General features: G+C 45.3%; 1 protein-coding gene across 5 annotated transcripts; it reads right to left on the bottom strand.

Moving 5' to 3' along the window:
* Positions 1-13966: 13966 nt before the first annotated feature.
* On the bottom strand, positions 13967-50236 carry CCDC62 (coiled-coil domain containing 62). Of its 5 annotated transcripts, none has more exons than XM_056535410.1 (14): positions 50116-50234; positions 49793-49855; positions 45363-45555; positions 41803-41969; positions 39840-39941; positions 39431-39602; positions 34082-34183; positions 33901-33989; positions 31442-31530; positions 22666-22810; positions 18944-18988; positions 17254-17370; positions 16754-16836; positions 13970-14826 (listed from the first exon to the last, which is right to left on the bottom strand). In XM_056535410.1, coding segments are annotated over exons 2-14 (1332 nt in total). In that variant the 5' UTR covers positions 49820-49855; positions 50116-50234; the 3' UTR covers positions 13970-14825. The 5 variants fall into 5 exon arrangements, with proteins under 5 accessions (XP_056391422.1, XP_056391385.1, XP_056391395.1 ...); XM_056535420.1 differs by having other exon boundaries at positions 50033-50148; XM_056535428.1 differs by lacking the exon at positions 50116-50234 and adding an exon at positions 49952-50046.
* Between the last annotated feature and the right edge of the window lie 21853 nt (positions 50237-72089).

Raw genomic sequence — 72089 nt, 5'->3', positions numbered from 1 at the left:
AGAGGGGGGGGGGGGATGCAGGGAGTTGTATGCTGGGAGTTGTAGTTTTGCAACAGCTGGAGGCACACTGGTTGCAAAACACTGAGAGTTTGTTACCTAACTAAGTGTTTCACAACCAATGTGCCTCCAGCTGTTGCAAAACTACAACTCCCAGCATGTATGGTCTGTTAGTGCATGCTGGGAGTTATAGTTTTGCCACAGCTGGAGGCACATGGGTTGGGAAACACTAAGTTAGGAAACAGACAATGTTTCCTAACCAGTGTGCCTCCAGATGCTGCAAAACTACAACTGTCCAGGCAGATGCTGTCCAGGCATGATGAGAGTTGTATTTCGGCAACAACTGAAGTGCCAGTTGTTACCGAACTACAATGCCCAGCATTCCTGGACAGTGAGCAGGCTGAGAATTGTAGTTTTGCAGCATCTGGAGGGCCGCAGTTTAGAGACCCCTGTATAGTGGTCTGAAAACTGTGGCCCTGCAGATGTTGCAAAACTACAACTCCCAGCATGGCCAGACTGTCCAGGCAACAGACGTGTTTCCCAACCAGTGTGCCTCCAGCTGTACAGGCATGCTGGGAGTTGTAGTTTTGCAACAGCTGGAGACACACTGTTTGGGAAACACAGCTATATGATCTTATATCATGATTCATGACTAGATTAAAAGTTATGATTCATAACTTTTAATCTAGTCTAAAATGCAGTTAAATATAATTAACTAACAGTGGTGAAAATACTTACACAAATCAGAACTCTCTCCTCACTTTCGCTGAAATTACTTCCCACCATCTTCGCATAGGTTATTCGCGATCGCGATCCCACTGGCAAGCATCCAGGAAACGATCTCTGTTATCGCGTGATGTAATAGCGCGCAGGCGCGCGCGCGCGAAAATATTTTCGCAATCAGTTATTTTCGCAATTATTTTCGCAATTGCCGAAAATTCGCAATATTTAAAAATCAACTCGGATATAACGAATATTCGTAATTCACGAATATATGACGAATATTCGTCAATATATTCGCGAAATATCGCGAATTCGAATATGGCATATGCCGCTCAACACTACTCATCACCCCCCTGCACCTCTCATCACCCCCCCCCTGAACCTCTCATCACCCCCCCTGCAACTCTCATCACCACCTTCCTGCAACTCATCACCCCCCCTGCACCTCTCAACACCACCTTCCTGCACCTCTCAACACCACCTTCCTGCACCTCTCATCACCACCTTCCTGCACCTCTCATCACCCCCCCCTGAACCTCTCATCAGCACCTTCCTGCACCTCTCATCACCACTTCCCCCCTGAACCTCTCAACACAACCTTCCTGCACCTCTCATCACCACTTCCCCCCTGTACCTCTCATCACCCCCTGCACCTCTCATCACCCCCCCTGAACCTCTCATCACCACCTTCCTGCAACTCATCACCCCCCCTGCACCTCTTATCACCACCTTCCTGCACCTCTCATCACCCCCCCTGAACCCTGAACCTCTCATCACCCCCCTGCACCTCTCATCACCACCTTCCCGCACCTCTCATTACCCTCCTGCATCTCTCATCACCACCTTCCTGCACCTCTCATCACCCCCCTGCACCTCTCATCACCACCTTCCTGCACCTCTCATCACCCCCCCTGAACCTCTCATCACCCCCCTGCACCTCTCATCACCCCCTGCACCTCTCATCACCACCTTTCTCCACCTCTCATCCCCCCCGCACCTCTCATCTTGCCCCCTGAACCTCTCATCACCCCCTGCCCCTCTCATCTCCTCCCCCTTGCACCTCTCATCACCCCCCTGCACCTCTCATCACCCCTCTGCACCTCTCATCACCCCCCCTGAACCTCTCATCACCACTTCCCCCCTGTACCTCTCATCACCCCCCCTGAACCTCTCATCACCCCCCTGAACCTCTCATCACCACCTTCCTCCACCTCTCATCTTGCCCCCTGAACCTCTCATCACCCCCCCCTGCCCCTCTCATCTCCTCCCCCTTGCACCTCTCATCACCCCCTGCACCTCTCATCACCACCTTCCTGCACCTCTCATCACCCCCGCTGAACCTCTCATCACCACTTCCCCCCTGTACCTCTCATCACCCCCTGCACCTCTCATCACCACCTTCCTGCACCTCTCATCACCACCTTCCTGCACCTCTCATCACCCCCTGCACCTCTCATCACCACCTTCCTGCACCTCACATCACCCCTTCCCCCCTGTACCTCTCATAACCCCCCCTGAACCTCTCATCACTGCCCCTGCACCTCTCATCACCACCTTCCTGCACCTCTCATCACCCCTCTGAACCTCTCATCACCACCTTCCTGCACCTCTCATCACCCCCCCTGAACCTCTCATCACCACTTCCCCCCCTGTACCTCTCATCACCCCCCTGCACCTCTCATCACCTCCCCACCTCTCATCACCACCTTCCTGCAACTCATCACCCCCCTGCACCTCTCATCACCCCCCTGAACCTCTCATCACCACCTTCCTGCACCTCTCATCACCACTTCCCCCCTGAACCTCTCATCACCCCCATGCACCTCTCCTCACCCCCTGCACCTCTCATCACCACCTTCCTTCACCTCTCATCACCCCCCGCACCTCTCATCACCCCCTGCACCTCTCATCCCCCCTGCACCTCTCATCACCCCCCTGAACCTCTCATCACCACCTTCCTGCACCTCTCATCACCACTTCCCCCCTGAACCTCTCATCACCACCTTCCTGCACCTCTCATCACCACTTCCCCCCTGAACCTCTCATCACCCCCCTGCACCTCTCATCACCCCCTGCACCTCTCATCACCCCCCCCTGCCCCACTCATCTCCTCCCCCTTGCACCTCTCATCACCCCCCTGAACCTCTCATCACCACCTTCCTGCACCTCTCATCACCCCACTGAACCTCTCATCACCACCTTCCTGCACCTCTCATCACCACTTCCCCCCTGTACCTCTCATCACCCCCTGCACCTCTCATCACCCCCCTGAACCTCTCATCACCACCTTCCTGCACCTCTCATCACCCCACTGAACCTCTCATCACCACCTTCCTGCACCTCTCATCACCACTTCCCCCCTGTACCTCTCATCACCCCCTGCACCTCTCATCACCCCCCTGAACCTCTCATCACCACCTTCCTGCACCTCTCATCACCCCACTGAACCTCTCATCACCACCTTCCTGCACCTCTCATCACCACTTCCCCCCTGTACCTCTCATCACCCCCTGCACCTCTCATCACCCCCCTGAACCTCTCATCACCACCTTCCTGCACCTCTCATCACCACCTTCCTGCACCTCTCATCACCCCCCTGCACCTCTCATCACCACCTTCCTGCACCTCACATCACCCCTTCCCCCCTGTACCTCTCATAACCCCCCCTGAACCTCTCATCACTGCCCCTGCACCTCTCATCACCACCTTCCTGCACCTCTCATCACCCCTCTGAACCTCTCATCACCACCTTCCTGCACCTCTCATCACCCCCCTTTACCTCTCATCACCACTTCCCCCCTGTACCTCTCATCACCCCCCTGCACCTCTCATCACCCCCCCACCTCTCATCACCACCTTCCTGCAACTCATCACCCCCCTGCACCTCTCATCACCACCTTCCTGCACCTCTCATAACCACTTCCCCCCTGAACCTCTCATCACCACCTTCCTTCACCTCTCATCACCCCCCGCACCTCTCATCACCCCCCGCACCTCTCATCACCCCCTGCACCTCTCATCACCACCTTCCCGCACCTCTCATTACCCTCCTGCATCTCTCATCACCATCTTCCTGCACCTCTCATCACCACCTTCCTGCACCTCTCATCACCACCTTACTGCACCTCTCATTACCACCCTGTACCTCTCATCACTACCTTCCTGCACCTCTCATCACCCCCCTGCACCTCTCATCACCCCCCCCCTGAACCTCTCATCACCACCTTCCTGCACCTCTCATCACCCCCCCTGAACCTCTCATCACCACCTTCCTGCACCTCTCATCACCACTTCCCCCCCTGTACCTCTCAATAACCCCCCTGAACCTCTCATCACCACCTTCCTGCACCTCTCACCACCCCCCTGCACCTCTTATCACCCCCCCCTGAACCTCTCATCACCACCTTCCCGCACCTCTCATTATCCTCCTACTCCTCTCATCACCATCTTCCTGCACCTTTCATTACCCTCCTGCACCTCTCATCACCATCTTCCTGCACCTCTCATCACCCCCCCTGTACCCTGAACCTCTCATCACCCCCCCTGAACCCTGAACCTCTGATCACCCCTCTGCACCTCTCATCACCACCTTCCTGCACCTCTCATCCCCCCTGCACCTCTCATTACCTTCCTGCACCTCTCATCACCCCCCCTGAACCTCTCATCACCTTCCGCACCTCTCATCACCACCTTCCTGCACCTTTCATCATCCCCCCCTGAACCTCTCATCACCCCCCCTGCCCCTCTCATCTCCTCCCCCTTGCACCTCTCATCACCCCCTGAACCTCTCATCACCCCCCTGTACCTCTCATCACCACCTTCCTGCACCTCTCATCACCCCCTGAACCTCTCATCACCCCCCCCCCTTAACCTCTCATCACCACCTTCCTGCACCTCTCATCACCCCCCTGCACCTCAGCAGCAGTCCTTGGGCCTCTGGTTCACCCCGAACAAACAGGTTTTATACGCTCCCGTGAGGCACGAGATAATACGGTGAGAGCATTCTCTATTGTCCATAGAGCGTTGTCACAGCGTCAACCGCTGATGCTTCTCTCTCTTGATGCCGAAAAGGCATTTGATCGGGTGAGCTGGAGGTTCATGGAAGCCTCCTTGGGACAGATAGGTTTGGGCCCCCTGATGCGGGGACGTGTTGGAGCCCTATACAAAGACCCACGTGCTCAGATACGGATTAACGGATCCCTTTCCACTCAAATATCCATCCGGAATGGCACGAGACAGGGGTGCCCCCTCTCCCCCTTGTTATATGTCTTATGCATGGAGCACCTTCTCAATGCTCTGAGACAAGACCCAGAAATTACCGGATTTCCAGTGGGGGGGAGGTGATCACCTCTGCTCAGCCTTCGCGGACGACCTGTTGCTCTACATTTCCTCACCTGCCACCTCCCTCCCTGCACCCACGCGCGCCTTAGACTTGTACTCCTACTTCAGCAACCACCAAGTCAATATGACAAAAAGTGTGGCAATGAACATTACCCTAACGACATATGAGGAGTCAGCAGCACGCACCACGAATCACTTTCGTTGGGCCTCTCAATCCATCAAATACCTAGGTGTTCAGGTCCCCACTAACCCAAATGACACTTATACATTAAACTTTCAACCAATACTAGCGACTTTGGAGATGGACCTGGAAAAGTGGACGAAGGGTTCCTTCTCCTGGTTAGGGAGGGCAAATGTGCTAAAAATGAACGTTTTGCCAAGATTGTTGCACCTTTTCCAGGCCGTCCCTATTGCGCTGCCCTTTTCCTTTTTCAAAAGACTTACCCGAGGCATACGTTCCTTCGTTTGGGCGGGATGACCGTCGAGGATTGCTAAACAAATTCTCATACGGAGGAAGCAGGCGGGTGGCTTGGCTGTACCGGACTGTGAGGCCTACTATGTAGCAGCCTCGTTGGCAAGGTACCTGGACTTCCTCCACGGTCGTTCCTCGAAACGGTGGGTAGAAGTTGAAACTACATGGGCACATTTACAAATGGTCTCTGTTCCCTGGCTGCCCCCCCTCCCCCCCGCACTTCCCTACCTCAGGACACCCCGATGGTCACCAGGGAATTGATAGAGATGTTCAGACGCTACTTGCGACGCACTAAACTATTCACTCCTGATGGCCCATTGACACCAGTGCTAGGCAATCCTAGATTTCCCCCGGGAATGAGAGGCACTTCCTTCTTGGGAGTCTCGGAACCGCCCTCCCTGCCGCTGAAGGGTTTCCTAGAGGGTTCCCTGATACGCCCTTACGAGGATGTAGTACCGTTACGTTCCCGCAACCCTGCAATGCTTCTACAGTACCTACAACTAAAACATTTTGTGGAAACGGAGGGTAGTTAATTACACCTGAACAGACCTCTACTCCTTTTTAAAAAACTGTGTGATTCCTCTACCCAGATACCTAGAGCGGTTTCAACCATTTATAACCTTATCTTGGAGGAAAAGGCCCAGAACTTACCAAATTATACCAGGGTCTGGGAGGCGGAACTACATACTACTTTTGCCCCCTCAGATTGGGTGACGGCATTCACAAGTTGCCACAAGATGTCGATCTCATGCAAGTCGCAGGAGACAAACTTTAAAATCTTTTCAAGATGGTATAGGGTGCCTGTAGTTATACACAAGATGTACCCCGACGCCTCTGACTTATGCTGGAGGTGTGGAACCGATAAAGGTACTATGGTACATATTTGGTGGTCCTGCCCACGATTAGCTAGTTTCTGGGAGACAGTGGTTTCTAGGATTAAAACTGTCACAGGGATTGAGTACCCAAATGACCCCAAGGTCCTGTTACTATCCATTCTTCCCTCGACCAGACGGACCCCCTCTAAGATCTTAGCGAATTTTCTTTTACTAGCTGCTCGCACTGTGATCCTGAGGAGATGGAAAGACTCACAACCCCCGACTGTGACAGACTGGTATACGGAGATTCTTTTTCTCTATAGAATGGAGGAATTGATGGCCGATTCCAAGGGACGCACCGACAGATTCGGGGTCATCTGGGGACCTTGGTCAGCATTCCTGGACACACCACTGTACAGGGAAGGTTGACATCAGTTTCCACGCCACATCTTCCCCACCAGGCGCTTTCCTATTCCCAATAGCCCCTACCACATGTTAGAATTGAGTTATGCCATAAGTTTCCTTGCGTTTCCTGTGGTGATGAGTGGCGGTGGACCCAGTGGGAGCAACAACCAGAGAATTCCAGGTTGGTGGTCGCTATTTTTTCTCCCTGTTAAATTGTGACCCGACCCACTTCTTTTCCCTATTATTTCCAGTTCCTAACCCCCCCCCCCCTCCCACCCTCCAAGAACCCCAACAACCTTACCCACACTATATCTAGGCAACTACAATACTTCAGCTTCTCTAATCAGTGAGGAAGTCTATACGAAAGGTTATAGATGCTGACCAGTAAATTGGTATGTAGAGTAGCTAATGACTTCACCTGACATGGACTCATTCTGCTACTGTTTGATTGATCATATAAGATCAAGATTGTCTGAATGTTGCCTTGTTTGACATTTCCGTAAATAAAGATATGGTTTGAATCCGAAAAAAAATTTTTTTATTTGTTTTCTTTATTCTGTGGGTCAATACGATTAAAATGATTGCATACCTTTCTATTATTGTACCGCTTTAAAAAAAAAAAATCAAACCTTTTACCAAATTAGTTTATTTAAAATCCCTCTATTTTGACGACCTATAACTTTTCCATTTTTCCATATAAGCGGCGGTATGAGGACTCTTTTTTTGCGCCGTGATCTGTACTTTTTTTTTGATACTCCATTTGCATATATGAAACTTTTTATTACATTTTTTTTATTTTTTTATAGTATCTGATAAAAAGCAGCAATTTTGGACTTTTTTAACGTTTACTCCGTTCACTGTACGGGATCATTAACATAACATTTTGATAGTTCAGACATTTATGCACACGGGATACCAAATATGTTTATTAATTTTTTTTTTTTACACTTTCTGGGGGTAAAATGGGAAAACAATTACAATTTACATTTTTATTGGGGGAGGGGATTTTTCAAATGTTTTCACTTTTTTTTAACACTTTAATAGTCCCCATAGGAGACTATTTATAGCAATCATTTGATTGCTATTACTGTTCAGTGCTATGCATAGGGCATAGCACTGATCAGTGTTATCGGCTATCTTCTGCTCTGGTCTGCTCCCATGAGACGGATAGAGGCAGGTGAGGAGACCTCCGTCCACCATTATGGATCATCTATTTTAGTGACCGCACTGCCACAGATGTCGTGAACTGTATTGATCATGGCATCTGACGGTTTAATGGAACACATGAACGCGATTGCTGATGTGCGCCATCACTGGCAGACACAATCAAACCCACAGGCAAAAGCATGTGGTAAAAAAAAAATATATTTATTTAATCCCACCCCTAAAACTTCACTTTTATTGTGACTACCATGCAGAGGAGCATGAAGAGGAAGGTCTGGAACATCAGGGACAGGTGAGTTACACTCACCGGAGCACACAGGGCACATTAAACAGCTATCCGGCGGCAGGTGAAGTAGTCTGCGCTGCCAGATAGCCGTTTATGCGATGGCCCCGATATATAAAAGCATTGTATGTTGATGCTGCCTTCAACATACGATGGCCCCTGAGAGGCCATCGTATGTTGAAATGATCGTATGTCGGAGATCACTGTATTGTCGGATTTTAGGCTTACAAGCCATCTGAGTGTAAGTAAACCTGCAGCATTCACGTTTATATACCACAGTATCTGAACCAGTTTAACCTGTTCAGGATGCAGGGCGTATGCATACGCCCTGCATCCCGAGTTCTTAAGGACGTAGAGCATATGGATACGCCCGTGGGAATTCCGGTCCCCGCTGCTAGCCGGTTGGGGACCGGACCGGGATGCTTGCTGAAATCATTCAGCAGGCATCAGGCACATCTCTGAGGGGGGTCCCGAAACACCCCCCCCCCCCCCCCCCCATGTGGGCAATCACAGGAAATTGCATGTCAATTCAGAAATGCGATTTTCTGCTTTTCCAGGCTGATCGGGTCTCTGGTGACCCGATCGCCCGGAAAATAGGGATGATCATAGCGGTCAGTGACACAAGCACATCTCCAGTGCTCGCGGTCATGTACCGGACGTAAATGTACTTCATGCTGGGTTAAGTACCAGGGAAGAAGGACATACATTTACGTCCTATGTCGTTAAGGGGTTAATTCATTTTTTCTAGGGTATTAAGTGATTAAAAAAATGCAATTCTTGGTTTGGTATTTTTTTTAACGTTTATGCTGTTCACCGTATGAGATAAATACAGTTATATTTAAATAGATTGGAAAATTACGCACGCAGCAATACCTAAAATGTTTTTTATCATTATGTTTACATATTTTTTATATGGAATTTTGAAAAAAGGGGGGTGATTTAAACTTTTAATATGGAAGGGCTTAATGTATGTGTGTTAACCTTTTAAGAACGCAGGGTGTACAGATACGCCCTCGTTCCCTGGTACTTAAGGTTGCAAGGCATACCTGTACCCCCCGACGCCTTAAGTGGCTTTGACTGTGACAAAAACAATTTTTTGTTTAGAGCTTCCTCCTGTTATGGGTGCTACCATTTTTTCAATCCCTTGAAGGCTCAGAGTAGAAAGGTCCCCTCCATGTACTTCCACACAATGTTTTGTGGCCAATGATACATGTCTTGAATGGAAATGGGGGATGTCTGATAGGTGCTTTCTAATCCTCACCTTCAAGGGATTTGTGGCACATCCCCCGTACTGTAGCTGTGACATTTCACAAGTCAAAAGATAAATTACATTAGCTTCATTGCAGTTGATGTATTCTTTCATATTATATTTTTTGTTTTGTTGTAAAGGATGTGAATGTTTTCATGTTTTTCATGATTTTACAACATGTACATTTTGAATGTCTGCATTTATAATTGCCCTTATACTTATGACTTCTTTTCTGCTTCATAGCAGAAAACACTGGGAGAGATGTATTAACCTACAGTTTGGGCCCTTTTAGAGATGCATTTGTACCCATGTATATATATATATATATATATATATATATATATATATATATATATTAGAAGTAATTTACAAATCTGTTTAACTTTCTGGCACCAGTTGATTTAAAAAAAAAAATAATAGTTTTCCACCGTAGTGCCCCTTTAATCAGAGACAGGAAGTAATCTTGTACTATTAATTTCATAAAGGTACTAATTCCATAGAAAACATCGTAATATTATATTGTATATTGATACCGGCTCTTCCTGGCACCCCTGTGGCTGTGGGTATCGGGGTAATAATTGGAGGTTAACGTTAGCTGATTTTGGCTTCCACTACTAAGCCTTAAAATTCAATTATAAAAAACACAACATATTTAAAAAAACACTCCCCCAGAGCCCCCGTTAACCATTTTATTGAAATTTAAAAACCGCTGGTCATTGTCGCAGTCCACCGAATCTGACGTAGTCCTCTGCATTCAGGTATCTGAAATGAGAAGAAAAGAAAAACAATCTATATGGGTTAGTACATTTTTTGCGCTCTCCCCTGGTGAGAGCGCACATAAGGCAGCATGTTCATAAACAGGGAGCCTCCAATTGTTGCTAAACTACAACTCCCATCATGGGGGCTGTAGTTAAGCAACAGCTGGAGTCTACCTGTTTGGGAACACACTGCCAGAAAGGCTCTGTTCCCATTATGCAAAACGCATAATGAGAACAGGCCTGGACTGTGTAGCTCGATCTGTCCCTCTGCCCTTGGACTACTACTCCTATCATGGGACAGCGTCTGTCTGCAGCGCTGAGGGATGGCACTTGCCCATTCCCCAGCTGCGGGACTTTTAGGACTACTATTCCCATAATGGAGAGACACCATCCATGATGGGAGTTATAGTCCAGGGGCTGAGGTGCAGATCGCAGCAGGTCATTCTCCAGAGACCCACTGCGATCCGCATTTACTAAGTTAACAAGCCGGCGGCACATGCGGCTACACTGCGCTGCCTGCCGGCTCCTGTATACACTGTCGTCATTCATAATCGCCGCCGGCGGGATACAGTAGCTCTGATTGGTGGATAGCTATTCACCAATCAGAGCTCCGTATTCTGGGTGGGAATTATGAAATGTGAGAGCTGTATACAGGAGACGGCAGGGAGTGCAGTGTAGCCACATGTGCCACCGGCTTTTACAGTTAATAAATAATAATTGCAGCGGGTCTCTGGAGAATGACCGATACAATCTGCCCCTCAGCCCCTGGACTATAACTCCCATCATAGGCAGAGTCTGTCTGTAATGGGAGTAGTAGTCCTAACTGTCCTAAAATAGTCCTGCAGCTGGGGGGGATGTGCAAGTGCCGTCTCTCAGCGCTGCGGTACTACAAGTACTTCCATCATAGGACAGACTGTTCCATGATGGGAGTAGGTGTAGTTTAGCAGTGTTGAGGGACGGCTGCAGAATCCCCCGGCTGTCTCGGTAGAACACTTTCCTACATGTCCTTTTTGTTGGTGTATTTTTGCGTAAAAGTATTTGCGCAAAAAAATGCGTCTAAACAAAAAAAACTGCACATGATAAATTAGTATCTACTGTAGAATGCATTCCACAATACACAAAAAAATAGAGTACTTGCTTTTTGCTCTATCAAAAAAGACGCACAAAAAAGCCGCAAGTCGTTGCGCAAATTTTTGCTCTAAAAATACACAAGAAAAAGGGGTAAACAATGATAAATCTCCCCCAATGTGTATGTTCCAGCATCATGTCCAAACGGCTAAAGATATTAATTTGAAACTTGGCAAACATGTTACTTATATGTCAACAACAAACATAGGATAGGTAATTTAACCCTTTCTCACCACCATTTGCCAGGGTTGGGGTTTTTGTTTAAAGTCCCATACAAGTCTATGGGAAATATGTGTTACTGCACAACTACCAAACGACTGGAGATATTTCGAAAATACTTGGTCACATGTTACTTATATGTCCACTTATAATATAGGATAGTTAATTTAACTCCTCCTTAAAAATCATAATTCTCTCAGTTTTGCACCTAAAATTCCATATGATGGCTTATTTTTGGCACCACTAATTCTACTTTGTAATGACATCAGTCATTTTACCCAAAAATCTACGGCAAAACGGAAAAATAAATAATTTTGTAACTTTTGGAGGCTTCCATTTCTACAGTAAATTTTTTGGTAAAAATGACACCTTCTCTTTATTCTGTAGGTCCATATTATTAAAATGATACCCTACTTAGGTAGATTTGATTTTGTCGTACTTCTGAAAAAAATCCTAAAACTACATGCAGGACAATTTATACATTTAAAATTGTCATCTTCTGACCCCTATGCGAGCTAATTTTTTGCGCTGTGATCTGAAGTTTTTAGTGGTACAATTTTTGTATTGATCGGACTTATTGATCGCTTTTTATTAATGTTTTTATTATGTAAAAAGTGACCAAAAATACGCTATTTTTGAATTTTTTTGCCCAAACGCCATTGACCGTGCGGTTTAATTAACGATATATTTTAAAAATTCGGACATTTCCACATCCACTTGTACACCCCGAGTCCACTCCCTTTCTATAACGCGGGGTAGCGGCATACCCCGGGGTCATAGCGGGTTGGGCCCGGCCTCTAACAACGACCGGGACCTGTGGCTAATAGCGCGTGGCAACGCATTCAGTCCCATGCGCTATTTGCCACGGGTCTCGGTCGTTGTTAGAGGCCGGGCCCAACCCGCTATGATGCTGGGCTACGCCGTTACCCCGCGTTATAGAAAGGGAGTGGACTCGGGGTGTTCAAGTACACCCTGGGTCCTTAAGTGGTTAACCCTTAATTACCCCCATTTGTGAGGGTCGGGGTTTTTGTTTAAAGTCCCATGCAAATCTATGGGAAATGTATGTTCCCACATAACTTCCGTACTGCTGTAGATATTTCAATAATACTACTTATATGTCAAATAAAAATATATGATAGTTAAATTAACCCTTACTGTTAACCCTTAATGTTCCAGCACCACGTCCAAACGGCTAAAGATATTAACATGAAACTTGGCACCCATTACTAATATGTCAACAACAAACATAGGATAGGTAATTTAACCCTTACTCCCCCCCCCCCACCATTTGCCAGGGTCGGGGTTTTTGTTTAAAGTCCCATACAAGTCTATGGGAAATATGTTACTGCATAACTTCCTAACGGCTGGAGATATTTCGATGATACTTGGTCACTTTACTTATATGTATACTAAACATAGGATACGAGGATGGGACAAAAGGATGGAAATGAGGATGGGATATGCGGTTGGGATATGAGTACGGGATAGGGGGACTGGAAATGACAATATTTGAGGATAGGATATGAAGTCAAAAGCTTCCTCTTTTGTTGATTTTCCTCCCCGACAAGGATTAGGAAGGAAAAACCAGGCAACGCCAGGTACTTGCTGAATAAATATCCGTATTGCATCGAGACTGCGCTGAACATCTTCATTTGTTTGCCATAATTCAAGACACTTATGTCCGGTGTCGTCCGAGACGCAGTAGAGGCAAGTGGGTGAGCTGTTCCAAAGGCTGTTGTTAAACAGTGTATATATAGTAGTGTTATATTCTGAGGCCACATTGAATGAGATTGGTGCGCTAAAGGTTGGTGTCAGGAAGGAAGACAGAGTGCCTGTGTGTGTAAGTTTTATCTGCAAAGTTTGCAGTGTGTGGTAGTATTATATTTAGATGGTGAAGTGTGTGGCTGTATTATATTCAGGGGGTGCAGTGTCTGGCAGTATTATATTCAGAGGGTGCAGTGTCTGGCAGTATTGTATTCAGAGGGTGCAGTGTGTGGCCGTATTATATTCAGAGGGTGCAGTATGTGGCAGTCCTCACTTGTTTATTTAATTAGGTTGTAAAACATAGATAATTGTATTATTTTATTTAAGCTATATATTGTACACTACAGTGACATTTAAAAAAAACAAATGTACAGTAAGTATTACTTACAAATGCTCTTCATACGTCCATAGAAAATACCTATGGGTGGTGCATATCACTATGGGTGGGGTACAATGGCATAGGTGTGGCATACCTTGTGGGGGAGGAGCTTAGGGGTCTCCTCAGTAGGTCTCGCAGGGGGGCCCCCAGATTTATTGTTACCCCTCTGCTCCCATCAAAGAGTTTCCCCAGTAGGTAGAGTGTCTCATTGGTTTTGTCCACCCTTAAATAAAATAAAAAAAACACAGAAACAATCTCCTTGCTCTCTTGCAGTCCACAAGCATCTTTTATACCTTCTGCGCTGTGATGCAGGGCACACAATATGATGCCAGGGTGCAGAAGGAAGGAAAGCTCTCGGCCTATAATGGCTGCATGTAACAACTGAAATTCTTCCAACAATTCATGATTTTCTGAAAACAGAATAATATTAATGCTAATACTAGTCCATTAATTTGAAAGGGCCAGTTTTTGTATCAGCTCGTGTCAATTTGTGTCTGTTTTTCATTTTTGAACAGGCAAAAAAGTGTGCATGCAATATTTTATTTTTTTCAAATAACAACAAACAAAAGAGTATTCAATTTGTGTCAGTTTGTCATCCGTTTTTTTTAGCATCAGTTCTTGTAGATTGAAGTTGTTCAAAACAGATGACAACATACAGAAACTATACTCAGGAAGACTGGCTTATTGCCATTCTCTGGATCACATCCTGATCTTTGATGAACATATCTTTTATTATCTGTACTTCTCTGAAATAGATTATCAGAACATACAAGTCTTAAAAAATTGAGTTTTGTGTTATACTGAGGTCTAATTGTTTATTTCCAGGTCCAGATTGAAACACATTCTCAATATTTTTTTAGCACAAAATGCTGTTTAATTAAAAATATGTACAAAAATACAATACAGAACTACTTTATGTATCTTCCAATTCATTCTTTTTCTCTGTAACAGGGTATGTGAAGTTGAGGCTTTATTAAATGACAAGAATGTTTCTGCAGTTCCAGAAAATGCATTTTCTCTATGTGACAGGTTCCCATAAAAAATACTGTACAGTTGTACTGTGCCAGGAATCATTCTTCAACATTCTGAGGTAATGATTGTTTTCCTTTAAGCATTTTCAAATAAAATTCTGAAAAGATGAAAAAAAAATAATTATAATAATAATAATAATGTTTTATTTATTTATATATATATATATATATATATATATATATATATAGTTATTTATAACACTTTTGTGAAATTAAACAAGGTTGTTCAGAAGTTGCATGCTTTTACTCATTTTTTTCTAATTTATCATGTGACCAAAACTCAGCGATTTTGGCATTTGCTATTTTTATAGTTTACGACGTTCACCATGCAATTAAGATAATGTTTAAAGAACTTGGACAATAGCAAATATGTATATTTTTTTATTTGAAAAATTGAAAAAGGGGGATGATTTGTATTTTATTAAAGGGGTACTCCGGTGCTAAGCTATCACGCCCTCTCTCGTAGGCTTGCATTGAGGGGCGGAGCATGACGTCACACGGGGGCAGAGGTCACCCGCCGCCCGCCCTGTAGTCGCCGGTAATCAGACCCGGAGCGGACACGCTCCGGGGACTGATTACAAACGGGGTGCCGCGTGCATGATCACGGGCGTCCCCAGCGGCGGGACTCTCGCGATCAGGCATCTTATCCCCTATCCTTTGGATAGGGGATAAGATGTCTAAGCACCGGAGAACCCCTTTAATCCCTAGAGGATGCAGGGTGTACAGGTACGCCCTGGATGCCTGGGACTTGACGCACATGTACGTCCTGAGTCCCGGTGTGGCTATCAAGCTAGTACAGGAGCTTTGCTTGCATCATAGACCACAGGTCTTGGCTGCTATCAGCAGCCATGGACCCGCGGGTAATGGTAAACCTCAGCGATAGCGAGCAGATTAGAGAAGCAGATTGCAGATAACACTGGCTATGCATCAGAATTTGCAAAAAGGTTGCAATAAATAGTCCCTGTGGGGACTAAAAAAAAAAGCTGAAAAATAAAAGTGAATAAGCCTCTCCTCCAATTAAAAATAAAAGTCCCCTCTTTTCTTATTTTACAAAAAAAAGTAAAAATAAAAATTATCCCATACAGTAAACGGAATAAAAGTAAATACCAATTAAAGTAAATACCAAAGTCCCAAAGTTTGTTTTTTTAAAAGTAGTATCATTGAAATAATAATTGAAAAGTTGTATTTACCCAAAGAATAAAGAGAACATGTCAGTTTTATCATAAAGTGCACTGAGTAAAAACAAAAACCTTCAAAAGTTGCAAAATTGTGGGTTTCTTTCCCACCATAAATAATAACTTTTTGGTTGTGCCGTAGATTACATGGTAAAATAAAAGGTGTCACTAAAAAGAATAATTGGTCACGCAAAAAAACATCCCTCATATGGGTCTGTAGATGGAAAAATAAAAGCGTTATGGCTTGTAGAAGGTGAGTAGGAAAAAACGAAAAAAGAAAATTTCCTTTGTCCTCAAGGCCAAAATAGTCTGTGTGCGGGTACTCCACTGGCCAGCGTTTGGAACATTTAGTTCCGAACGCTGCCTGCTTGCTGCGGGGGTTGACCATGCCCCCCCCATAGACACCCCCTCCCCATAGACTTACATTGAGGGGGTGTCGCCTGACATCACTAGGGGGCGTGATCGACTCCCGCAGCCCGCACCCAGCGTTTGGAACTAAATGTTCCAACACTGGACAGTGGAGTACCCCTTTAAGGGGTTAAATAGCGGAGTGGTTAAAAAAAAAATACATTAGCATACATTAGCATCAATTTCAGGGGTTTCTGCTGCACACAAAATTTCCGCCCAGAATATCTCAGAGCACAAAATTCCATAGTGTACAAGGTCCCTAAGTGAAGGTGTTTGTTTTTATCTTGCTTATCTAAGTCTCACATATAATCTAAAAGAAAAATAATAAATTAATAGTTTTAATGTCCTGCAAGTCACGTTACATGATCAGTAGTCTGCCAGAACTTATAAGCACGTGGCATATGCCATTTTCTGAAATAAACATGCTAGGACATAAGGTTACCATAAACCGTCCAAATTTGCCCATTTATCTTCTCTGCTCTCAGTTCCTGGAGGATCAGTATATAGGAAGTTTTCTGTTATGTGCTGTAAAAAAAAAAATAAAAAAAAAATAAAAGAAATTATAGCTTTTTTTTATTGCAATGCAGTCTTTACATAATATTTTATTAGACAAACATTCTTAAAAATAAAGGCGAAATGTTATGGAGCTACATAGATAATGTTCCATAATGTTCATTTATTAATTTACTATTAACAATAAGTGTTAAAAACCTTGGCAACTGCGAGAAGCAGAGTATAACATAGAGAACCTCAAAAAAAACAAAACAAAAAAAACAAACATACACTGAGAGCAGTGCACTGTACGTTGTAGGAACTTCCAGGGTCAGTAAGGTGTAAGTATGTACTGTATACTGTGTTTGCACCTGTTCTGTGCTTTGTAATACCCAATAATACAACATCTCAGCAGTTCCAAGCATGCTTAAATATCAAATTGTTACATACCATTTTGCTAGAGTTACCCCACGGGTCGGAGAACAAAGAGCCAAGTTCAAGGTCTGTAACCATCTGACGAGACTTTGCCAACAGGTCCTGCAATTTATTTGTTGGGGAATACAAGTGCTAGAAGAATAGAAAAATAAGTAAGCTAGTTCAATATGCTAATGTTGACAGTGTTAGGGCATGTGTTTTCAGTAGCATCAAATCCATATTAGAGTGTTCCTGGCTTTGAATTTAAAGGGGTACTCAGGGGGAAAACTATTTTTTTAAATCACCTGGTGCCAGAAAGTTAAACAGATGTGTAAATTACTTCTATGAAAAAATCTTAATCCTTCCAGTACTTATCAGCTGCTGTATGTATGATCCACAGGAAGTTCTTTTCTTTTTGGATGTCTGACCACAGTGCTCTCTGCTGACACCTCTGTCCATATCAGCAACTGTCCAGAGCAGGATAGGTTTTCTATGGGGATTTGCTTCTACTTTGAACAGTTCCTAAAATGGACAGAGGTGTCAGCAGAGAGCACTGTGGTCAGACAGAAAGGACAGCTGATAAGTACTGGAAGGATTAAGAATTTTTAATAGAAGTAATTTACAAATCTGTTTAACTTTCTGGCACTAGTTGATTAAAAAATTTTTTTTTTTACAGTGGAGTACCCCTTTAAGCTCTTATGATTTCTGTCCTGAAACATTTTTTCCATTGGTAGGGCATGCTAGTAATATAAGCCTACAAAGCACTTTGTGACATATTCCAACAGCTGTTCTTGTTGTAAGCTGGTAATGGCCGCCCCCCTGATGATAACATTTTTTTTTTTTTTTTTTATATCCCCTTACTGCACAACTCCCTTTGCTCTCTTAGCACTCACGATGCACTGGTTATTTAAGGGAGGCATATGTGAAGACTTTTTTACAGGTTCTACTTCCCTAAGGAAGTTTATCACCCTGCAACATGGTCCTGCTTGGGTAACCACCCGAATGTCACTTTCTAACCTTACAAAGTATGCTTTCTAGCAGCACCCCAAATAAATGTTTTTCTTAGCACATCTTTGAGATAACCAATGCTGAGGGGATCTGTACTGATAATAGTATGCAATAGTATATACCTATATACTGCCAACATATAACACATGGATTTACAACCAGAAAATACAAAACTAGTCATAAACATCATAACCATATTTATCAAAATGTCTTGCAAAAATAAGATGCAGATAGCGGGCCCTGCTGGTTAATATTAACCATTTAAAGCTTATCATATATGGGACTAGTGGGTAACCTCAAGTTCACGGTTTCTGTCCAAGGGTCCCCAATGTCTAAATCCCTTGACAGGATAAAAGTAACCTTACTAAATACTTTGTTTCTGACCAAGTTAAGCAAAAATCTAAGGTTTTGAGCATTTGCTTAGACAAGTCACGAGTGAACTGTGGTATGCTAAGGCACTTTACTCTCACTCAATACAAACATACTGATAAGTAAGTATGTGTATGTTTCTGGTTAGGAAACTCAATTATAAGTGAAAAAAGGGCCTGACTGTGATCATTACAGAGTTTTGAGGATTGGCACTAGTATCACACCGCTATCTTAGGGATACATATCGTGCTTCAAGTCTGATATTACACTATTTAGTCATGTACATTATTAAATAACATTATCAATAAACTTTCAGTGAAATTTCTTTTTCCAAATGATAAAAACTTACAACCAAATGATTCAGGGTCAGAGCATTCACATAAATCCAATGTAACTAAAGTAAAAACATAAAAAAGAAAAAACAATCCCCTAACATACTCTGAACAGTACTTTATACTAACAATATTTGACTTTATTAAGCAAACTAACTAGAATGTGATAAGTTTCTATCTACTATACCTCAAAAGGTTTTATTTCATGGCAACCATATCAAGAATTTGGCTACTGAGCAAATTAAATAGTAAATAATTAACAAGTTGAAGGGCATGCAAATAATAAAAGAAAGATAATAAATGTCATCTTTAAAGCAGACCTAAATATAAATGATAAACACATAACTCACTGGCTGGGCTAGCTGAAGTGCAGCATAAATGTTTTTTAATACCAATGCTGGCCATACATATTAAAGGGATATTCCAGAGTTTAGATGAAAAAAAAATGTGTAGTGCATTCAGTTCAGCTGCCCACATGAGTAAGGGTGCATTCACACCACGTTTTTGCAATATAGTTCCCGTATACGTTTTCAATGTGAAAACCGTATGCATTGACTCTCCATTGAAAAGTATATGCCAAAAGATGCATCATCCGGTTTAGTCCGTTTTGCATCCTGTAAGGTTTTGTCAGTTTTTTCCCGTACCCAAAACTGTAGCCTACCACGGGCCGGGTGAAAAACTGTATTAAACCATATGTTTTTTTTTTTTTAACATGGGAGTCATTGGGAACCGTGCAGAACTGTATGTACGTACGGTTCCATCCGGTTTTCGACTTTGCACAGTTTTTTTTTCTTGGAATTTCAATCAAACAAGGGAAACTTTATTCATAATGGAGTGAAAAGTTAAAAACGTACACATTTTTTTTCTTATAAAACGGATGAAACCGGACATCATTTTTTAAACCGTATAGGGGTTAAAATTTGTACACACGTTTTGATACGATTAGTCTGGTTTTGAGGAATCAGTTTTTCATAAAAAACCTGATACGGGAACTGTATTGCAAAAACGTGGTGTGAATGCACACTAACAAACTACAGTTCAGAGTGTTCTCACCTTATATTTTCCTGGCTGCTGAAGAGTCTTCGCTCTCTTATGCACATTGGACTCCATTTTTTTTTTTAATTTTTTTTAATTTGCATCATATACTTTCAAGCTGATTCAAACTCTGTATACCAGAATACCCCTTTAAGCTGCCATCACAATTTATTTTAGGCCGAGCCTGAACATTTTGGCAGGGCTGGAGAACCATTAAAAACATGTTCTTCCCCAACAACAGATGTCAGAGGTTTAGAATGATTTGCATAAGATGTGCCGAACATGCACGTGTAGTGTGGAATGGAGGACAACAGGTATCTGCAGTGTATGGTCAGATTTAAAAGAAAGTTGATTTTACATGTAAGTTATGTAAATACACATGTATACACATGCTTATAGGTGGAGGCATGATAGATAGCTGTCTATTGTGTTTGACATTATTTCCACAAAGTTATTGGGGCAAACATGTAGCTGGTGTATTATTGAACTAAGCCATTCTGACATTTGTAAAAAATTATTTCTTGGTTACATAAATTATTTCCTTAGAAGATTATTAATCATTATTATTCCTTCAAAGCGTTTACTTACTAGATTGGAGAAAATGAAAGTGGGGATAAGACCTTATTGTTCCAGGGGCTGCTGACTAACAATAACATGTTTCGGGGTTATCTCCTCCTTCATCAGATTGGATACCTTACAGGACGGCAGCTACTAAAAATGTTGGTACCCCGATTCATTTAGGGTGATAGGCATTTTCACTATTTATGTGACGTCAGTGGCCAGTCTAACCTAAACCCTGCTCAGGGCAATACACGAGGTGCCGGTTTTTGGTTTCTCTTTTTCTTCCCTTTTCTCTATTTTATAGATTTGAATAACAATCTATGGTTTTAAATACATCAGTATACATACTAATTCTGAAGACAGACACTTTTGAGCTGTGGTGGTTTACTAGCAATTAATCGCTTAATTTACCCACAAACTTTTTCTGTTTTTAAGTTTACCTAAAATGTTATGCTGTAGATTTTATGTTTGTTACATTTTTTATTCACATTTTACAACATCAGATCTGCAATGTATACATGGAAAGTACGGGGGCTGGGAGACGCCTAAGTGGTATGCTGTTTTTGACTTGGGAGTTCTTTTCTGTGCCTTATGGAAATGCACCTTCTCAGTGACAACACCTTGCTTCTACATAGAGCTTGGGTTGAACGCTCCTATCACTCCATGTTCTCCTCTCATTCTAGGGAAGTTAGCCTGTTAGTTCATAAATCTATTCCTTTTAGTACCTATCACTTTTCTATTGACCTGGAGGGTCACTTTGTGCATACTGTGACGTGTCTCACCGACCTCTTATTTTGGTATTAGGTAGTGATATTCCACATATAAGGGTGCAGTCCCGCAGCATATCTTTATGGATAACTCTGCTTCCCCAGTCCTGATATGTGACCTGTGGTTTGGGAAAGGAAGGCCTTCTTTAGGGCCTACTTATTAGAGACATTAACATCCACAAGTCCTATACGAGGGGAAAGAGTGTTGCGTTGCAGTGAAATGTGCTGGATATGAAATTTCCGTATGTTGTGGATCCTACAGTAAAAATAAAAAAGAAGGACTCCATGGTGTAGAAATCCAGTAGGAAAGGGGGTTATATGCTACTCTACTGCATATGGTCTGGGATTGCCATCTGCATCTTTCCGCAGGTGGTATTAGATATTATCTGCAGGATCTATGACATTATATCACCAACATCCACTGAGGGAGGAAGAGATCCGACCCTGAGGAAAAAAGCCACCACTGGCCTATGCAATATATATATATATATATATATATATATATATATACATATACATATATACATATATATATACATACACACACACACACACACGTCAAGCGAAACGTATGTTGGGGTAGGAAGTGGTAGGCAGGTAATGCATGGCAGGATGTTACTGGTTTGACTATTTGCACTTTAATACTTATCTTGATATTTATCTATTTATACTCTGTTTGCATATTTGACTGTCCTGCTGATACCATGTATTGAGGTTTTGTACCCTGTATATTGATTTACCATATTTTTGAGGACAGCTTCCCTGTATTCCATGTACCTATATTTGTTATGCCCCCTCCACTTAACTACAGTTGTTCTTGTGGTGTCTTGTTTTTATACTTTCTTCCTAATTTTTAAATGTCTGTGATTGGCATATATGTTAAATAAAACAAAAAATGTTTACACTACTGGTTCTTTTTTGTTGGTGTATATATAGGATCTATGACATGAAGCTACCTTTTTCATCTAAATTCTGTATCTTGAGCCTTATTGGTTGGTATCTATATGGGCCTCATGGTACAGAGAATAACGCATGGGAGGCTCACAGTCATAAAGTGTGCCATTTCCCTATTCTAACTAACCTGAGATGAGCTGCCGCTGGGGGGAGAGGTCTCTTAGCAATGGACATTTCTTCTTTTCGGTACCTTTCTACTTATTATTTGTACTGGGAAGTACCTATATTGTCTTTTGATGTTTTTCTTTTCCTAGCAGGTAGATTAGTAACTTTTGGAAGGGTTTTTTGTTTTTTTCTCTGTATGTCTGTTTACATTTAGAAAATGTTAATAAAAATATAGGATTTAAAAATAAAAAAATAGCTGAGCAGTTATATGAAGCAAGTTATAATTTATTGTGGCACATGTGAGGCAAAGAACTAACCTGGCATCTGAGAGTTTCTGAGTCTTTCAGGGTTGACTGCATTAAGGGCATATTTAGGTCTTCCATGCATAAAGGTGGGCTCTCATAGTTTGTTGCTAATTCATCATTTTCCCCAGAATACAATTTGACACCAGATGGACAACAGCTAGACGTAAAAAACAAATACATTAAATATTGTTAATGACAAAGTTCAGATATCAAAGTGAAAATAAATTTATCTTGTGAGGTCAAAAGGACTGACATGTCAATCCCCCCCAAAACATTTTTTTTTTTATCAACTGGTGCCAGAAAGTTAAAAAAATTTGCAATTTACTTCTATTTAACAATTCTTAATCCATCCAGGACTTATTAGCTGCTGTATGCTCCACATGAAGTTCTTTTCTTTTTGATTTTCCTTTCTGCCTGACCACAGTGCTCTCTGCTGACACCTCTGTCCATGTCAGGAACTGCCCAGAGCAAGAGAGGTTTGCTATGAGGATTTTCTCCTACTCTGGACAGTTCCTAAAATCGACAGATGTGTCAGCAGAGAGCACTGTGGGAAGACAGAAAAGAAATTCAAAAAGAAAAGAACTTCCTTTGTAGTATACAGCAGCTGATAAGTACTGGAAGGATTAAGATTTTTTTATAGAATTCATTTACAAATCTGTTTAACTTTCTGGCACCACTTGATTAAAAAAAGTCTTTGCCCTTTAACAATTTCATTGCACAGCATTTAACTATGCAGAGTTAACTATGTGAATGCCAGCACAACCTCCCTCGTGAAAGCTAAAGGACAGATGCTGGAGCTGTGTCTCTAGGTGAGGCAATCAGCAGAGAACATGGAGGAACTTCCAGCTCCCAGTCGGTAAAAAGCCAAGGTTTATTTAGATCATGTTAAAATCCAAGTATAACAAACAATTGAAGGATAATACCACAAACGAAACGCACCAACGCGTTTCAACTTGTTAACAAGTCTTAATCATGGCACCAAAAAGATATACTGCACAGCCTTAAATATCAAGGTATACCTGGAGAGAGTCACATGAAAACAGAAGGGGGGGGGGGGGAGGAAAAAGGAGGAGAGGGAATGGGAGGGAGGAAAGGAGGAAAAAAAAAAAAAAAAAGACTCAGTGCTTGGCTGGATGGTCTCCTTCAACCATTGGTGTCCCGCACTATGGGTTTCATCGAGAACACCAAGTCACTGCTGCAAGCTATTAAGGCTATGAAATGGTAAAAAAATGAAAGTTGGAAGTCGTGTCATATAGTGGTACTTTACACATGCATTCCGCATAATAAGGCAATAATAGCTGTGTCACATCACTTGATGAAATACAGTACTTATAGCCGGGACTTACAGGAATTTATGTTACATTTTTTGTTGCAACATAATTTTTTCTGTTTTAACAAGCTATTTTTTTTAACGGTTACAGTATGTCCTATGGGCTCGAAATTTTCCACACCATTAGCAAATTTGTACATGTCATACTGAGAGGAGGTCATCTTGTTCTCCCCGGCCAACCCATTTTCCTCTTTAATGACTTGGTATGGAAGATACATAGATGACCTCCTCCTAGTATGGAGGGGCACTCATACCCAAGCATCTGATTTTGTTTCTTTTCTTAATAACAATTAATTTGCTTTGTCTGTCACCATGACACTTAGTAAAGAGAAAATAGATTTTTTAGATGTCACTCTTGTAGGCGAGGAGATAAATAACTGCATACACACAAAATCGTTTTGCAAGCTGTGCTCGGGTAACAGTTTCCTTCATGCTGGGAGCTGTTACCCTCAACACGTAATAAAGAACTTACCCATAAGTGAATTCGTAAGGGAAAGAAGAGCCTCGTCTAGTGAGACAGCGTACCTACATACATGCAGTGATATCAGGGTATATCTCCAGGAGAGAGGCTATAATGCCCATTTAATAGCAAGGGCAGAGGGTATAGTAAATACAAAACCACCTGATTACTATTTACTTGACAAGCCAATGCAAAACCATAGCAATCACTTCATTCCTACCCTTACTACACCATATTGTCATCAATTTCAGGCTATAAAGCAAATTATTTACAAACAACTCCCCGTCCTCAAATATGACAATATTATGTCTGATATTATTGAGGCAGGAATCAGAGTGGTTCCCCGTACGCACGGTCTCTACAAAGCCAACTATCTCCTACTGATTTCTCCACCACATCTACTAGTCAGAATTGGCTATCGGGTTACAGATGTAATCACACTAAATGTAGCATCTGTCAATACATGAATAATGCTACTTTCATCACGTCATGCAGTATGGGACAAAATTATGACATCAAAAGCTTTATTAACTGTCAGACTCTCCACGTAGTTTAAACACCATCACACGCGAAGACTGCAATGTTCAGTACATTGGATGCACCATCAGAAAGTTAAAAACCAGAATTCAAGAACATCTACATATACCCAACTCTAATAATATTGGTATTAGATCAATGTCCAGCATCACCAGACACATTGTGGAAAAACATTTTAGGCATCATTCCCAGAATTGAGGTTAGCGGTATAGAGAGAGTCTGTTCACCTCGGAGAGGAGGTGATTGGGTTAAGGCAGTGTTCAGACAGGAAGCGTTCTGTATTTTGTCTGGACACTCGCTTCCTGTCTGGGTTAAATTATAAACATGATTTGTCTTATATATATTGAAGCACTTTTTATATCTATTATATTCTGATTGCATGTTCATTTGGTGCGCTATAGTCTAGGTATGCATATACCAGTAATATGTTTATTTTGGGCTGCTATATGTTTGCATATTTTAATTTATGCCTATTTTTTCTCCCCCCCCCCCCCTTTTTTTTCTCCTTTCCTGCCTCCCCTTCCCCTCTCCACCCCTTTCCTTTTCCCTCCCTCCTTTCTGTGGTCATGTGACTCTTCAGGTAAACTTGGGCATTTAAGGCTGTGCAGTATATCTTTTTGGTGCCATGATTAAGATTTAACAAGTCGAAACGCGATGGTGCGTTTGGTTTGTGGTTTTATCCTTCATTTGTCTGTTATACTTGGATTTTAACATAATCTAAATAAACCTTGGATTTTTACCGACTGGGAGCTGGAAGTTCATCCTTGTTCTCTGCTGACAGCCTATTTAACACCTTCTACACCCTAGCATCACAGTGTACTTCGAATGACTACAATAAACAATCCTCAGGGTCTGCTGTATAACAATTTATTTTGAAATATATGTGCTGCTTTTTTGGACTAAAGAAAAGAGAATTTAAACTGAGTAAAAATTACGCTTTCCTGAACATCCTGCAACAGCAGCAGCACCAAATGATTTAGCAAATAACCATTGGGGGGGGGGGGGGGGGGGGGTATTTTGCATTGTGTAATGTGGTACCAACTTACTGTACCCTGGTTGTTCGGATTCTCCAGTATCCAGCCAGTAGTACTTTACAAACATGTAAGGCTGGGTTCACACCACGTTTTCTAAATACGGTTCCCGTATACGGTTTGGAGGAGGGGGGCGGGGCTTAATCGCGGCGCCCGCACTCAGCCGTATTCGGGAACCGTATTTAATGCAAGTCTATGAGCCGACCGGAGTGAACCGCAGCCTCCGGTCGGCTTCGTTTTCGGCCGTATGCGGTTTCCCGACTGCATACGGCCGAAAACGAAGCCGACCGGAGGCTGCGGGAACCGTATTTAAGAAAACGTGGTGTGAACCCAGCCTAAGACAAAGACCAAGAGACAGCTCTCCAAGTCTCGTCATTTCTTTTCCACCCATGAGGTAGACACTCACTGTGAATGAGAGAGCTTTTATCAGTACAGTGGTCCCTCAACATATGATATTAATTGGTTCCAGTAGAACCATCATATGTTGAAACCATCATATGTCGAGTACATATGTCTATGTAAAAATGGTAATTGGTTCTGGGGCCTCGGAACCATTGTATGTTGAATACATATCTCTATGGGAAACTGCTAATTGGTTCTGGGATGACCATTGTATGTGGAGTGTATGGGGAGTGTTTAACAAACCAGGGTGCCTCCAGCTGTTGCACAACTACAACTCCCAGCATGCATGTACAGCCATTGATTGTCTGGGCATGCTGGGAGTTATAGTTTTGCAACAGCTGGAGGCACACTGATAGGGAAACATTGATGTATGGGGTGTATATATGTATTGTATGTGATTTGTGACATCGCATACAGTACTGTACAGTTCTTTAAATACCTTCAGGGGGGACAGAATGTCCTCCATTACGATCCTGCCGACTACAGCTCTATAGGAAAGGAAGGGGAGGGCAGCCAGCAGCTCATTGGATGCCTGCAGCAAGATGCTGCAGGCTATTGGCTATGGCTGCACTGGGAGGGGGGGGGGGCTTACACGGAGCTCACAGTGGAAGCCTGTATGAGTTAGAAGGACAGCATGTGAGTAACAGGAGGCAGAACGGGGCACACGGGGAACATTAAACAACTGTCTGTCAGATGCTGAAGTTGTCAGCGCTGTAAGATAGCTGTTTGTACGATGGCCCCGACACACAGCAGCATCATATGTCGATGCTGCCTTCAACATACGATGGGCTCTGAGAGGCCATCATATGTTGAAATGATCATATGTCGGGGCCATCATAAGTCGGGGGGTCACTGTAGTCGTGCTTGTAACCAACCTTGGATATAGAAATGGTCTTTCTTATCCATATGGATAAACCATCCTATCATTTAATATCTTAAGGTGCCCTGATCACACAGCCTTCAGCACCCAAGATATGTGGGTTTATAATTTGAGTGAAAATTCAGGAAATGCTCAGATGGGTGTGAACTTCATTTAAAAAAAATAGGATTGACTATCAGGTGATGGGCAGGATTGTGCAGTAACATAATGTTGATGTGTGAATGTTGTACACTGAGGGTCATGTATGCCTAATACATACCCCCTGATTGTATAATCCTGCCCATCACTTAATGGGTGTAAACTCAATTTTAAAAATAGGAGTGATAGGTAGTATTATACAGTCAGGGGGTGTAAATGTTGTACATTGAGGGGCAGGAATGCTGAACACACACCACTTGACTGTATAATCATATGAAATCTATTCCCAATTATTGAAATTAAGTTCAAGGAACACAGCCTGCAGCAACACTGCTGTAACACAGAGTTTTACCAAACATGTCCTGGACAGCAGGGAGAAGGGGTGGCCCAAGCTCCTTACATGACACTGCGCTCAGCCTATCACCAGCCTAGGCGGGACATCGCTGCAGCCGGCAATACACTGACCGCAGTGTCAAGGCTAAGAAGCATGGAGCTGAGCATCAGTGGAGGAACGTGACTCTGATATCGGTGTAACGGGCAAACGTAGTAAGGGGAGTTAAATTTATTTTTTTTTTTTTTTTTTTTGTTTTTGCAGCCTGGGCACAGGGAGAGTTATAAGTTTAGCACAGCATTTCTCCTTTAAGTCTAAATCTTATTGATGCACTTAGGAGGTTATGGACACATGAAAAAGACCTAACCTAGAAGGATAAATGTAAATCTAAAAAAGCTCAAATGGGGGTTTGTAGAGTTGGTCTAGAATTCGATATCTAAATCTATTCTAGGAACCAGATCAGTAATCACTGGGCTTATCACATTAACCGTATAAACAAATCTCTGTATGAGTTGCTCCTGCAAATGGCTTTTCCCCGAAGCTGCTGACAATACCAAAATTTGCACTTTCATATAGTGTGAGATTTAAGGCCCTAATCGATCCCCTCCAAAAATTAGGATATTCTGGATAGTAGAAAGAACCTTTTTCCTGCAACATCACCTGGAGATGACTCTCCTAATCCTTAAGATTATGCAAAAGTGTTAAAAGCTTTGGACTTTTCAAAGCTTGTTAAATTGGGCCTTTCGACTTCCAGGCCAAGTAGGAGTGACTTGCCATCACCTCAGGAAATTTCTTGTCTCTTTGGAAACAATTGTTAAAGGAGTACCGTGATGCAGGGACACTAGGGGATAAGTCTCTGATCACAGGATGTCCGACTGCTAGACTGTTCAGGTATTTCAGGCTCTCCCATAGGGATACATGGAGGGGGCGTGTCAGCCGCTTCTCCGTGCGGTGGTTGACGCGCTCTGTTCCTTGGAAGAGCCAGGGCGCTGTGCAGGAGATCATGGGAGGTCCCAGTGGTCGGACCACTGCCCCCCCCCCCCCCACCCCCCCAAAAGAACATGGGCTGTTGCTTTTCTGGTGGAAAGAAAACAGGGAGTGGGGGAAATTTACCACTGTCTGTGTGAATAAAGATCTCTTAACCTTTTGGCTGGGCAAATGTAATGTGTACTTCCTTCACATTTATTAAAGAAGTGCAGGTAAATAAATAGTAAAGTAGCTTAGATGTAGACAATGTTCTAAGTATAGTCTAGGCAGGTGTAAGATTGAGCAAAAAATTTGCAACAATTTAAGTTGATTAATCCACGACCACTGCAAAAAGCTAACCAAGCCACACTACATTCAAGTTGTTTTCTTGAATCTGTCTAGATGTATTGCCAAAAATATTCAACTTTTTACCACAAAATCAAATAAATGATACATTTACCCCAGTGTCCTGGTGTCTAACAGAAAGCCCATGAATTGCTTAATCTTAGCAGGATGCAAGTGAGGTTTCTCCTGGTTGGGTATTCATCCCAGAGACTGGATGTAAGAAAGTATAGCGAGAAGATCTGCTGTAAGAGTCTTCACTGAATTGGCTTAATCAACCTTTCTTCCAGGTAGGAAAACATTGTAATACCTGACTTTCTTCAGCCATTTTGGTGAATGTATGCAATGTAGAAGAAATCCCCAAGGGAAGTGGACTAGAGGTAAAACATGCTGCGTTATATCCAGACTGCAAAACAAAGGAAACAGTTTCTGCAAATAGGGATGTACAGGCATGTATCCTTTATAGAGTACCTCTCATGATCTTGTAAAATTTTATAATCCTCCCAGTTCACTGCCCCATCATGATAAACCACCCACTGCCTTTATTTTTTTATTATTTTTAGTTTTCTACCTTGATATTGCTCTGTATTTTCTGCTCAGTCTCAGTCAGATTCACAGACTGGGAAGGGGCGTTACCCAGCAGGCATGACATCATCTGAAGCCATACAGGGGGGAACTTCCTCCCTTAATTTGCTACACAGCCCAGATCAGTTCAGTGTGAGATGAGCTATGATTGGATAAGGCTGAACCCCCCCCCCCCTCCCCCTGAGCATTTCCTGCTTTTGGCCTTCTGCCAGGCAAGCAGGAGTCCAAAGTCTGTGCAAAAGATGGGGGGAAATGTGCTCTGGACAAGTAGGAAGACACCTAGTGGCAGCTTTTTTAAACACAAAAAAAAATTAGAAAACTTCATTTTTTTAAACAAAGTAAATTAGAAAGATTTTTTATTTGCCATAAGGAGTGCAATAGCATAACATTTTTTAATGAGTCTATAATGAAATACTGACTGCCTGAGGAAAACTGTACAAGATCTCTCTATGTAGGTGATCGGCACCCTGCAATTTTGTCTCAGGGTTGCCAATAAAACCCCTGATAGGTGCAGCACCTGTTAGTTTACTCTTTGCATTTCTCAATATTGAGATATCTGCCGCTTATAGAGAGGGCTCAGCTCGTAAATCCGCTCTAAATGCAATGACCGCAGAGTGCAATAAATTGGTGTATTGGTGGTCATTAAGATGTAAACAGAAAGAAAAAAAACTGTCTTAGCCTTGACAAGCAGGATGACGCAGTAGATGAAACATGGTTTTAACCTTTAAGTGATGCTGATATGGGCACATGGCATCTGACAAACAGTACTACCTGCAAGTGAGCAACAAGCAGCTTGATGCAGAGATGGGCAGCAAAAGGATCCTATAGTGGACTCAGAAGGTAAAAGACAAAGCACAATAACCATTTGAGTATTATCGTGCAGGACAACTTATCCCCTATGCAAAGGATAGGGGATAAGTGTCTGATCGTGGAGTTCTGACCACTGGGGCCTCCCCACAATCTGCTGCATGGCCCCTCCATGTATCTCTACGGGTGAGCTGGAGATACAGTGTTTGGGAGATTGCAGGGAGGGGGGATTCACAGCACTCAAACCCCCCCACGATCAGACACTTTTCCCCTATTCTTTGAATATTACCAGTCCTTCTGAGTAGAGATGAGCGAACTTACAGTAAATTCGATTCGTCACGAATTTCGCGGCTCGGCAGTTGATGACTTTTCCTGCAAAAATTAGTTCAGCTTTCAGGTGCTCCAGTGGGCTGGAAAAGGTGGATACAGTTCTAGGAGACTCTTTCCTAGGAATGTATCCAGCTTTTCCAGCCCACCGGAGCACCTGAAGGCTGAACTAATTTACACAGGATAAGTCATCAACTGCCGAGCCGAGAAGTTCGTGACGAATAGAATTTACTGTAAGTTCGCTCATCTCTACTTCTGAGCCACTGCTGTTTTAACAGGAACCAGAAAGAAAGATAAAATAATACATATACAAGGAAATAAAGTAACCCACTCTTACATACCACCTGTCCCACAGGAGGTCAGAAAAAATACAGTGATGCTATGGAGTAGTAGGTGTTATATAGGCTGTACAAAAGGATACCATATCTCCTATCTTTGCAGGAAGATAGAATCTTTCTCATTTCTGCTGCTGCAGGACATAAAGGAAAGGATGATTATTGGGTATGTTTTTTTACTTATCTTACTTGACAATGTAAGATGCAACTAATCATTCTGCCTTACCTTTCCAATAGCCCACTTAAATACAATTAATAATTTTATATTTTGTTTAAAATTTATGATTAATACCAAAATCTAGAGTATTAACATTTACCTGACATCCAGTCGCTTTTGTGCTTTGTCACCGGAACTCTCCGAAGTTAGTTGAAGAAACTGCAGGTCATGCTGCTGCTTCATGTATATCTGTTATGAGTAGCCAACAGGTGATTATAATATGTACTTTCTAGTTCTGCATCTTAATAATCTGTTAATATCACTGCTAATATGAAGAACAATTCTATACAATAAAGACTTACTTTAACTTGAAAGATTTCTCTAATTCTAAAACCACAGTGAAAGAACTAGCACCTATTCACAATTAAACAAGCTATTGCACCTATCAATTTATACCTTATCTACCTTAGGGGGTCATTAGTAGGTGCAGCATTTTAATCAGCAATCAACTGACTGACCAAGATTTATCATAAAACAGAAGGAAGGTGAACCATTTGTATTTTTTGTTTTGTAATATTAATAGTTGCATTACAAAAAAACCAAATGTAAAACAAAGGGAAAATAAAGTAATTTCCCTTTAAGGCTATGTTCACACGACAAAATGTCAGTGCGGAATCCCGCCAGAATATTCTGCACGGACATTCACTGCAGCATTGTTCCCTTGATTTCAAATGTTTTTGCCTTGGAAATTTCGATTCCAGCATCCACATAAAGAAGAGACTTGTCTATTTTTGTGAATTCCGCTTGGAAATGCATTGCCTTCTATGATGATTAGTCATACCTAAATAACTCCACCCGAGTTCTCATTGGTTCAGAGCATTAACTATTCCCTATCCAGGTAGAATAGCAAACTGCTCTGAACAAACTAGTGTGTGAATACACACCTAAACAGAAAAATACAAAAACAAATAAACGGACATTACAGATATTCCGCACATCTTTGGCTTTGTGAAAACGGCCTAATAGGTATAAAAGTAAATTATAAAGATCATTGTGGATGGAGGTGTAGCCTGACTGCCGAGCTTAACAGATGAATGCTGCCTTAGCTCAGCTCTACGCCCGTCTTTTTGGTAAGTTAGTTTTTAGTATTTTAGCAATGTTTTTCCTTCCATGTCTCCTGGACATGCTTCAATCCCAGGTCCTACCCTCCTATTGGATGTACGTCTGTACTCTAGTTGGAATGCCCAATTGATTTTTCTGACCTATGTTCAACTTGTAGTTCTGTTTTCCTCCACATGTAGCAAGTGTTTTTATTATTCTTTACCTCCTTATTGTTAATCTATTTAGTATGGTCACTATTAGATTTCTATTGTGGATTATGAGGGAGCTTGTGGAGGTCTATGTATTTTGCCTATGTTTGCCAACAAAACTCAATGGCCCACATTTACTATAGTGTTTACACCCCTTTTTTCCCCGTACATCTGGCGCAATTTTGGCGCATCTTTCAAAAATTTGCGCCTTTTGTAGCTAGACGTTTTTTCTTCTTCCAGATGTTTTTGACTATCTGTACACCCTTTTATATTTTGAGTAGTCTGTAGAGGTGATTTTATGAAGTGCGTCTTTTTGTAAAAAGGCGTAAAAAAAGGCGCAAGTCGGCCAAAAAGGTGCAAATCTACACCAGCCCAGACCTAGTGTAGCTTTTTGGTGTATGTACAGACAGAAATTTCAGAAAATGTGACCTGCACAAAATTTATCACATGCTCTGCAACCATTTAATAAATTTGGTGCTCCTTCACATTACCAGCACACAAAAAAAGGTGTATAAAAATGATTCACCAGGAGACACACCTGACCTCTGGGACCGTTCACTGCTTGTGTTGCCCATCGGTGCAATGGCACACTCATTTCTCTTATTCCTCGTACTCCAGGGGTGTGTCACTGCTGGTTCACAAAACCCTGAAATTGGAAGTGCAGGGCACTAAGAAGGATCCCAAATGCCAGTTAATTTTTTTTGTGGCCATGATAATGAGCCCTATGTACTTATGGGCTTGTATGTGTCCCTGCCGTGATCTATGTCTGTTCTGCACCAGTTAGCAGCTTCCTAATTATAATGCTTTCATAATGCTTTGCTGCCAGCTCCTCATTAAGTAGATACTTATTGCATATCTTTGGCCTGTTTTCTTTCCCTGATTTCTTGTCCTTGTCGCATGTGGAGGTTTATATTTATTTGTCTTTTCTTTTTTTTGTCTCCATTCCTATGGGAAGACTTGTGCGATTTGACATGTTTTCTTAAATGTTTACCTTTTATTTTGCTGGCTATACAGTCGGCTTTAGGTATACATAAGCTACTTATGCAGTGTTTATGAACGAAAATGTTTTTATGATTGTTCCATAAAAACAAATTTAAAAGAATGACGATTGTAGATAGGTGATAAATGCCAGATCGGGGTGGCCTGACCACTGGGACCCCCAATGCTTGTGCAGAACAAGGAACCATAATTCAGTAAATAGGTAATAACAGCTGCAGGCCAGAATACTCATTTAAGACTGAACCACCACTACTATAAAATATCTATAATCATGTTTAATGATACACAGAGTATAACCATCAATCTTTACCTGTCGTAGGTTCTGAAGTTCTCTGTCTGTTCTGTCTTGCTTTGATTTTGCTAGCTGAAGGAGTTGATCTTTACGTTTCTCTCTTTCAGCTACAAAGAATTTACATGTCATCTAAACACAGAGGTAACATCCAGTGTACATAACTGAACAAGAGCCAGCTAAATAATGAAACATTACTCACCTGCAAAGACCAGCTCAGCCTGCAAGTATGCACTTTCTTGTTTTAGACGAATAATCTCTTCCCTCTGCTCATTGTTTTCCACAGTCTTTTGGCTGACGTCATCTTAAACAACACACAATGCTGATGAATTCAAGTTTAGAAGAAAAGCTTCCTGACACCATAGTGAAAATGACATATGGATGGAAAAGTAGGAATTGATGTAACTAGAGATGAGGTTTTGAAGCTGACGAACCCAAATTTGTTATGAATTTCATAAAAAATTTGATTTGCAATGAATGCAAATATCGCAGCGATTCTATCACGCAAATCGATTCATTAAACTCCATTTACTGCAGTCCAGGCTCCAGGACATCTAAAATGGCGGAGCCACATGTCAGTACATGGGGCAAGGAACGCTGGGAAGGCAAGGCGGGAAGGCATGTAGGCGGTATGACCCTGAATCACATGCAGGATGCAGCCTAACAGAAGCCGGTCACCCCTGTGATGTCACAGCCATATATTCGGCAGTCATTTTGCGGCTCGTCATATAATTCATTACACTGCAGAGAGATAGGACAGACATCGCTGTGTGTGTGTTACACAGAAAAGCTTATTGCAGCAGTGTTTCACCTCTTAGTCACCTCAGCCTTCTATAGGACACAGAGCACAGTGTTTTTGGACAGAAATTAATTCTTACTGCAGCGATTAACCCCTCAGTCACTGTGAACAGCATTGTATTCCAGAGAGGGGCAGAGAGCTGTGAGGAGGGAGAAATAATTTTTTAGGGCAAATCTGTGTCTTTGTTCCACAACAACTGGTCTGCTGGTTATACTAGTCTGTAGATGGTATAATCCATACCCAGCTGTCCATTCCTAATAGTATTTGAGAGAGAGTCTTTTTGCAATTTTGGGTTTAGTACACAGTGACTTTGTGCTGCAGCATTGTTGTGTACTGCTGGTGGTGTACTGTAGTGCATTTTAAGTTCATACCTACATCTAAGTGGTGTACTATTTTGTACCTGTTAATCTGTTAAGGACCTACATAATGTGAAAGGACAGCCAAAAGTAATCACTGGCTGGTGTTTTACTAAAATACTTTTTTTAAGCGTACTGTAGCATATTTTTCTGCCCTCATAAGTGCATACCACATACCTACATCTGAGTAGTTTACTATTTTGTACCTGTTAATCTGTCAAGGGTCTATATACTGTGAAAGGACAGCCAATAGTACACACCTGCTGTTGCTCTAGACAAATACTGTTTTAAGCATAGTGAAGCGTATTGTACTCCCCTCATATAAGCAATAAGTATGTCAGGCAGAGTAGTGCCCTAACGTGCACAGAGGAGTGGCAGAGGCCTAAATTCATCAGGTGTCGGCAGAGGTCGCAGCAAAGTAGGGGTGTGTGCCAGCCGGAGTCGCAGCGAGAGGTCAGAGCTCCCGGTGTCAGCTAGCAATCGCGTCGTGACCAGTAACCCAGCAGCCGTGATTGATTCGTTCACTCGGTCATCCACTTCATCCCAAGTGACAGCCAACACCCCCAGTCAACAGTCGGTGGGTTCCTCAGACTCAACCCTCAGTTGGCATGGCCCTCATGCCGATGCTGCTGACACCTCCAGGCTCTGTTGTTATGCTGCTCTATGGTCTCCTCATGCTAATGCTACCATCTCCATGCTCTGTCGTTGTGCTGCTGTATGGTCTCCTCATGCTAATGCTACCACCTCCAGGCTCTGTCATTGTGCCGCCATATGGTCTCCTCATGCTGATGTTGCCACCTCCAGGCTCTCTAATAGTGCTGCTCAATGGTCTCTTTATGATGATGCTACCCCCTCCAGGCTCTCTCACTGTGCTGCCATGGATACTGAAAAACATAATTAAGGTGCTGTTCCCCAGTATCAGAAATTCATCTGCATTAGGGTCAACTTTCAGGACTCCTGATGATGCTGCCACCTCCAGGTTGTCTCATTCAACCACTATATGGTCTCCTCATGCCTCAGCTACCTCCAGGCTGTGCCATTCAGCCACTAAATGGTCTCCTCATGCTTCAGCCAACTCCAGGCTGTGCCAGACACTATATGGTCTCCTTATGCTTCAGCCAACTCCAGGCTGTGCCATTCAGACACTAGATGGTATAGCACTAGCTACCATAAATCTTCAATTTAAATTTCAAAATTAATCTTTTAATCTTAGGGATTGTGAAGCCCTAGTGTCTACTCATGCTGCTGCCAGCTCCAGGCTGTGTCATTCAGCAACTATATGGTCTCCTCATGCTGCCAACACCACTAGGTTGTGTCATTTAGCCACTATATGGTCTCCTCATGCTGCCAACACCTCCATGCTGTGTCATTCAGCCACTATATGGTCTCCTCATGCTTCAGCCACATCCAAGCTGTGTCATTCAGTCACTATATGGTCTTCTCATGCTGCCAACACCTCCACGTTGTGTCATTCAGCCACTATATATATATATATATATATATATATATATATATATATATATATATATAAATAAAGCAGTGATGAGGGAGGGGGGAAGTAGGGAAAATAAAAGAAAAATATATGAAAAGCAGGGGAAAAGGGGGAATGATGAAGCATGGGGTGGGAAGTGATGAAGCATGGGAAGAAAGGCATAGGAGGAACATGATGGGGGGGGGGCGATGAGAGGGGTAAATGTGGCACAGGGAATGATAAAAGGGGAGGAATGATGTGACACTGGAGGGGACGGGACCAAACTGAAGTGCAGAAGAAATCAAAGATGGGGGGATGATTTGGCATTTAGTCCAAGTAATTTATATTACATTTATTTATTTATTTTACTTAAATTTCCCTGTTAAAATGGGTGTGTGTTATACGCCAGTTGTTATACATAGATAAATACAGTACTAAAAATCAGTGTTTCCTAACCAGGGTGCCTCCAGTTGTTGCAAAACTACAATTCTCAGCATGCCCAGACCGGCAAAAGCTGTCCGGGCATGCTGGGAGTAGTAGTTTCACAACAGCTGAAGGCACCCTGATAGAAAAACACTGAGCTAAGTAAATGGGCGCAGGGAGAAAAATAAAAATAAAACCTTCTGCTCACCTACTCCCGTTCCCTACAGATGCCGTTCCCCTCCGTGCGGTCCGGGGTGTCCTCTCTTCACCATTCAACTAGTAGGACCTTTCCCTTTTCAGCCAATCAATGTCCGTAGTGGTGTCACGTGTCAAGCCAGTGATTGGCTGATGGGGAAAGGTCTTTTTCGGCAGCAAACACACTAGGTTTCCCGCGGAAGATTTGAAAACCGCCCGGGAAACCTAGTGTATTGCTGCAGTACAAGAATGTGACAAGGGGGAGGAGGAGAATGTGACACGGGGGAGATGTGAAATGGGCGGTGGGCATAAAATGGGTAGGTAGGTGTGAAATGGGGGCGATTGGACATGAAATGGGGGGATTTCACCATTTTTATTATTATATTGCATCGCATATCGAAATCGCAATTTTTAGGCCAAAAATCGCAATCGCACATTTTCCCCATATTGTGCAGCCCTATTTTCCACAATCCATCTTGCTTGCAAGACTAACTGCCAATACCTCAAGGACAGGCCAGGGGACTGCAGTGGAACTAAGCATGTGTGGTCACCTCAGTGGAAGCCATATCTGGCTGCAGTGGTGTCCCACATCCTCATGCAGAACCTGATCCTACAAGTTCTGCACAGCTGGACCAGAGGTCCGCGATACAGGCAATATTGAGAAAGTATAGAGCTTTGTTATCTAATTACCACCTTCCTAAGGAAGCAAATCAGTTCCCCAGATAACGCCTTAAAAAGGGTTTTCCTATTAGGATAAAAAAAAGTACTATTTTTTCACTAGACTAGCATTAGGAAGAAATGTATTAATCTGCATGAAATAATGGGGCATATTTATGGATTTTGTCTAATTCTAAGATAGTGTAAACATAGACTAGATAGTTTTAACGTGTGCCAGATTGATTATTACCTTACACCAAAATATTTCACCACAACTTTAGAGCAATTTATGGCACACATTTCCCTTTTCCAACTGAGCCACGCCCCCCTCATCAAGTGAGGCTCAAAAGTGTTTAAAATACATAATAAATGTTGTACAAGAAATGTATGACAGTTTTTGGTGCATTTACATTTTAAATAAGCTGTCAGCTATCAACTATGCTGACAGCTATCAACTATGCTGACATTAAGAAGTCACAAAACAGTTGTTAGTGCACACCACGTTTGGGTTACAATTGCCCACTTTTCAGTGCAAAAAATTGTACCGCTTTTGGTACAAATTTCCAGAAAGAATTATACCGCCAGGGAGGTTAAGACTGGCACATGAAACCAGTCTTCATAAATCTTCCCTTGGTATTTTGCTCTATAGAACAGAATTTCAGCAACGTAGGAAAAAAATGTCACATAAATGAGTTGCACAGAGATAGACATTTTTTATAAATTCCACTGGGTGCCGTCAAAGTAAAAAATAAACCTATATTCACCAGTCTCACTCCCATTCTGACAGCGCTTGGTCCTCACTGCATCATTCTGCTTTTATGTGGTCCCAAGCCTGCAGCAACCACCTGCTCAGCCTATTACTGGCTAAAAAGAGTCAATGCTGCAGCCAGTGATAGGCTGAGCAGTCGGTCACTTTAGGCTGCTGACAGGGGACTGTGCTTACGGGGGGGACTTGGTTGGGAGTAAGTGTGGCATGCTGAACCCCACTTCCAGGAGACAATTATTTGGCTTCAAAGCTAGGTACAATGTAGCATAACATAGCAAATGAAAAAAATGCAACAAAACTAGGTACAATGTAGGATAACTTAGCAAATGGAAAAAAATGCAACGATTAATCCTGCCCGATTTAATTGTTGCATTTTTTTTCAATTGCTGAGTTATCGAAACAGTAAGTGATTTACCTCTTGAAAATTGGATGTTGGGACTAATGTGTTCAAGACAACATTGTTTGTTGCTATAAAGCAGTGAACCAGTGTGCCCCTAACTGGTGCAAAACCAAAGGCTGCTCAGGCATGCTGGGAGTAGTAACTTTGTAACAGCTGGATACACAGTGGTTAGGAAACACTGCTATAGAATGTCCACGATCAAGTTATGTACACGCATAATACAATGTACACATAGTCCATTGTGGATGCATAACACAAGTTGATGAGCACAGTCTATGTGATTTTGGTTAGATCTCCTCTTGATAGCATATAAGACAGAGTAATTCACATGCTTACTTTAACTTTACTTTCAAAACAGTTTTTCTTTTACTCCTAAAAAATCAAATACACCATAGGGGTTAAAGGTTCACAGCACAGGTTACACATCAGATACAATGGAATTTTTGCCCAAACTGTTTGTGCCAACACTGCCAAAATCCCATACCTTTCAGTTTATCAAGTTCTGTCTTTAAACCATTTATTCTAGGCTTAAGCCCTTGCATTTCTTTCATAGCTGAAGTTTCCCTGAGTCTTGAGTCTCGTAATGCTGCTTCCAGGTCCTTGAATCGAGAAGTGAATTCTGCTATGTGATTGGTTGCTGCTATGATATCTTTGTCCTAGAAAGAAGCAATGCATATTGTTTGGTTAGGACAAAAAAAAAAACAAAAAAAAAAACGCATGGGCAAAAAAAATTACAACGACGAGTAGATGTGTACCTGTCAGTACTGTTTTATTTTTTACTTCAGCAAAATACATAAATCCTCTTGTGTTTCATTGTATAAACCAAACTTATGTTTGTAAAAATTAAATGGAAAGTAGAACAAAAAAAAAAAAAAACAACATACACCCCTTACCTTGAGCCTTAGTAAAGTGGAGAGCTCCTGTTCTCTGGCCTTTAATCGTCCCACCTGGGCAGAGAGCTCCAAAACAGAACCATTCAAACTTTGATTTTTTTCCTAAAAAAAGAGTAGGACATGAAAGACAAGTAATTTTGTCACCTTCCTTTATATGCTAGTACCTCTCAAGCCCCCTTTCAACACAGTCCCAACACTCCTTGTCACATGAATCGCTCAAGAACCTTACTGCTGATCCTTAACCTCTTCAGGACGCCGGGTGTATGCATACGCCCTGCATCCCGAGTCCTTAAGGACGTGGGGCATATGCATACACCCGTGGGAGTTCCGGTCCCCGACGCTAGCCGGTTGGGGACCGGACCGGGATGCCCCCCCCCATGTCGGCGATCGCAGAAAATCGCATGTCAATTCAGACATGCGATTTTCTGCTATTCCCGGCTGATCGGGTCTCTGGTGACCCGATCACCTGGAAAATAGGGATGATCGGAGCTCTCAGTGACAGCCCCGATCATCCTAAGGGATAGGAGCGAGGTCGCAGTGCTGCGATCTCCTCCTATCCCCTGACATTGGTCAGAACTGATTCTGACCAATGGCAGAGCAGGACAGTGGGTTGCCATGGCGCCTATTCCATGGCACCCTGGATGTCAGGCAGAACGGGGGGAGAAGATGGAGGCCGGTACCTGGAGGAGAAGATGCCTGGGGACCGCAGATCGTCGATGGAGACTGCAGAGATCCTGGCTCAGGTAGGTACACGACGGTGTGGGGGGGACAAAGGCTGTCTGGGCATGCTGTGAGTTGTAGTTTTGCAACATCTGGAGGGTAACAGTTTGGAGACCACTGTTACAGATGTTGCCAAACTGCAACTCTCAGCATGCCTAGACTTTCCAGGCATGCTGGGAGTTGTAGTTCTGTAACATCTGTCCCTTCAGATTTTGACATTTTCATGAAATGTTTGAAAATTGCTGCTCTACTTTGAAGCCCTCTAATTTTTTTCAAAAAGTAAAAATATGTCCATTTTATGATGCCAACATATTTGTGAATAAAAATAAAATTTATTTGGAATATCCATTTTCCTTACAAGCAGAGAGCTTCAAAGTTAGAAAAATGCAACATTTTAAAAAATTTCATGAATTTGGGGATTTTTCACCAAAAAAAGATGCAAGTAACAACAAAAAATTACCACTAAAAAAAGTAGAATATGTCACGAAAAAAAAAATCTCAGAATCAGAATATTCGGTAAAAGCGTTTTAGAGTTATTAATGCGTAAAGCGACGGTGGTCAGAATTGCCAAAAAGGGCTCAGTCCTTAAGGTGAAAAAGAGCTGCGTCCTTAGGGGGTTAAAGGGGTAGTGCAGTATTTTAACTCATCCACTATCCAGTGCTCATATAACTTGTGCATGGAGGAGGCGTGTTGACCCCCGCTCCGTGCATGAGGAGAGCTGGAGCACCTTGCAGGAGATGGGGGCGAGTAGGTTTATATAGGACAGACCCCCAATAATCATACAAAGTAAAATGTGAGACTACCCCTTTAACAGGCCTACAGGCTTTTAGTATACCTACATATACCTGGGATTTTTTTTAAATACTATATATGGTATGCGTCATTGCCTGCCACATTGTGAAGGTATTATTATAGGCACACTAGGGGAGATTTATCAAAACCTGTGCAAAGGAAAAGTTGCCCATAGCAACCAGATTGCTTCTTCATTTTGAAGAGGCCTAGTTAAAAATTAAAGAAGTGAGCTGATTGGTTGCTATGGGCTACTGGCAACTTTTCCTCTAGACAGGTTTTGAATAAATCTCCCCCACTGAGTAATACAGTCCTGCAGGATCTCCATGTGCCATCTACCCGATTAGCAAAAGTTTATTGTGTAAATGTCCCTTTAGGATATATTTATAGAAACTAATAAAAACAAAAGGCATAAAATACTAAGTCAGGTAAAAATGACAAATATAATTCTTACCTCCAAATCTTGACAATGGTTATTTGCTTCTGAAGCTTTAAGACACACTTCCTGAAGTTGCTGTTGGGTATTCGCCAGCGTTGTCTTCCGATCCTGTTGCTGTGCTTCTAGTGATTTTATCCTGTTGGTTATTGATCTAATAATTCCATTCCTTCTCTGAAGTTCATCTACAGTAAGTAAACACAGGACATGTACAAAAAGGTCATTTTGTCTTATAACATTGCCCCAAATGGTGGTGGTAACAACAAACAGAAGTGGCAGTGAGGAGGACATTATTTTGTGGACACTAATTAACCCCTTAAGGACTCAGCCCATGTGGACCTTAAGGACTCTTAAAGGAGTAGTCCAGTGGTGATTCAGTGGTGAGCAACTTATCCCCTATCCTAAGGATAGGGGATAAGTTGCAGATCGCAGGGGGTCCGACCGCTGGGGCCCCCTGCGATCTCCTGTACGGAGCCCCGACAGCCCGCGGGAAGGGGGCGTGTCGACCTCCGCACGAGGCGGCGGCCGACACGCCCCCTCAATACAACTCTATGGCAGAGCCGAAGCGCTGCCTTCGGCAATCTCCGGCTCTGCCATTGAGATGTATTGAGGGGGCGTGTCGGCCGCCGCCTCGTGCGGGGGTCGACACCCGCTATCTCGGCGGAGAGCCGGGGCCCCGTACAGAGAGATCGCAGGGGGCCCCAGCGGTCGGACCCCCCGCGATCTCAAACTTATCCCCTATCCTTAGGATAGGGGATAAGTTTTTCACCACTGGACTACCCCTTTAAGGACAATTTTATTTTTATGTTTTTGTTTTTTCCTCCTTGCCTTCAAAAAATCATAACTCTTCTATATTTTCATCCACAGACTAGTATGAGGGCTTGTTTTTTGCGCGACCAGTTGTCCGTTGTAATGCCATCACTCACTTTACCATAAAATGTATGGCGCAACCAAAAAAAATAATATATGTGTGGGGAAATTAAAAAGAATACCGCAATTTTTCAAATTTTGGAAGGTTCCGTTTTCACGCCGTACAATTTACGGTAAAAATTATATGTGTTCTTTATTCTTTGGGTCAATATGATTAAAATGATACCCATGATAACATACTTTTCTATTACTGTTGCGCTTAAAAAAAACTGCAAACTATAACCAAATTAGTACGTTTAAAATCCCCCTATTTTGAAGACCTATAACATTTTTCCGTATAAGCGGCGGTATGAGGGCTCATTTTTTGAGCCGTGATCTGTACTTTTTATTGATACCATATTTGCTTATGTAAAACTTTTTTTTATAATTTTTGTTTGGAATAAAATGTTATAAAAAGGCAGCTATTTTGGGCTTTTTTTTAATTTATTTTTTACATTCACGCCGTTCACCGTACGGTATCATTAACATTTTATTTTAATAGTTGGGATATTTACGCACGTGGTGATACCAAAATAATCTGTATTGAATACGGCATCTGAGGGGTTAATGGCGGACATCGGCGCAATCGCGGATGTCCGCCATACGGGCGTGTGCTGTCCGGCATACGGGCGTGTGCCTGGCTGCTATCAGCAGCCGGGACCTGCCGCGCATGACGTGAGCATCGCTCCGATGCTCGCGGTTATGCAAAGGACATAAATGTACGTCCTGGTGCGTTAAGTACCAGCTCACCATGACGTACATTTACGTCCTGCGTCGTTAAGGGGTTATATGAATCTTAATGGGCCCTTATACTTTGCATTCCTTCTGACTTTGTCTCAAATACTTTGGTGCAGATTTATCAAAACCTGTGCAGAGGAAAAGTTCTTTTACTTTTCAGAGGCCTTTTAAAATAAATAAAGTAAAAAAATGAAATACCGTATATACTCGAGTATAAGCCGACCCGAGTATAAGCCGAGACCCCTAATTTCAACCCAAAATCCCAGGAAAAGTTATTGACTCGAGTATAAGCCTAGGGTGGGAAATACCTCATCCCCCCCCCTGTCATCATCCAGACCCGTCATTAACATCCTCATCATCATCCCCTTGTCATCATCCCACACATCCCCCCTTCATCATCCCCTTATCATCCCACACATCCCCCCTTCATCATCCCCTTATCATCCCACACATCCCCCCTTCATCATCCCCTTATCATCCCACACATCCCCCCTTCATCATCCCCTTATCATCCCACACATCCCCCCTTCATCATCCCCTTATCATCCCACACATCCCCCCTTCATCATCCCCTTATCATCCCACACATCCCCCCTTCATCATCCCCTTATCATCCCACACATCCCCCCTTCATCATCCCCTTATCATCCCACACATCCCCCCTTCATCATCCCCTTATCATCCCGCACATCCCCCCTTCATCATCCCCTTATCATCCCACACATCCCCCCTTCATCATCCCCTTATCATCCCACATCCCCCCCCCCTTCATCATCCCCACACCCCCCCCCTTCATCATCCTCTTCTCATCATTCGCCCTCAGTGGTCTTCAACCTGCGGACCTCCAGAGGTTTCAAAACTACAACTCCCAGCAAGCCCGGGCAGCCATCGGCTGTCCGGGCTTGCTGGGAGTTGTAGTTTTGAAACCTCCGGAGGTCCGCAGGTTGAACACCACTGCGGCCTTCAACATCATCTAGCCCCCCTCTCACCCCCTTTAGTTCTGAGTACTCACCTCCGCTCGGCGCTGGTCCGGTCCTGCAGGGCTGTCCGGAGAGGAGGTGGTCCGGTGGGGAGGTGGTCCGGGCTGCTATCTTCACCGGGGGCGCCTCTTCTCCGCGCTTCCGGCCCGGAATAGAGCCGTTGCCTTGACAATGACGCAGAATTACGTTGGCAATGAACGCACCTCTGCGTCGTTGTCACGGCAACGTGACTATTCTGAGGCCGGGCCCGAAGCGCTTAGAAGAGGCCTCCCCGGTGAAGATAGCAGCCCGGAACCAGTATCCCACCGGACCACCTCCTCACCGGACAGCCCTGCAGGACCGGACCAGCGCCGAGCGGAGGTGAGTACTCAGAACTAAAGGGGGTGAGAGGGGGCTGGATGATGTTGAAGGCCGCAGTGGTCTTCAACCTGCGGACCTCCGGAGGTTTCAAAACTACAACTCCCAGCAAGCCCGGACAGCCGATGGCTGCCCGGGCTTGCTGGGAGTTGTAGTTTTGAAACCTCTGGAGGTCCGCAGGTTGAAGACCACTGCGGGTGGGGGAGTTCACTCGAGTATAAGCCGAGGGGGGTGTTTTCAGCACGAAAAATCGTGCTGAAAAACTCGGCCTATACTCGAGTATATACGGTAAGCAATCTGATCGGTTGCTATGCAGAAACGGTAAATTTTTCCTCTGCACAAGCTTTAATAAATCTACCCCTTCATGTGTCATGCATACAACCACATAAAAAGAGGGTAATGCCAACACCTGACATAATGTAATAGCATTATGTTATTAGGAAGTTCCCTAGAAGGACTTAAATCACTATGGACAAGAGCATTCTTTTTATTTCAGGTGACACCACAGTCATGTTGGATTACTGTTTTTTTTTAAAACAAATTGAGATTAATGTTCATAAACAGACTTTGGTAAAAAATACATTGGAACCATACTTTCTAGCCTGGCACACTTCTGTTCCAGTCTGAGGACATGCTGTCTATCATTCTCCCAAGCGAGCAGCTGCCTCTGATGCACGAACACCATATCATTGAGTTCCTTGTCTCTATCTTTAAGCTCAGCGATCAATAACTGAAGTTCTTTCCTTTGCTTTTGGATAGTAGAATTTTCAAGATCTGTACAAACAAACTTGGAAAAAAAAGGAAAAAACAAACTATAAAAGACATTAAAAAGAAATACAGAATACATAAGGCTACTTTCACATAACAGTATTTTGGACCTGTATTTGAAAGGGTGGCATTAAAGGAGAAGTATCATGGAAGAAAACTTATCCCCTATCCAAAGGATAGGGGATAAGTTTTAGGTTACGGGGGGGTCCGAGCCCCCTCGCGATCTCCTGTTTGGAGCCCCGGCTCTCCTTCACAGCAGCGCATCACGACCCCCGTCTGAAGCGGGGGCCGCCATGTCCCCTCCAAATAGTTCTATGGGAGAGCCATTCGGCAATCTTCGGCTCTCGCAGTATACATTGGAATATCTTCTTGCCGATGTCCACCTGTGGTATAGCCCTAAAAGTGATGTGAATGGAACCTTATTCTTCTCCTTCTTGCTGAACTCCCTTATGACATTGATTCAAAACCTGTAAGTATATGATAAATATAAAATGGATGATCTCCCCCTCTCCAGCATACTCAGTGGAGAACCATATAGGGCCCATTTTATATTTAAGAGATACTTACCTTTGTTTATTAAGGCTGTGCAGTGTTTACATTGTTGTTACCATACAGTGTATGATATTATAAGACAGTGTATGAATAATATATCATACTGCACTGAATAATTTGTTTAGAATTTGTTTTCTTGACCTAAATAAAGTCTATGATGGGAACCCCATTGGGGATTGATGATTTGCCCTCTAGTCATGCATTGTTTTGAATATGCTTTTATATTATGACTTTATATTTTAAGGAATTGAGATTAAAAGCCAATTTCATAGGACATAGAAGCTCAATGCAGACATTGTACTTTGTGGGGTTCACCACAGCGCTGCAAGGCCACAATGCTAAGCAGTCAGCTCTTTTCACACCACATAAATCCATATCAGTTTTTTTTATTTGCTCCAACAAAAAACGTGTATAAAAGTGGACACTATTTTAAAACATAGTAAGCAGGGTGTTTAGCATTGAAAAAAAACCTGACAAGTGGAAACCCAGTCTACTGGTTTGCCCCGTCAAATACGGTTTTTTTCAACCCTAAAATAACGGGCTTCACAATGCTGGAGATAGCCGGCAGTGTGAATGTAGTCCATCACTGTATCCATTACAGTCAGTTTCATATTGCTGTATGCAAAAGCAGGGATGCGAAATTCCTATCGCCCTGACGCCTGGGACATGCAGTTCTGGGCGCCGGGCAGGTGAATTTTTCAGGTCCTTAGCCCTGCTTCGGGCAAGCACAGCTGGACCTGAAAGCCCCCAACAAGCACAGCAGTTCTCAGAGGGGTGCATGGAGCAGGCTTCTGACTCCTGCCCGCTCCATACTCTGCAGCCCCCGGCTGTTTTCAGTAGCTGGGGGCCGCCGCTAATAGCCAGCATGCAGCAGGCTAGTGGAGTGGATGGCCCCTCTGCAGCACGATCGCGGGGGTCGGGGGGTGGTTGATCCACTATAGAGGTAGCTTGGCTACCTCTGTATCCCTGTGTCCGTGGCTCTGTCATTGATAAAGCCTGGCTGAACCAGGCTCTATCAATGGATCGCAAAGCACACAGATCAATGGAGTTCAATAGAACTCTATTGATCTGCATGAGGAATCTAATGATTCTTCCTAAAAGTCCCCTAGGGGACTAATAAAGTGTAAAAATAAATAAATGTTTTAATAAAAGTTTAAAAAAGACACATTAACCGCTTCCATATTAAAGGGGTACTCCGGTGCTAAGACATCTTATCCCCTATCCAAAGGATAGGGGCTAAGATGCCCGATCGCAGGGGTCCCGCCGCTGGGGACCCCCGTGATCTTCCACGCCGCACCCCGATAGAATCAGCCCCCAGAGCGTGCTCGCTCCGGGTCTGATTACTGGCGATCATGGGGACGGAGCATAGTGAGGTCACGGCTCCGTACCCGTGTGACGTCACGCTCCGCCCCCTCAATGCAAGCCTATGGAGGGGCGTGACAGCTCCCATAGGTTTGCATTGAGGGGGCAGAGCGTGACGTCACTATGCTCCGTCCCCGTGATCGCCAGTAATTAGACCCGGAGCGAGCACACTCTGGGGGCTGATTCTATCGGGGTGCGGCGTGGAAGATCATGGGGGTCCCCAGCGGTGGGACCCCCGCGATCCGGCATCTTATCCCAGGGGATAAGATGTCTTAGCGCAGGAGTTCCCCTTTAAAAGTTCAAATTACCCCCTTTTCCTATATAAAAACATGTAAACATAATAAAATAAACATATTTAGTATCACTGCGTGCGTACTTGCACAAAATATTAAAATATAACATTATGTATCCCGTACGGAAAATTACGTAAATGTAAAGAAAATACCAAATCACAGAATTGCAATTTTTATAATATCCCCCAAAAAAAAGTTTAAAGCGATTAAAAAGTCAGATCAATACCAAAATGGTACCAATACAAAACAAAGATTATGGCGCAAAAAAATTTGCCCGTCATACAGCCTTGTATATTTAAAAAAATAAGCTACATGGGTCAGAAAATGGCAATTTAAAAAAAATTCTTTTTTTTTTTAATTAGTAAAACTTGAAGTAAACTATACAAATCTGGTATTGCTGTAATCAGGCGCCTAAAGTATCAAAACAACATGTTATCTCAACCACAAGGTAAATGGCGTAGAAAAGAAAACTACCACATTTGCTACATTATCTTTTACTATTTCAATTTCACTTCACCAATATTTTTTTTGTTTCAGAGCATATGTTATGGAAAAATTAAAAGATATCATTATAGTAGTTAGTTATGACTATTATAGGGAGAGGAGGAAAAAAAACGAGTGTAAAAGCGAAAATTGCCCATGAGGGACAAGTATATTTTCCTCCATTTTAATCCCGTGGACAAGTAGTTTTTTTAAAATTAAACTTCCACACCCCAGAAAAGCGTAGTCAACAATGCTATTGTGAACAGCAAAAAAAAAAAAAAAAACAATGATCCGTTATGTATTTTTTTTTTTTTTTTTTATAACGGGAAATCATTTTTTGCTAAATTTTGACAAAGTGTAGAGATCTGCATTATCCTACCCTGCAAAAAAAAAAAAAAAGTTCAGCTATTAAAACCTTCATATATTTTTAATGGATATATCACAAGGCTCTGATTATGTGGTGTAAAAGAAGCCTAACATGTAATGTGCTTGGCTTATCAGAGACATGTCTAACATGACCCACAGCCTAGACCAGTGTTTCCCAACCAGGGTGCCTCCAGCTGTTGCAAAACTACAACTCCCAGCATGCCTGGACAGCCGTTGGCTGTCCAGGCATGCTGGGAGTTGTAGCTTTGCAACAGCTGGAGGCACTCTGGTTGGGAAACACTGCCCTAGACTTATTCCCACTGTTCTATGGTATTCTGAACAGTAGGGGGCGCACACAGAACAGGAGTGTACAAGTTGACAGCTGAGACATTAGGTTAAAGGGGTACTAAGTCAACTGGTGCCAGAAAGTTAAACAGATTTGTAAGTTACTTCTATTGAAAAAAATCTTAATCCTTCCAGTACTTTTTTGCTGCTGTATGCTACGGAGGAAATTCTGTTCTTTTTGAATTTCTTTTTTGTCTTGTCCACAGTGCTCTCTGCTGACACCTGATGCCCGTATCAGGAACTGTCCAGAGCAGTATAGGTTTGCTATGGGGATTTTCTCCTGACAGTTCCTGATACCGGCATCAGGTGTCAGCAGAGAGCACTGTGGACAAGACAAAAAAGAAAGAAAGAAATAATAAAAAAGAATTTCCTCTGTAGAATACAGCTGCTAAAAAGTACTGGAAGGGTAAAGATTTTTTTAATAGAAGTAATTTACAAATCTAAGGTAGGTATGGTCACCTCTCAGGACACCCAACACGGCTGAAGACTCCAGCATAAGCAATAGAACAGAAATAGGTAGCCAGTGGTACGATGAAAAATTCTGTTTATTCAGATCCCATAAAACCGCATGCAAGCTGCTGAGACAAAGGGTGCATACCCGAAACGCGTCCACGCTGATTATTGGTTGTTTGTTACCTGGCTGAGTCCCGCTTGCATGCGGTATTATGGGATCTGAATAAACAGAATTTTTCATCGTACCACTGGCTACCTATCTCTGTTCTATTAATTTACAAATCTGTCTAACTTTCTGGCACCGGTTCATAAAAAAAATAATAAAAGCTTTCCACCGGAGTACCCCTTTAACTGTGAAGACATAAAGAACAATCATTACATATCCATATGAGATGTCTGTACCTTAGAGGAGGAGTCTGAGGAGTTCATGAGGACTGGGCAGCCAGGACATTCCCTAAACACACACTGTGAGAGGACACAAGGAGAACAGACAGGTGGATAAGTGACCATATGTATATGACAGCTACAATGTTACTATATTATCACAACCACACAACGCACTCATAGGAGGTATTCACACCCGCTCCACTGCACTACAGGATGCAGCACACTGCTAAAATAACGCACGCGGCAGGTAGCTACCTAAACACTATAAACAAGGTGTCGGTAACCGTTCACATGGCGCTACACCGCCCCGCGGCTCTTCTTGTTTACATTACACCCACCTTCAAACTTTACCGGGCCAATTCCAGTGCCACAGTGAAATCACGTTCAAGTAATCAGATTCTCGCGAGAAGTAAGGGGCACGGATTAGACGAAAACCACCAATAACTAGAGGGAAGAGCTCCCCCTGCCGGCAGGTCAGCCATCTGTACAGCAACAAACAATACAGAAAAAAAATCCTAATGACCTGTAACTAGGAAGAAATTAATATTCGATAACTATTATTGTCACAGAAACGTAACGTTTACACAGCATTTACACAGCATTTCGATCAGTGTCATTTTTATTAGTATTTTCAGCCAAAACATGGAGTAGAACCGACACATAGGAAAACTATAATGGAGAGATTTGCACCTTTTCTGTGTTTTGGACCCACTTCTGGTTTTCTCTAAAAATACTGAACAAAATATGTTGTGAACATTCTAACCTGTCCATGATACAATGAGTTTGCATCCATATTATGGACACAGGCCCTGGCCCGTCTGTCAGACAAAATTAATGTTTTCCAAACAGTGTGTCTTCAGCTGTTGCAAAACTACAACTCCCAGCATGCCCGAACAGCCACAGCTGAAAATCTGCAGCCGATTTTGCTACTATTCACTTCAAAGGGTGTGCAGAAAATCTGTAAATATGCTACTAATGCAGATTTTCTGCTTATTCATTGAAGGCAACAGTTGCAAAATCTGCTGCAGATTTTCTGCAGAAAATCCTAAGTAAATCAGCCCATGTGATCGAACCCTAAGGGTACGTTCACACAAGCGGATTTACAGCGTATTTTACGCTGCGGATCCGGGGGTGAAGGCCCACTCTATGCTGTCTTTACATATGCCTGCTTGTAGCGGCAATACGCTGCGACGAGAGGACACCCTGCAGCGATGTGCGCGGCGTACTCACATCGCGGCCACTCGATGAGCTAGGCAGAGAGCTCCCGCAATGTGCGAGTATACTGCGACTCGCACATCGCAGTGTGTCTGCTCATAGCGGCGTATTGCCGCTACGAGCAGGCACATGTAAAGACAGCATAGAGTGGGCCTTCACCAGTGGATCCGCAGCGAAATCCGCTGCGAAAATCCGCTCGTGTGAATGTAACCTTATGTTGGATTCAAACCAGGGGCGGACTGACAGGCCGGTCCAATCGGCCGTCGTCCTAAGGCCCGGCCGGGAAGGGGGCCCGCTGTTCACCGCCTGTCACTTTAAATATAAAAAAATATATATTTTTTTTAATTTTCCATGACACCCGTGCCCGGCACTGCTACCGCGGTGTCTGTGGTTTAGCTGGCGACCATGGCCCCCCCTAGATCAGGCCGTGCTCCCCCGATGCCGCAGGATTTATAATTTGCCGCCCCAGCCTGTGCGCCTGTGACTCACAGCGCCGGAGGGGGGGAAGGGAAGCGTACGTGCGTACTGCGCACCCAGCGTCCCCCTCCGGCACAGTAAGCCGAAAATGGTGCCGAAGAAGCCATGGAACTGCAAGCTGCGCCCTGTGCCGGCTTGCTTAAGGTACTGTACCCTTTGCACCCCTCTGTTTTCCCCCCGTCATTCATGTCCACCCTCCTTTCATTCATGTCCGCCTTGTCCACCCTGTCACCCATGTTCACCACCTCCCCTGTCCAGCCCCAGTCTACCCTGTCACCCATGTCCATCCCTCATTCACCCCTCTGTCCCTTTTGTCACCCCTCTTTTACCCCCTTGTCATCCTTTTCCACCCCCCTGTCATACCTGTTCACCCCCCCACTGTCTCCCATTTCCACCCCTCTGTCATCCATGTCCACCTTGGCCACCCCTGTCCATCCCTCTGTCACCTCTGTCCACCCCCTTATTCACCTCTCTGTCCCTTTGTGACCCCTGTCCACCCCTCCTTTACCCCCTTGTCATGCCTGTCCACACCTCTGACCCCCTGTTCACCCCCCTGTCACCCCTGTTCACCCCCTGTCTCCCATGTCCACCCTCCAATCTACCCCCTGTCACCCATGTCCACAGCCTTATTCACCCCTTTAACCCCCTTGTCATCCTTGTCCATCCCCCTGTCATCCTTGTCCATCCCCCCCTGTCTCCCATATCCATCCCCCCTGTCATCCATGTCCACCTTGGCCACCCCTGTCACCCATGTCCCCCCTGGGCAACCCTCTGACCACCCCCCCAGTCTACCCCTCTGTCAACCATGTCCACCCCCTATTCACCCCTCTGACCCCCTGTTACCCCTTGTCTACCCCCTGTCTACCCCCCTGTCAGCCATGTCCACCCCCCTATTCAACCCTCTGTCACGCCTGTTCACCACCCCCCCCCCCTGTCTCCCATGTCCACCTTGGCCACCCCTCTGTCACCCCTGTCCATATCTCTGTCACCCATGATCACCCCCCATCCACCCCTCTGTCACCCATGTCCACCCCAGTCCACCCCTCTGTCCCTTTGTCACCCCAGTCCACCCCTCTCTCACTCCTGTACACCCCTCTTTTACCCCCTTTTCACCCTCCTGTCATGCATGTCCACCCCCTTATCCACCTCTCTGTCACCCCTGTCCATTCCCCTGTCACCCATGATGTTCACTCTCCATTGTCCACCCCTGACCACATCCTTGTCACCCATGTCCATCCCCTATTCACCCCTCTGTCCCTTTGTCACCCCTATCCACCCCTCTCTTAATACCTTGTCACCCCTGTCCACCCCACTGTAACCCCCTATGCTCCCTGTCACCCATGTTCACTCTTCTACACCCCTCTACCACCCATGTACACTCCTCTACACCTCGATCACACATGTACACCCCTCTGCCACCCCCTACGCCCCCTGTCACCCATGTACACTCCTTTACAACCCTCTGCCACCCATGTACACTCCTCTACACCCCTCAGTTACCCATGTACACTCCTCTACACCCCTCAGTTACCCATGTACACTCCTCTACACCCCTCTGCCACCCCTCTGCAAAGTCTGTCCGGGCATGCTGGGAGTTGCAGTTTCACAACAGCTGGAGGCCCCCTTGTTTTTAGTATACAGTATTAGTTTTTATATGCTCTGGTCGGCCCCTGCCTTCAGCCACACACGGGAGCCGGCCCGGGCACATAAAAAGAAGTATTCCTATCCCGGACATCCCTGTGTCCCGAAAAATCTTTTCAGAACATAAGGATGTCCGCCTGTCACTCACCATTCCCCGGCGTCCTCCTGCGATCCTCCTTCGGTCCTTCGCTTCTCCGCCTCTATGGTTGTACGCACGGGACGTCACTGACGTCCCGTGCGTACAACCATAGAGACGCAGGAGGACCGCAGGATCGTCGCAGGAGAACGCACGCTGGCTGGGGCCTGGTAAGTGACCGCATCATCTTCTTCAGTGTTCCAGTCACCGCTCCTCCGGTCCCGGCACCTATTGCTATGGTCCATATGGCATAGCAGTAGATGTGACCCCGGGCCGGAGGAGCGGTGACCGGATCACTGTGGGGGCAGCAGTACAGACATACAGCCTCCAGCCATACACTGTATATGGCTGGAAGCTGTATGTCTGTGGGGTGGGGGGAAGCTGCCTACTATTGTGGGGGAACTGCTGACCTAATGTGGGGGGTAGCTGCCTACAAATGTGGGGGGGAGCTGCCTACAAATGTGGGGGGAGCTGCCTAATATTGTTGGGGTGGAGGTGCCTAATATTGTGGGGGGGAGCTGCCTAATATTGTTGGGGGGAGCTGCCTAATATTGTTGGGGGGAGCTGCCTAATATTGTTGGGGGGGAGCTGCCTAATATTGTTGGGGGGAGCTGCCTAATATTGTTGGGGGGAGCAGCCTAATATTGTTGGGGGGAGCTGCCTGATATTGTTGGGGGGAGCTGCCTGATATTGTTGGGGGGAGCTGCCTGATATTGTTGGGGGGAGCTGCCTAATATTGTGGGGGGGGAGCTGCCTAATATTGTGGGGGGAGCTGCCTACAAATGTGGGGGGAGCTGCCTAATATTGTGGGGGGGGAACTGCCTACTATTGTGGGGAACCTGCCTACTATTGTGGGGGAACTGCTGACCTAATGTGGGGGGGAGCTGCCTACAAATGTGGGGGGAGCTGCCTAATATTGTTGGGGGGAGCTGCCTAATATTGTGTGGAAACTGCTTACTATTGTTGGGGGGAGCTGCCTACTATTGTGGGGAACCTGCCTACTATTGTGGGGGAAATGCTGACCTAATGTGGGGGAGCTGCCTACTATTGTGGGGGAGCTGCTTACTATTGTGGGGGAGCTGCCTACTAATGTGGGGGAACTCCCGACCTAATGTGGGGGAGCTGGCAATCTAATGTGGGGGAATCTAATCTAATCTAATGAGCGGAGCGCTGCATTTTACCCCCCTCTGCCACCCATCTACACCCCTCTACACACTCCTCTACACCCCTCTGTCACCCATGTACACTACTCTACACCCCTTTGCCACCCATGTACACTCCTCTATACCCCTCTGCCACCCATGTACACACCTCTACACCCCTCTATCACCCATGTACACTCCTCTACATCCCCTCTGTCAATCATGTACACTCCTCTACACCCCTCTATCACCCATGTACACTCCTCTACACCCATCTGTCACCCATGTACACTCCTCTACACCCCTCTGTCACCCATGTACACTCCTCTACACCCATCTGTCACCCATGTACACTCCTCTACACCCCTCTGTCACCCATGTACACTCCTCTACACCCCTCTGTCACCCATGTACACTCCTCTACACCCCTCTGTCACCCATGTACACTCCTCTACACCCCTCTGTCACCCATGTACACTCCTCTACACCCTTCTGTCACTCATGTACACTCCTCTACACCCATCTGTCACCCATTTACATTCCTCTGCACCCCGTCACCCATGTACACTCCTGTTTACCCCTCTGTCACTCATGTACACTCCTCTACACCCCCTGTCACCTATGTACACTTCTCTACACCCCTGTCATCCATGTACACTCCTCTATACCCCTCTGTCACCCATGTATACTCCTCTACACCCTTCTGTCACCCATGTACACTCCTCTATACTCCTCTGCACCCCTCTGTCACCCATGTACACTCCTCTACACTCCTCTGCCACCCATGTACACTCCTCTATACCCCTCTGTCACCCCTGTACACTCCTCTACACCCCTCTGTCACCCATGTACACTCCTCTACACCCCTCTGTCACCCATGTACACTCCTCTACACCCCTCTGTCACCCATGTACACTCCTCTACACCCCTCTGTCACCCATGTACACTCCTCTACACCCCTCTGTCACCCATGTACACTCCTCTACACCCCTCTGTCACCCTTGTACACTCCTCTACACCCCTCTTTCATCCATGTACACTCCTCTACACCCCTCTGTACCCCTCTGTCGCCCCTGTACACTCCGCTGTACCCTGTCACCCATGTACACTCCTCTACACCCCTCTGCCACCCATGTACACTCCTCTATACCCCTCTGTCACCCCTGTACACTCCTCTACACCCCTCTGTCACCCATGTACACTCCTCTACACCCCTCTGTCACCCATGTACACTCCTCTACACCCCTCTGTCACCCATGTACACTCCTCTACACCCCTCTGTCTCCCATGTACACTCCTCTAGACCCCTCTGTCACCCTTGTACACTCCTCTACACCCCTCTGTCACCCATGTACACTCCTCTACACCCCTCTGTCACCCCTGTACACTCCTCTGTACCCTGTCACCCATGTAAACTCCTCTACACCCCTCTGTCACCCATGTACACTCCTCTACACCCCTCTGTCACCCATGTACACTCCTCTATACCCCTCTGCCACCCATTTAAACTCCTCTACACCCCTCTGTCACCCATGTACACTCCTCTGTACCCCTCTGTCACCCCTGTACACTCCTCTGTACCCTGTCACCCATGTAAACTCATCTACACCCCTCTGTCACCCATGTACACTCCTCTACACCCCTCTGTCACCCATGTACACTCCTCTATACCCCTCTGCCACCCATTTAAACTCCTCTACACCCCTCTGTCACCCATGTACACTCCTCTGTACCCCTCTGTCACCCATGTAAACTCCTCTACACCCCTCTGTCACCCATGTACACTCCTCTACACCTCTCTGTCACCCATGTACACTCCTCTACACCCCTCTGCCACCCATGTACACTCCTCTGTACCCCTCTGTCACCCATGTAAACTCCTCTACACCCCTCTGTCACCCATGTACACTCCTCTGTACCCCTCTGTCACCCATGTACACTCCTCTGTACCCCTCTGTCACCCATGTACACTCCTCTACACCCCTCTGTCACCCATGTACACTCCTCTACACCCCTCTGTCACCCTTGTACACTCCTCCACACCCCTCTTTCACCCATGTACACTCCTCTACACCCCTCTGTCACCCATGTACACTCCTCTGTACCCCTCTGTCACCCATGTAAACTCCTCTACACCCCTCTGTCACCCATGTACACTCCTCTGTACCCCTCTGTCACCCATGTAAACTCCTCTACACCCCTCTGTCACCCATGTACACTCCTCTACACCTTTCTGTCACCCATGTACACTCCTCTGTACCCCTCTGTCACCCATGTACACTCCTCTACACCCCTCTGTCACCCATGTACACTCCTCTACACCCCTCTGTCACCCATATACACTCCTCTGTACCCCTCTGTCACCCATGTACACTCCTCTACACCCATCTGTCACCCATGTACACTCCTCTACACCCCTCTGTCACCCATGTACACTCCTCTACACCCATCTGTCACCCATGTACACTCCTCTACACCCCTCTGTCACCCATGTACACTCCTCTACACCCCTCTGTCACCCATGTACACTCCTCTACACCCCTCTGTCACCCATGTACACTCCTCTACACCCCTCTGTCACCCATGTACACTCCTCTACACCCCTCTGTCACCCATGTACACTCCTCTACACCCTTCTGTCACTCATGTACACTCCTCTACACCCATCTGTCACCCATTTACATTCCTCTGCACCCCGTCACCCATGTACACTCCTGTTTACCCCTCTGTCACTCATGTACACTCCTCTACACCCCCTGTCACCTATGTACACTTCTCTACACCCCTGTCATCCATGTGCACTCCTCTATACCCCTCTGTCACCCATGTATACTCCTCTACACCCTTCTGTCACCCATGTACACTCCTCTATACTCCTCTGCACCCCTCTGTCACCCATGTACACTCCTCTACACTCCTCTGCCACCCATGTACACTCCTCTATACCCCTCTGTCACCCCTGTACACTCCTCTACACCCCTCTGTCACCCATGTACACTCCTCTACACCCCTCTGTCACCCATGTACACTCCTCTACACCCCTCTGTCACCCATGTACACTCCTCTACACCCCTCTGTCACCCATGTACACTCCTCTACACCCCTCTGTCACCCATGTACACTCCTCTACACCCCTCTGTCACCCATGTACACTCCTCTACACCCCTCTGTCACCCTTGTACACTCCTCTACACCCCTCTTTCATCCATGTACACTCCTCTACACCCCTCTGTACCCCTCTGTCGCCCCTGTACACTCCGCTGTACCCTGTCACCCATGTACACTCCTCTACACCCCTCTGCCACCCATGTACACTCCTCTATACCCCTCTGTCACCCCTGTACACTCCTCTACACCCCTCTGTCACCCATGTACACTCCTCTACACCCCTCTGTCACCCATGTACACTCCTCTACACCCCTCTGTCACCCATGTACACTCCTCTACACCCCTCTGTCTCCCATGTACACTCCTCTAGACCCCTCTGTCACCCTTGTACACTCCTCTACACCCCTCTGTCAACCATGTACACTCCTCTACACCCCTCTGTACCCCTCTGTCACCCCTGTACACTCCTCTGTACCCTGTCACCCATGTAAACTCCTCTACACCCCTCTGTCACCCATGTACACTCCTCTACACCCCTCTGTCACCCATGTACACTCCTCTATACCCCTCTGCCACCCATTTAAACTCCTCTACACCCCTCTGTCACCCATGTACACTCCTCTGTACCCCTCTGTCACCCCTGTACACTCCTCTGTACCCTGTCACCCATGTAAACTCATCTACACCCCTCTGTCACCCATGTACACTCCTCTACACCCCTCTGTCACCCATGTACACTCCTCTATACCCCTCTGCCACCCATTTAAACTCCTCTACACCCCTCTGTCACCCATGTACACTCCTCTGTACCCCTCTGTCACCCATGTAAACTCCTCTACACCCCTCTGTCACCCATGTACACTCCTCTACACCTCTCTGTCACCCATGTACACTCCTCTACACCCCTCTGCCACCCATGTACACTCCTCTGTACCCCTCTGTCACCCCTGTACACTCCTCTGTACCCTGTCACCCATGTAAACTCATCTACACCCCTCTGTCACCCATGTACACTCCTCTACACCCCTCTGTCACCCATGTACACTCCTCTATACCCCTCTGCCACCCATTTAAACTCCTCTACACCCCTCTGTCACCCATGTACACTCCTCTGTACCCCTCTGTCACCCATGTAAACTCCTCTACACCCCTCTGTCACCCATGTACACTCCTCTACACCTCTCTGTCACCCATGTACACTCCTCTACACCCCTCTGCCACCCATGTACACTCCTCTGTACCCCTCTGTCACCCATGTAAACTCCTCTACACCCCTCTGTCACCCATGTACACTCCTCTGTACCCCTCTGTCACCCATGTACACTCCTCTGTACCCCTCTGTCACCCATGTACACTCCTCTACACCCCTCTGTCACCCATGTACACTCCTCTACACCCCTCTGTCACCCTTGTACACTCCTCCACACCCCTCTTTCACCCATGTAAACTCCTCTACACCCCTCTGTCACCCATGTACACTCCTCTGTACCCCTCTGTCACCCATGTAAACTCCTCTACACCCCTCTGTCACCCATGTACACTCCTCTACACCTTTCTGTCACCCATGTACACTCCTCTACACCCCTCTGCCACCCATGTACACTCCTCTGTACCCCTCTGTCACCCATGTACACTCCTCTACACCCCTCTGTCACCCATATACACTCCTCTGTACCCCTCTGTCACCCATGTACACTCCTCTACACCCCTCTGTCACCCCTGTACACTCCTCTACACCCCTCTGTCACCCATGTACACTCCTCTGTACCCCTCTGTCACCCATGTAAACTCCTCTACACCCCTCTGTCACCCATGTACACTCCTCTGTACCCCTCTGTCACCCATGTAAACTCCTCTACAACCCTCTGTCACCCATGTACACTCCTCTACACCTCTCTGTCACCCATGTACACTCCTCTACACCCCTCTGCCACCCATGTACACTCCTCTGTACCTCTCTGTCACCCATGTAAACTCCTCTACACCCCTCTGTCACCCATGTACACTCCTCTACACCCCTCTGTCACCCATGTACACTCCTCTACGCCCCTCTGTCACCCCTGTACACTCCTCTACACCCTTCTGTCACTCATGTACACTCCTCTACACCCATCTGTCACCCATGTGCATTCCTCTACACCCCGTCACCCATGTACACTCCTGTATACCCCTCTGTCACTCATGTACACTCCTCTACACCCCCTGTCACCCATGTACACTTCTCTACACCCCTGTCACCCATGTACACTCCTCTATACCCCTCTGTCACCCATGTACACTCCTCTACACCCTTCTGTCACCCATGTACACTCCTCTACGCCCCTCTGTCACCCCTGTACACTCCTCTACACCCTTCTGTCACTCATGTACACTCCTCTACACCCATCTGTCACCCATGTGCATTCCTCTACACCCCGTCACCCATGTACACTCCTGTATACCCCTCTGTCACTCATGTACACTCCTCTACACCCCCTGTCACCCATGTACACTTCTCTACACCCCTGTCACCCATGTACACTCCTCTATACTCCTCTGCACCCCTCTGTCACCCATGTAAACTCCTCTACACCCCTCTGTCACCCATGTACACTCCTCTACACCCCTCTGTCACCCATGTACACTCCTCTATACCCCTCTGCCACCCATTTAAACTCCTCTACACCCCTCTGTCACCCATGTACACTCCTCTGTACCCCTCTGTCACCCATGTAAACTCCTCTACACCCCTCTGTCACCCATGTACACTCCTCTACACCTCTCTGTCACCCATGTACACTCCTCTACACCCCTCTGCCACCCATGTACACTCCTCTGTACCCCTCTGTCACCCATGTAAACTCCTCTACACCCCTCTGTCACCCATGTACACTCCTCTGTACCCCTCTGTCACCCATGTACACTCCTCTGTACCCCTCTGTCACCCATGTACACTCCTCTACACCCCTCTGTCACCCATGTACACTCCTCTACACCCCTCTGTCACCCTTGTACACTCCTCCACACCCCTCTTTCACCCATGTACACTCCTCTACACCCCTCTGTCACCCATGTACACTCCTCTGTACCCCTCTGTCACCCATGTAAACTCCTCTACACCCCTCTGTCACCCATGTACACTCCTCTGTACCCCTCTGTCACCCATGTAAACTCCTCTACACCCCTCTGTCACCCATGTACACTCCTCTACACCTTTCTGTCACCCATGTACACTCCTCTACACCCCTCTGCCACCCATGTACACTCCTCTGTACCCCTCTGTCACCCATGTACACTCCTCTACACCCCTCTGTCACCCATATACACTCCTCTGTACCCCTCTGTCACCCATGTACACTCCTCTACACCCATCTGTCACCCATGTACACTCCTCTACACCCCTCTGTCACCCATGTACACTCCTCTACACCCATCTGTCACCCATGTACACTCCTCTACACCCCTCTGTCACCCATGTACACTCCTCTACACCCCTCTGTCACCCATGTACACTCCTCTACACCCCTCTGTCACCCATGTACACTCCTCTACACCCCTCTGTCACCCATGTACACTCCTCTACACCCCTCTGTCACCCATGTACACTCCTCTACACCCTTCTGTCACTCATGTACACTCCTCTACACCCATCTGTCACCCATTTACATTCCTCTGCACCCCGTCACCCATGTACACTCCTGTTTACCCCTCTGTCACTCATGTACACTCCTCTACACCCCCTGTCACCTATGTACACTTCTCTACACCCCTGTCATCCATGTACACTCCTCTATACCCCTCTGTCACCCATGTATACTCCTCTACACCCTTCTGTCACCCATGTACACTCCTCTATACTCCTCTGCACCCCTCTGTCACCCATGTACACTCCTCTACACTCCTCTGCCACCCATGTACACTCCTCTATACCCCTCTGTCACCCCTGTACACTCCTCTACACCCCTCTGTCACCCATGTACACTCCTCTACACCCCTCTGTCACCCATGTACACTCCTCTACACCCCTCTGTCACCCATGTACACTCCTCTACACCCCTCTGTCACCCATGTACACTCCTCTACACCCCTCTGTCACCCATGTACACTCCTCTACACCCCTCTGTCACCCTTGTACACTCCTCTACACCCCTCTTTCATCCATGTACACTCCTCTACACCCCTCTGTACCCCTCTGTCGCCCCTGTACACTCCGCTGTACCCTGTCACCCATGTACACTCCTCTACACCCCTCTGCCACCCATGTACACTCCTCTATACCCCTCTGTCACCCCTGTACACTCCTCTACACCCCTCTGTCACCCATGTACACTCCTCTACACCCCTCTGTCACCCATGTACACTCCTCTACACCCCTCTGTCACCCATGTACACTCCTCTACACCCCTCTGTCTCCCATGTACACTCCTCTAGACCCCTCTGTCACCCTTGTACACTCCTCTACACCCCTCTGTCACCCATGTACACTCCTCTACACCCCTCTGTACCCCTCTGTCACCCCTGTACACTCCTCTGTACCCTGTCACCCATGTAAACTCCTCTACACCCCTCTGTCACCCATGTACACTCCTCTACACCCCTCTGTCACCCATGTACACTCCTCTATACCCCTCTGCCACCCATTTAAACTCCTCTACACCCCTCTGTCACCCATGTACACTCCTCTGTACCCCTCTGTCACCCCTGTACACTCCTCTGTACCCTGTCACCCATGTAAACTCATCTACACCCCTCTGTCACCCATGTACACTCCTCTACACCCCTCTGTCACCCATGTACACTCCTCTATACCCCTCTGCCACCCATTTAAACTCCTCTACACCCCTCTGTCACCCATGTACACTCCTCTGTACCCCTCTGTCACCCATGTAAACTCCTCTACACCCCTCTGTCACCCATGTACACTCCTCTACACCTCTCTGTCACCCATGTACACTCCTCTACACCCCTCTGCCACCCATGTACACTCCTCTGTACCCCTCTGTCACCCCTGTACACTCCTCTGTACCCTGTCACCCATGTAAACTCATCTACACCCCTCTGTCACCCATGTACACTCCTCTACACCCCTCTGTCACCCATGTACACTCCTCTATACCCCTCTGCCACCCATTTAAACTCCTCTACACCCCTCTGTCACCCATGTACACTCCTCTGTACCCCTCTGTCACCCATGTAAACTCCTCTACACCCCTCTGTCACCCATGTACACTCCTCTACACCTCTCTGTCACCCATGTACACTCCTCTACACCCCTCTGCCACCCATGTACACTCCTCTGTACCCCTCTGTCACCCATGTAAACTCCTCTACACCCCTCTGTCACCCATGTACACTCCTCTGTACCCCTCTGTCACCCATGTACACTCCTCTGTACCCCTCTGTCACCCATGTACACTCCTCTACACCCCTCTGTCACCCATGTACACTCCTCTACACCCCTCTGTCACCCTTGTACACTCCTCCACACCCCTCTTTCACCCATGTACACTCCTCTACACCCCTCTGTCACCCATGTACACTCCTCTGTACCCCTCTGTCACCCATGTAAACTCCTCTACACCCCTCTGTCACCCATGTACACTCCTCTGTACCCCTCTGTCACCCATGTAAACTCCTCTACACCCCTCTGTCACCCATGTACACTCCTCTACACCTTTCTGTCACCCATGTACACTCCTCTACACCCCTCTGCCACCCATGTACACTCCTCTGTACCCCTCTGTCACCCATGTACACTCCTCTACACCCCTCTGTCACCCATATACACTCCTCTGTACCCCTCTGTCACCCATGTACACTCCTCTACACCCCTCTGTCACCCCTGTACACTCCTCTACACCCCTCTGTCACCCATGTACACTCCTCTGTACCCCTCTGTCACCCATGTAAACTCCTCTACACCCCTCTGTCACCCATGTACACTCCTCTGTACCCCTCTGTCACCCATGTAAACTCCTCTACAACCCTCTGTCACCCATGTACACTCCTCTACACCTCTCTGTCACCCATGTACACTCCTCTACACCCCTCTGCCACCCATGTACACTCCTCTGTACCTCTCTGTCACCCATGTAAACTCCTCTACACCCCTCTGTCACCCATGTACACTCCTCTACACCCCTCTGTCACCCATGTACACTCCTCTACGCCCCTCTGTCACCCCTGTACACTCCTCTACACCCTTCTGTCACTCATGTACACTCCTCTACACCCATCTGTCACCCATGTGCATTCCTCTACACCCCGTCACCCATGTACACTCCTGTATACCCCTCTGTCACTCATGTACACTCCTCTACACCCCCTGTCACCCATGTACACTTCTCTACACCCCTGTCACCCATGTACACTCCTCTATACCCTTCTGTCACCCATGTACACTCCTCTACACCCTTCTGTCACCCATGTACACTCCTCTACGCCCCTCTGTCACCCCTGTACACTCCTCTACACCCTTCTGTCACTCATGTACACTCCTCTACACCCATCTGTCACCCATGTGCATTCCTCTACACCCCGTCACCCATGTACACTCCTGTATACCCCTCTGTCACTCATGTACACTCCTCTACACCCCCTGTCACCCATGTACACTTCTCTACACCCCTGTCACCCATGTACACTCCTCTATACTCCTCTGCACCCCTCTGTCACCCATGTACACTCCTCTACAACCCTCTGTCACCCATGTACACTCCTCTACACCCCTCTGCCACCCATGTACACTCCTCTATACCCCTCTGTCACCCCTGTACACTCCTCTACACCCCTCTGTCACCCATGTACACTCCTCTACACCCCTCTGTCACCCATGTACACTCCTCTACACCCCTCTGTCACCCATGTACACTCCTCTACACCCCTCTGTCACCCATGTACACTCCTCTACACCCCTCTGTCACCCTTGTACACTCCTCTACACTCCTCTACACCCCTCTTTACCCCTCTGTCACCCCTGTACACTCCTCTGTACCCTGTCACCCATATAAACTCCTCTACACCCCTCTGTCACCCATGTACACTCCTCTACATCCCTCTGTCACCAATGTACACTCCTCTATACCCCTCTGCCACCCATGTAAACTCCTCTACACCCTCTGTCACCCATGTACACTCCTCTACACCTCTCTGTCACCCATGTACACTCCTCTGTACCCCTCTGTCACCCATGTAAACTCCTCTACACCCCTCTGTCACCCATGTAAACTCCTCTACACCCCTCTGTCACCCATGTACACTCCTCTACACCTCTCTGTCACCCATGTACACTCCTCTACACCCCTCTGCCACCCATGTACACTCCTCTACACCCCTCTGCCACCCATGTACACTCCTCTGTACCCCTCTGTCACCCATGTAAACTCCTCTACACCCCTCTGTCACCCATGTACACTCCTCTACACCCCTCTGTCACCCATGTACACTCCTCTACACCCCTCTGTCACCCCTGTACACTCCTCTACACCCTTCTGTCACTCATGTACACTCCTCTACACCCATCTGTCACCCATGTACATTCCTCTACACCCCGTCACCCATGTACACTCCTGTATACCCCTCTGTCACTCATGTACACTCCTCTACACCCTCTGTCACCCATGTACACTTCTCTACACCCCTGTCACCCATGTACACTCCTCTACACCCCTCTGTCACTCATGTACACTCCTCTACACCCCTCTGTCACCCTTTTACACTCCTCTACACCCCTCTTTCACCCATGTACACTCCTCTACACCCCTCTTTACCCCTCTGTCACCCCTGTACACTCCTCTGTACCCTGTCACCCATGTAAACTACTCTACACCCCTCTGTCACCCATGTACACTCCTCTACATCCCTCTGTCACCAATGTACACTCCTCTATACCCCTCTGCCACCCATGTAAACTCCTCTACACCCTCTTTCACCTATGTACACTCCTCTACACCTCTCTGTCACCCAATGTACACACCTCTACACCCCTCTGTCACCCATGTAAACTCCTCTACACCCCTCTGTCACCCATGTACACTCCTCTGTACCCCTCTGTCACCCATGTAAACTCCTCTACACCCCTCTGTCACCCATGTACACTCCTCTACTCCTCTCTGTCACCCATGTACACTCCTCTACACCCCTCTGCCACTCATGTACACTCCTCTGTACCCCTCTGTCACCCATGAAAAAAGTGTGGAGCCTAATAGGTTTGTTTTGCAGATTTAATGCTGAAGAATTGTGGCTGGAAAAAATTGTCATGATGGCGCAGACCAGATGGAGAAGAGAAGGGAACAAGGCTGATTAGAGAAGACGTCATTTGTGAGTTGCTGTCTAAAGCAGCACTTTAATCTACAGCTAAATTTTAATAGTGCATTTTGTGTATTGCGGCCCTTTTCCCACCCCCTGCTTGGGTGAGGCTGAGGCCTCTAAGATTTATTAAAGAAATAGCACAGCAGCACAGAGTATTTCTGGAGGGAACTGTCGTGAGGCAGACTGTCTGAAACACTCTGTGCTGCTGGGAAGCCTACTCCTGCCTTTCACCGCCCCCCTACATGATGGTACAGTCAGAGATATAAGTTATATTTCACATATAACTTATATCTCAGACCGTGCCATCATGTAGGGAGCGGTGAAAGGCAGGAGTAGGCTTCCCAGCAGCACAGAGTGTTTCAGACAGTCTGCCTCACGACAGTTCCCTCCAGAAATACTCTGTGCTGCTGTGCTATTTCTGTAATAAATCTTAGAGGCCTCAGCCGCACCCAGGCAGGAGGCAAAAAAGGTAAAGTGTGTGGCCTATAAATGGACTAGTTGCTATTTTTTACCTGCCTTTCACCGCTCACTATATGATGTCAGAGATGAGTTATATATCTGACTGTGCCATCATGTAGTGAGCTGTGAAAGGCAGGTAGTCCTGTGAAAAAAAATTTCAGTCTTGCTGGGGGCTCTTGCTTTATTTGGTCCGGGGGCCCTGAGTGGTGTCAGTCCACCCCTGATTCAAACATTGCACATTTGTTGCAAATTCTACACTAGGATTTTGCAGCAAAATCCATTCAATCTGGGGACAATTAGTTAAGATGGGAATACTCCTTAAACCCCCTAAAAGGGTACTTCGGTGAAAAACAAGTGGAAAACAGATGTTTTCAAATCAACTGGTGCCAGAAAGTTCAGATTTGTAAATTACTTCTATTTAAAATCTTAATCCTGCCACTACTTATCGGCTGCAGTATGCTCCAGAGGAAGTTGTGTAGTTCTTTTCTGTCTGACCACAGTGCTCTCTGCTGACACCTCCGTCCATGTAAGGAACTGTCCAGAGCAGGAGCAAATCCCCTTAGCAAATCTCTCCTCTAAACAGTTCCTGACACGGACAGAGGTGTCAGCAGACAGTACTGTGGTCAGTCTGGAAAGAACTACACAACTTTTAAATAGACATAATTTACAAATATGTAAAACTTTTTGGCACTGTTGATTAAAAAAAATAAAAAAGTACCCCATTTTAGGGACCCAATTTGGCATTAAGGACACTGACAATTGTATTTTAAAATTTTTGTTTTTTAAATCCTTGCCTTCTAAGGGGCATTACCTTTTTTATTTTTTCATCCACAGACCCTTACAAAGGCTTGTTTTTTGTGTGACCAATTGTACATTGTAATGACACCAAAAAAACATATTATTTGTGTGAGGACATTGATAAGAAAACTTTTTCAAACTTTTGAAGGATTTAATTTTTATGTACATTTTACTGTAAAACTGAAATGTTTTCTTTATACTGTGGGTCATTACGATTAAAATGATATCCATGTTTACATGCTTTTCTATTATTTTACTGCTTAAATGGGCACTCCTTATGGTAAATAAAAAATCTTTCTAATCTACTTTGTTTAAAAAAAGAAAAAATTAAGTTTTCTATGTTTTATTTGTGTTTAACCCCTTAAGGACTAGGCCCATTTTGCACTTAAGGACCAGAGCGTTTTTTGCACATCTGACCATTGTCACTTTAAGTATTAATAACTCTGGGATGCTTTTGCCTTTCATTCTGATTCCGAGATAGTTTTTTCGTGACATATTCTACTTTATATTAGTGGTAAAATTTAATCGATACTTGCATCATTTCTTGGTGAACAATTCCAAAATTTTATGAAAAAATTGAAAATTTTGATTTTTTTTTTACTTTGAAGCTCTCTGCTTATCAGGAAAATAGACATTCCAAATAAATTATATATTGATTCACATATACAATAGGTCTACTTTATGATTACATCATAAAGTTGACATGTTTTTACTTTTAGAAGACATCGGAGGGCTTCAGCAGCAATTTTCCAATTTTTCACAAAATTTTCTAAATCTGAATTTTTCAGGGACCAGTTCAGATTTGAAGTGGATTTGAAGGGTGTTCATATTAGAAATACCCCATAAATGACCCCATTATAAAAACTGCACCCCTCAAAGTATTCAAAATGACACTCAGTAAGTGTGAATAGCAGCAGGAATAGCAGCAAAGTGAAGGAGAAAATTCAAAACCTTCATTTTTTACACCCGCATGTTCTTGTAGACCCAGTTTTTGAATTTTTATAAGGGGTAAAAGGAGAGAAATCTTCCTAAAATTTGTAACCCAATTTCTCTTGAGTAAGGAAATACCTCATATGTGTATGTCAAGTGTTCGGCGGACGCAGTAGAGGGCTCAGAAGGGAAGGAGCGACAATGGGATTTTGGTGAGTGAGTTTTTCTGAAATAGTTTTTGGGGGGCATGTCACATTTAGGAAGCCCCTACAGTGCCAGGACAGCAAAAAACAAACAAACAAAAAAAAAAACACATGGCATACTATTTTGGAAACTACACCCCTCAAGGAACGTAACAAGGGGTCCGCTGAGCCTTAACACCCCACAGGTGTTCGACAACTTTTCGTTAAATTTGGATGTGTAAATGAATTTATTTTTTCACTAAAATGCTGCTTTTCCACCACATTTTACATTTTTACAAGGGGTAATAGGAGAAAATGCCTGCCAAAATTTGTAACCCCATCTCTTTTGAGTATGGAAATACCCCAAGTGCACTGCTGGCGAACTACAATGTTCAGAAGAGGAGGAGCGCCATTGAGCTTTTGGAGAGTGAATTTGTTTGGAATGGAAGTCAGGGGCCATGTGCGTTTTCAAAGCCCCCGTGTTGCCAGAACAGTGGACCCCCCCCCCCCCACATGTGACCCCATTGTGGAAACTACACCCCTCACAGCTGTCTGAGCATGCTGGGAGTTGTAGTTTTGCAACATCTGGAGGGCAACAGTTTAGAGACCGGCTTCCGTAAGATCAAGGGAGCCGCATAGCCGTCCTCTTCTGCCGCCTGCTGCCACCACCGATCGCTGCCCGCTGCCACCACCAATGGGTAAGTGGACTTTGGCCCCTGTCCCTGCTCCGTTTTGCCCCGGCCTATTGTGGGTGGGTCCCGAAAGTTAACCCCCGCCCCCGATCTGCTATTGGTGGTCGCTTCTTGACGACCAATAGCAGGGATAGGAGGGGTGGCACCCCTATCCCTTCAGGGGGATCGTGGGTGTCTTGGACAACAGCGATCCCCCTTATTTTCTTGGTCACTGGTGTCACCATAGACCCGTATGACCCAGAATTGGCGCAAATCGCAAGTGTGAATTCACCTGATGACCCCCCTGGGCAATTGCGCGAGGTGCCTGCTGATCGATAACAGCAGTCACCCCGGTCCCCGCCCGGCATGCTGCGGGGACTGAAAGGCGTACCTGTACGCCCGTGGTCCCTAAGTGGTTAAAAGAGCTGCCACTAGGTGTCTCCCTACCTGTCAGGAGCACAATCCCAGCCCCCCCCCCCTCTCATTTTTTGCACAGACTTTGGACTCCTGCTGGCCTGGCAGAAGTCCAAAAGCAGGATATGTTGAGGGGAGTGTGTGCAGCCTTATCCAATCAGAGCTCACCTCACACACTGAAACTCTTATTATAAAATTTTAAGACCTTACAGAACACAAAAACAAGTCCAATTGACTGTAACAAAAATGAGCAAAACTGAACATAAGTACATACTTTCCATTTCAAAATAACAACTCAAACTTTCCTAACCAGCCAGTCCAGGTAAACTAACAAATAATAACCTACCTATAATATCTGATATACACACACACAATCCTTATGAACATAAATAAAGCTTTCCTCGCCATGATCAAAAAAGTTACAAAAACTAAGAAACATAACCTCACAATTTTGTATTTTTTTTCATTAATAAAAAAAGAAAATTTTTATTTTTTTTCATTAATAAAAAAAGAAAAATATGGCTAACTGCCTTAACTAAAAATAATCCAACTTGAAATAGAATTAGTTTTTTTCCTTTTAAATAACTAATGAAAAAATATGGCTAACTGCCCTAACTAAAGATAATCCAACTAAAGAAACTGCTCCGACTGCCTTTCTCCCAAAAGAACTATAACATTATACAAAATACTTACATAAAAATACTTATACATAGTAACATACAAAATATACATAATAACAGAATGACACAGAATAACAGCCTATACAAAAAAATATCCTGTCACCCACCACCCCCTCTGGACATGGGTCAGAGTCCATAGATTTGTCCACTTTTTTCCATAACTGACCCATACTAGGAAAAAAAAATACCCACCAGAAAGAGTCCGGTCCTGGAGTCCCTCTCTGCTCCAAGGACTCAAACCACCCTGCACACCACCACCCCCAAAAATCCCCACCCAATCTAAACTACACCCCTTCCCACCTAGATATAGAAAAATTATATCTGTACACTCTACAACAGAACAATATCAACAATACACAACACCACAATCCCCACAAGGCCCAAGTTTGGTTGCCTGCAAGCCCTTTACAGTCTATCCACAGAAAACAAAACAAAAAGGCTAAGGTGACATGCATATCCCCCCACCAGGAAGAAGGATAATAATCCTGATATAATTAAATTTAAATTCCTTTCCCTATCAACCTCTAACCCTATCGCTATCCCTTCATGAAGCTGACCCTATACTCACCCTAACATATATACACTATCCCTGGCCAAAATTAAGGTACTTTACCTTAACCCCTTCCCGCTATTGGACGTATGCATACGTCCAGGCGAATTACACGTTCGCGCAAATGGACGTATGCATACGTCCAAGCGATCTCCTGCTCTGCCGCGGGCAGCGCAGGAGATCGCGGGTGGGACTCAGCTGTCAATCACAGCCGGAGTCCCACCGCAGCTGCCGGGGCCGCGATCGTGCCTGTCCCGGCAGCATTAACCCCATAGATGCCGTGATCAGTTCTGATCACGGCATCTATGGTGTTTGCAGGGGGAGCGCTCTCCCCCTGCCCATCAACGGCGGCTCCGCGATAAAATAAGGGGGATCGAGGGTGTCCAAGACACCCTCGATCCCCCTTGAAGAGATAGGAGTGAGGTGGCAGGGTTGCCACCCCTCCTATCCCTGCTATTGATCGGCCGAGCGACCGACCAATAGCAGACTGGGGGCGGGGGGGGGTTAAAGTTCGGTTCCCCTCCGCTATGCCCACCCATCGGTGTCCGGGCACAGCGGGGGGAACCGTGTAGTAGCGGCAGCGGCGGTCACTTACCCGGCGGCGGCTGTGATCACGGCGGCGGTGGAGGTGAGTATGACGCCGCGTGTCTGGGAGTCTGTTGCCTAGCAACATCTGCACGGCAACAGTTTAGAGAGTGGTCTCTAAACTGTCGCCCTCCAGATGTTGCAAAACTACAACTCCCACCATGCCTTGACAGCTGTTTGCTGTGTTGGCATGCTGGGAGTTGTAGTTTTGCAAGATTTAGAGGGGTTCAGGCTGGAAATCACTGACAGTGGTCTCTAAACTGTAGCCCTCCAGATATTACAAAACTACAACTCCCAGCATGCCCAGACAGCAGTTTGCTGTCTTAGCATGCTGAGATTTGTAGTTTTGCAACATCTGGAGGGCCACAGTTTAGAGACCACTGTCAGTGATCTCCAGCCTGAACCCCTCTAAATCTTGCAAAACTACAACTCCCAGCATTCAGGAACAGCAAATGGCTGTCTCGGCATGCTGGGAGTTGTACTTGCGTGCCTAAAGCTGTTGCATAACTACATCTCCCAGCATTCCCTTTGGCAATCAGTACATGCTGAGAGTTGTAGTTCTGCAACAGCTGGAGGCACACTGGTTGGGAAATACCGAGTTAGGTAATAGGTTCTATTACCTAACTCAGTATTTTCCAACCAGTGTGCCTCCAGCTGTTGCAAAACTACAACTCCCAGCATGCACGTTCTGTCAGTGCATGCTGGGAGTTGTAGTTTTGCCCCCTCCCATGTGAATGTACAGGTTACATTCACACTGGCGGCGGATTACAGTGAGTTCCCTGCTTCAAGTTTGAGCTGCAGCAGCCGCAGCTCAAACTCCTAGCGGGAGACTCAGTGTAATCCGCCGTCAGTGTGAATGTAACCTAAAAACACTACACTAACATAAAATAAAGAGTAAAACACTACATATACACACGTACACTGCCCCCCCCACCCCTTCCCCCCCAATAAAAATGAAAAACGTATCCTACAGCAGTGTTTCCCCTATGCAAATCCCTAATTTAGGCCTCAAATGCACATGGCGCTCTCACTTTG

The sequence above is a fragment of the Hyla sarda genome, chromosome 1 (genome assembly GCF_029499605.1).
Source record: "Hyla sarda isolate aHylSar1 chromosome 1, aHylSar1.hap1, whole genome shotgun sequence".
NCBI classification, from domain to species: Eukaryota; Metazoa; Chordata; class Amphibia; order Anura; family Hylidae; genus Hyla; species Hyla sarda.
The sequence above is the reverse complement of the archived record's forward strand: the minus strand, read 5'-3'. Positions and strand labels throughout refer to the sequence as shown.

Coding starts and splice junctions, on each gene's coding strand:
- CCDC62 (XM_056535410.1), bottom strand. CDS start 49,819: ATGAACTCCTCAGACTCCTCCTCTAAG. Junction 34,184..39,430: donor AGAACTTGATAAACTGAAAG/GTATGGGATTTT, acceptor GTGTTGTTTAAG/ATGACGTCAGCCAAAAGACT. Junction 18,989..22,665: donor CAGAAACTCTCAGATGCCAG/GTTAGTTCTTTG, acceptor TTTTTACTTTAG/TTACATTGGATTTATGTGAA.